This window comes from Hevea brasiliensis, chromosome 3 (assembly GCF_030052815.1).
Source record: "Hevea brasiliensis isolate MT/VB/25A 57/8 chromosome 3, ASM3005281v1, whole genome shotgun sequence".
NCBI lineage: Eukaryota > Viridiplantae > Streptophyta > Magnoliopsida > Malpighiales > Euphorbiaceae > Hevea > Hevea brasiliensis.
Genome location: NC_079495.1, coordinates 97,098,731 through 97,170,819, shown reverse-complemented (window position 1 = coordinate 97,170,819; position 72,089 = coordinate 97,098,731). Strand labels below are relative to the sequence as shown.

Sequence of the window (72,089 nt, the reverse complement as noted above, 5' to 3'; positions counted from 1 at the left end):
TAGTCTTTTGAGTTTGTTTCTTATTCAATCAGCTTATTAATACTTATTTTATATTTTTAGGTGTTTATAAGAGCATGTAAGAGCTTATGAAGCATAAAGAAGTGAATCGAGCACAAAAAGAAGTAAAACACACATGAAGCAAAACACGCATGAAGCATTTTAAGATAAAAAGAGCTACGATTTTGATAAGGAGTTAGCTAATGGCAAAATGGGGTTAGAGGTATCTTATTCATGGTATTTAGAGGCTAATGGTGAAAAATAAACAGATTCGGACATCAACTCATGTTAAGCTTTTTTGGATAGCCTTAATGGAGCTTTTATGTGAGCTATTATTTAGAGTGTGAATTTGACCTTATAGGCTTAGATAGACCTTAACTGACATATTTTGAGGTGTTATATGAAAAATGAGTGCAATTGAGGTAGATTACATTAAAGGTCACATGTTGAGTGTGTTTGGGCTCTTTATGTTGAACTATGCGGGACTAGGTGTTAGGGTCTTAATTGGCAGGTTTAATTATCTTATTTAAGGCCCAAAATAAATAGAATTGAGGTGTGTGGGTCCCTTAGGTTGTGCAAGTGGCAGATCTATATAAGGAGACTGGTTTTTAACTTGTTTTCCTACTTTAACTAGGATTGTTAAGAGAGTTTTAAGTCAGAATGTAACTAGGACTTCCAAATTAAATATGGAGTCTGAGTTAACTTATTTTTCGCTATAAAAAGGGTTTAAAATATAGATCTAGAGAGAATATATTTCCTTATACTCAAAGTGGCTAAATTTTCTCTTTGTGCATTCAAAGGTATCGATTGCTTGATCTAGTTGCTGGTGTGATTTCTTTTTCTTCCTTTTGGCTTGTGGAGTGCTTCTACATCCTTTGGAGTGTATGGCATCATTATCAACATCAGATTCAAGTTGATCAAATTCCATTCATAAGAGGCAGCATGCTTTTCTCTCTTTTTTTTTGTTGTTAATTTGTTTATATTTAATGTTCTTAGTTATGTGTGAGTAGTTTTGTAATTTAGTAGGGAGATACTTGAAGCCATAGAATATGTTATCATGAGACTTTGATTTGAGTTTAATAAAATCCAAATTTCTTCTATATTGAGTATCACTTATCTTTTGGTGTATGTTAAGAATGTTAGATGTATGATTAGTTAGGGTAGCCAACTAATTAATTGTGCATGAAAACATATTGCTAAGTTTAGATAATTTGAGTACATAATAGTTTGAATAATCTTACTACAAGTAGTACATAATGATTTATTTTATTATAAAGATGAGTATCTAGGTTGAATGAACCATATTGAATGAGTTTGTTACTTTGAATTGGGATGTCTTTGTAATATTAATGCTACCATTAAACCTAATTATAAGCTGTTCTAGTCTTAGATTGAGTACGATGGTAAAGGATTAATTGTAGAGTACTTCCTGGTTAATCTAATATGTAAGGAAAGATAAGGAAGTTATTAACTTCTATAACCAATTTACTCAATTGAATAAATTTACATCTTTAGTTAATGATTGATACATGTTACATGGTGGATATACCCTCTCTATTGAATTTGTTACAATTTGGTTGTGTTAGGTAATCATAAGTGTCATTAGTTTTAGATTTACATCCTAGCATTCTTAGTTTTTGTTATAACAGGCACGCAAATCTAAGAAACACACACAATCACACAGTGTAAGAAAAAAGAAGAATAATAATATAGGATTTACGTGGTTTGACCGTAAGATTTACGTCCACTGGTAAGACAAGAGAAAAATTTCACTATGATAAAAAGAACAAGATACAATCACTCAGAACTCTCAAACTCTAACCCCATTATATTTTTTGAATATCTCACAGTTCTACCGCAAAGTGTAAAATATTACAATATTTATACTAGTCCATACCACGAGTGCGTTGCCCCCGCAACCCTAAAGAGATCAGTGGTAACGTCAAGCCTTCGGGTCGGGTCATAATTCAAATCCATTATAACATATCAAAAATTCAAGTTACATAAAAATAATAATTCTTCCCTTTTGCTTGAATTTCCTCTATCATCAACAAAATAACCGCAAACACTCTGCTTGCCATATGCCCTCATAAGGGCACTACTGAGTATTACAAACACCAACCAAGTCTAGGCAATACCTAAACATGCTAACTGGGACTCTCTTGGTCATCATATCTGCTGGATTATCATGTGTTGAAACTTTCTGCACAACTATAATCCCCTGAGATACAATATCTCGAATGAAGTGATATCTAACATTAATGTGCTTAGTTCACTTATGGTACATCTGATTCTTTGTAAGATGTATTGTACTCTAACTGTCACAAGATACTATTAGCTTATTCTGTATCAACCCAAGAATACCCACCAAACTCTGTAACTATAAAGCTTCCTTTACTGCCTTTGCTAAAGTCATATATTCATCTTTTTGTGGTAGACAAAGCAACTGTAACTTACAACATTGCTATCCAACTGATAGCACTTCTAGAGAGAGTAAACAAATAATCTGTCAGAGATCTCCTCTTGTCTAAGTCCCCTGTAAAATCTGAATTCACATAGCAATAACTGAATCAGTCATTTTGGCCCTGTTGAATGTCATACTAACATCTATAGTACTCTTTAAATACCTCAGAATCCTTTCACTAGTTGCCAATGTTCTTTCCTAGGACACGCCATGTATCTACTCATAATATTAACTACATGTGAAATGTTATGTCGGGTGCAAACCATAGCATACATGATGTTACCAACAGCACTCAAATAGGGAACATTGGACATGTGCTCTATCTCCTCTTCTATTTTTGGTGACATGTCTGCAGATAACTTGAAATGGGCAGCAAACAGAATAGTCATAGGCTTAGCATTATTCATGTTGAAATGCCTAAGCACTTTCTCAATATAGGCCTGTTGAGACAAGAAAAGCTTCCCAACACTTCTATCCCTAGTAATTTCCATTCACAATATCTTCTTTGCAGCACCTAAATCCTTCATCTCAAACTCATCACTCAACTGGTTTTTCAGAGTGTTAATTTGCGACATGCTTTTAATAGCAATAAGCATTTCATCCACATACAATAGCAAATAGACAAAGGAATCATCTAAAAGCTTCCTATGATACATAAAACTGTCATATGAACTATGCATAAAGCCATTATGAACTATGAATGTATCAAATCTTTTATACCACTATCTAGGCGACTGTTTTAGACCATATAAAGATTTCTTAAGCAAACAAACATGATTTTCCATGCCTGGAATGACAAATCCTTTAGGCTGACTCATATAAATTTTCTCCTCTAGCTCACTATGCAAAAATGCTATCTTCACATCTGGTTGCTCAAGCTTTAGATCATGAACCACAATTATAGCAAGTAAGACTCTGATAGAATTGTGCTTCACAAATGGAGAAAAAAGTTCATTAAAGTCAATCCCTCCTTCTGAGTAAAGCTATTTGCTATCAATTGTGCCTTATATCAAGGTGCTTAACCCCTGGAGTGCCTTCCTTTTTCTTGAACACACATTTGCAGCCTACCTCTTTTTGTCCCTTAAGCAATGTTACAAATCCTAAATCTAATTCTTGTAAAAAGATTCAATTTCTTCACCCATAGCACTAACCCACTGATTTGCATTGGAATAAGAAATAACTTCTCTATAATTGTTGGGTTCATGCACATCAACTGTCTTAGCAACTGACAAGGCACACACAACTAGATTTGCATATGCATATCTTTACAAGGGTATAATCTTTCTTTTTTTTCTACCAGTTATAATGCTATATAGTTCATGTTATTGTTGCTCAGGTGTATCCCCTTGTTGATCAGGATCTTGCACCTCATCCTTTGAATCATTGAACTGAACTACTGAAGTATCAATTTCAAGCTCCACTTGTTCTTTGACACCATGATCTGATTTTGCTATTGACTTCTCCCTCTGACTATCCAATGAAGCAGACTCATTAAAAATCACATCCCTACTGATAATTAATCTTGGAGACTTTGAATCATTGCACCATAACTTGTAGCCTTTTACTCCAAATGCATACCCTAGAAATATGCATTTTTTTTGCCCTCGGCTCAAACTTACCATCCCTCACATGAGCATAAGTAGGGCGACCAAACACTCTCAACTGAGAGTAATCAACAAGTGAATCGGATCAGATCTGAAAAAAAGTTTTGCACTCAATAGCTATAGATGAAGATCTATTAACCAAGAAATAGGCTGTATTAATTACTTCAGCCCAGAAATCCTTCCCCAAACCTAAATGTGAGAGCATGCTTTGTGCTTTATCACAAAACATTCTATTCATGCGTTCTCCAATACCATTTTGTTGTGGTGTCCTTGTACAAGTATGGTGTCTCACTATGCCTTCATTGCTGCAAAATGCGTCGAGTTCACGATTGCAAAATTCCAACCCATTATCAGTTCTAAGAAGCTTGACCTTCTTTTTTGTTTGCTTCTCAACCATCGTCTTCTACTTTACAAAGGTTGAAAATGCCTCATCATTTTTTTTCAAGAAATACACCCAAGCCATCCGAGAGTAATGATCAATAAAAGTCATGGAAGGGATTTTGTTAGGACCCCATAGATCTGAGTGTATATAATCCACCGTTCCTCTGGTCTTGCGCACTGCCTTTTTATCGAACTTCACCTTGGACTGTTTACCAAACACATAATGTTCACAAAAATCCACAGATTCTGTTTTTTGCTTGTCTAACAAATCCCACTTGCTCAACACAGATAACCCTTTTTTACTCATATGACTAAGATGTAGATGCCACAATTGAGTCTTATTCTGATTATTACTTCTGGATGCTACTACAGTTTTCCCTGAAATTGTACTGCCCTGAAGAAAATATAATCTTGAAACCAAACTGCTCTTCATGAGTATCATAGAGCCCTTGCATACTTTGAGAACTTCATTCTCTGTATGGTATCTGAATCTATGAGAGTCAAGTGTCCTAAGAGAAATCAGGTTCCTCTCAACCTTGGGACATGCCAACACTTTATAGTTTTGATAACGCCATCAAACATCCTTAATCTGATGTTATTAATTCCTTTAATAGGTAATGCATGATCATTGCTTAGAAACACCTTAACACTCATCTATTTGTAAGTGACAAACCAATTTCTGTGTGGACACATATTATAAGTAGCGCCAATATCAACAAATCCAGGAATTTTATCTATGATATGAACTCACGGATAAAAATCCCCAGTACTATCGTTGCCATCAGAATTGCTAAGCCTATCAACAAAATTCGCAGAACTTTCTGGATATTTTCCCTTTGTATTTTTCAACTTGGGACAGTCTCTTCTGTAGTGACCTTATCCCCGCACTCAAAGCAGTTAGCCTTTTTCATTCTTAACTTAGATCTGGCCTTATATTTCTTTATGCTGGAAGAACCCTCCCTTGAATATGTTCTTCCCCTGCTCACCAAACCTTTCCCCTCAAATCTTTCTCTATTATCTGAAAAATTCTTTTTAAACTCCTTCAATTTTAGAGAATTACTAATATTATCTAGTAAAATACTAGCTTAATTTTCCATACAATAGAGTATCAACAAAAGTCTCATAGGAGGGTGGCAAAGAATATAACACAATAAGGACTTGATCCTCACTATTAATATCAATATCAATATTCTTTAGATCCATCATGATTGAATTAAATTCATTCAAATGTTCTTTAATGGGCATACATTCGCTCATTCTCATTTTGTAAAGCCTTTTCTTCATATACGGGCGCTTGGTCATCGATTTAGCAGAGTACAACTCCTCCAATTTCTTTCATGCTGCAGATTCTAAGCTTTCACTAGCAATCTCATGTAGGACATTATCAGTTACGCTCATGAAAATCGCACTCAAGGCTCTTTTCTTCATATCAACCTTCTCCGTCTCTTTCATACCTTCTAAAAAGTTATCCTTGATTACCTTTCATAAACCTTACAGGATTAAGAAAGATTTGATTTTAATCTTCTACAGACTGAAACTTGATCCACTATCAAACTTCTCTATCTCAAATTTCATTGAAGACGATGCCATCTATAAATCTAGATTGTGCGTATAAAGCTCTAATACCAGTTTATTGTAATAGGCACACAAATCTAAGAAACACACACAATCACATAGTATAAGAAAAGAGAAGAACAATAACACAGGATTTACATGGTTCAATTATAAAATCTACGTTCACAGGCAAAACAAGAAAAAAATTTCAATATAATGAAAAGAGCAAGATACAATCACTCAGAACTCTCAAACTTTAACCTTAGTGTGTTTTCCAAATATCTCACAACTCTATCACAAAGGGTAGAATATTATAATATTTATATTGACCCATACCACAGGAACATTGCCCTCGCACCCCTAAAGAGATCAGTGGCACACAAAACTTTTGGGTCGAGTCATAATTCAGGTCCATTAACACATATCCAAAATTCAAGCCACATAAAAATAATAATTTCTTGTTAGAGATCTGGGGAGCCCAAAGCGCTTGGAGGGAATCCTTCTTTGATGGGCTTTGTGAAAGAACACACTCATGGGCGTGACACCACATCCAACCCAAAACCTTAAGGTAATGAGTCTATAAATCATTTCCACTTATATGTCTCTCATTCGTTCCATCTTTTTTTGATGTGGGAATCTCACACTTGCACATTCCCAATAGTTTTAGCTTAAGTAATTTAGCGATTATAAATCAAAACCCATTTTTATTTTATTGCATATTCAGTTTGATAATTAGGTGATTATTTTGTGTTTTCTAAATTTTTTTTGTTTATTTGTGTCTCTAAGATCTGCTTTCTTATTTGCATTTATTTACTCCCTGTGAGATCGACCTCTGCTTACTCTATATATAGGTAGTTTATATAGAATATTTTTAATTGGTGCATTCGGCACACATCAACACAAATCTAAAAATTATAAAAAAAAAAAAAAAACAAGAAACACAAGGGAAAAGAGATGGAGGGTAATTATTGATAAAAACACTAATTGGTAGCCCAAAAAGAATTCAAAAGGAGAAACATACTCTTAATTGGATTTAAATGACCCAATTTGAATAATTGTACTGTAAATAGATCAAATGTTCAATTTGACAATGTTAAATATTAGCTATGAATTCAGGCGTTGAATTAAACTTTACACCTTATTTTTTTAAAATTTTCATTTTTTTTTATAATTTACAATATTAGATATTTAAATATATCAAATTCATCTAATAATAAATTTGGTAGGTGTTATTTTTATAAACACAATTATTAATTTTATATTTATGTCATTTTACATATCCCGTATTACATATGCAGATGGGACACTTAGAGTGAATTTATTTAATATTTTCAATAAGTGTCGGTCTAATGGCTTGTAGAGTAGATTTGGATTGACGTTGTCGACCCTAATAAGCTAGCTAACTTATATTGGATTTTCTGATGATGGTCGGTTTTATCTATTATGATTTTGCATCGCCCCAAATAAAATAAACGATAGGCCTTATATTTTAATTATTATTTAATTTATTATAACGTTACCTAATAAGGAAAATTATATTAAAAAATTACTAAGGACCTACTCAAAAGTTGATAATATAAAAAATTCATTCAATTTCTTTTTTTTTTAAATAATTATAAAAAAATTCATTCAATTAAAAAAAAATAATAATAATTATGCAAAAGTTATTTACCACCAAATAAAAAAAAAAGACAAATTAAAAGGATGTTATCCATAAATTTTTATAGAATGTTAAGTCAATAGAAATAAAAATTTAAAAAAAAAATCTACTTATAATATTATTTTCAAGAAAGCCTTAACTTTCTCTCCAATTCTACTTTTCATCTTATTCTTATTCTCATATTTACAAGAATTACAATATTTTCTCCTCTTTCACCTTTTTTTTATTATTTTTATTCTCTATTAATTGTTTTTGCCTTTTTTTATTTTTGTGAGAAACATAATATGTATAATTGTTATGATATGTTTCAAATAAAGGAAATATTCAAACGAAAAGTTTATTAAGTTACCAATTTGTACTATTATAAAGAAGAGCTATTTTATCCGTTCATAAATTTATAATTTCAAAAGCTTAACAACCATTTTATTAAGATAAATACCAAATTGCTTCTTTATTTAGTATTTTAAATCCAAATGATTCATTTTCATTTATTTTACGAAATTATTTTTGTTTAGTTTTTAATCTATTCTTGTTACATATAAAAAATTTACATGTATTATTATATATTTTTTAATTATATTATTATATTTTTTTACTCAATAATTTATTATTAATTATTTTATATAATTTTTTGACTCCACTAACTCAATTTTTTTTATTCCACTCGCTATATGTAAACATCAAGTGATAAAAAGAAAAGAAGGAAACGTAAGGCAAAGTAGAATAGTGTATGAAAATTGACTTTGGATAGGATGGTAATGCAAGAACGGTTGAATATATATATATTATATATGATTTTATTTTATTTTATTTTATTTTATAGTCAATCGATATTAGCTAGGTGCATGCATGTAACCTTATAGGTGATATATAGTCAACAAACTCATGAGGAAATGCATCTTTCAATCACCAGGAAAGGTAGGTCTTGTGCATATGCTATTACATATTATATTAAGTTAATTTCAATCGAAATCATGCCATTTGCGGTACCTTAATTTATATAATATAAACAAGACCAACCAGCCAAAAGCATCCATGGAAGAGTGCATGTGTATGTGTGCATGCATGTGTTTAGTTTGTAATTTTTTAAATGGCTGACATCGATATTGCATGATTACCACAATAAGTGAGTTTAAATTAAAATAAATGATTTTAACTTTTTTAATTTTTTAAAAAATATAAAATTTTGAATTTAAATCACAATCAAACTTAGCAACTATGTTAGAGTTCAAGTCCAATTAAAATTAGAAAGTATAATTAGTTTAGGAAGTTTAATAGAATTTAAATTATGAAGTTTAATAATTAGAGTATTAAAAGAACTAGATTTTAGTTACCTATATATATGAATAGTTGATTGGCCATTTTATGAAATGTATTGTAGAAAGCCCAATAAGTGGAGAGGTGCATCTTTCAAACTTCATCAATTTTTTTTCATAGCATAAGAACTCTGTAAACCATTGAAAATATGAAAACTTTTCCCCTACACTTAAAACTTACATTGTCCCCAATATAAAATCCAAATGCAAAAGAAAAAAAAAATATCCTAGAAAATAAAATAAAATAAGGGAAAGAAAACAAATATGATTGTGGCTAACTAGCTACCTATGGGTTGCTTCTCAAGTAGCGCATTTGTTTAACGTCGTTAGCTCGACATGGCAAAACTCCTTAATCCAAATAAATTGGGTTACTCAATTTGAGCTCCTCCAATGAATGCTCCTGAAATCCCTCATAAAATGGCTTGAGTCTATGACCGTTGACCTTGAACACCTTATTAGTTCCTAAACTTTGAATTTTAACTGCACCATAAGAAAACACATTAGTAACAAGAAAGGGACCAATCCAACGAGAACGCAATTTACCAGGCATCAGCTTCAATATGGAATTATACAACAAAACTTTTTGTCCAATCACAAACTACTTTCTTAGAATTAGTTTGTTATGAAATGCCTTGGTCTTTTCTTTATAGATCCTAGAATTCTCATAAACCTCAAGTCGAATTTCCTCTAATTCATGCAATTGTAATTTTCTTTTCACACCAGTAATATCCAAATCCAAATTACAATGTCTAATAGCCCAATAAGCCTTATGTTCTAACTCAACAGGAAGGTGACACAATTTACCAAAAACCAACCTATAAGGGGATATGCTTATGGGTGTCTTATAAGCAGTCCTGTAAGCCCACAAAGCATCAAGTCTAAGGCTCCAATCCTTTCTATTTGGCTTCACTGTTTTTTCCAAAATAGACTTGATCTCTTTGTTATACACCTCTGCTTGCCCACTTATTTGAGGGTGATAAGCTGTAGATATTTTATGGAAAACACCATATCTTCTTAATAATGCCTCAACAGCTCTATTACAAAAATGAGAGCCCTAGTCACTAATCAAAGCTCTGGGGATTCTAAACCTGCTGAAAATTTAGACTTGATAAAACCTACAAGAATCATCAGTTTTGGTGGCCTTTGCTTCCACCCATTTTGAAACATAATCAACAGCAAGCAATATATAAACAAAACCAAAAGACGAAGGAAATGGACCCATAAAGTCAATACCCCACACATAAAAAATCTCACAAACAAGTATCGAAGTCTGAATCATTTCGTTCCTACGGGTTAAACTTCCTGTTCTTTGACATTGTTCACAATTCTTGCAAAACAAATAAGAATCACGAAATATAGTGGGCCAGTGAAAATCACAGTCTAATATTTTTTTACCTATTCTCTTGGGTCCAAAATGACCTCCACATGCATAGGCATGACAAAAAGTAAGAATAGATTGAATCTTATCAGGAACACATCACCTAATAATTTAATCTGAACAAAATTTTCACAAGTAAGGATCATCCCACATATAATATTTAGCCTCACTTTTCAATTTCTCTTTTCTAGCTCTACTCCAATCAGAAGGCATAGTCTTAGTAACCAAATAATTTACCAAACCAGCATACCAAGGGATCATACCTTGCAATTTAAACAACTGCTCATCAGGAAAAAATTCTCGCAAAGGAACTGGATCTCCTTGTGTCGCTAACCTGCTCAAATGATCTCTACCAAGTTCTCAGCTCCTTTCTTATCTTTGATTTAAAGATCAAATTCTTGCGGAAGAAGGATCCATCTAATCAACCTTGGTTTTGCTTCCTTCTTTGCCAAGAGATACTTCAATGCTGCATGATCAAAAAAGACAATTACTTTAGAGCCAAGCAAATATGACTAAAATTTATCTAAAGCAAAAATTATAGCCAAAACTCTTTTTCGGTCGTAGAATAATTGCACTGAGCTGTTTTTTTGAATTTAGTGTTCTGGATGCATAATAAATTACATGAAAGAGCTTCCCAACACGCTGCCTTAAAACTACTCCCAATGCATAGTTACTTACATCACACATAATTACATATGGCATAGTCTAATCAGGAGCCTGAATAATAGGGGGTGATGTCAATACAGACTTCAACTTGTCAAAAGCCTCCTTGCACTCTTCACTAAACTCAAAAGAAATATCTTTTTGCAAGAGTCTAGACAAAGGCAATGCTATCTTAGAGAAATCTTTAATGAACCTGTGATAGAAACCTACATGACTAAGAAAAGATCATACTTCTCTCATAGTTGTGGGGTAAGGTAAGTTCACAATTAAATCAATTTTAGACTTATCCATCTCAATACCCCTATTAGAGACAACATGACCCAAAACAATCCCCTGTTCTACCATAAAATGACACTTCTTATAATTCAAAATAAGATTTTCTCAATGCATCGCTCAAGAACAGAAGTCAAATTATGTAAACATGCATCAAATGAATCACCATACACAGTAAAATCATCCATGAACACCTCAATGCAATTATCAATGTAATATGAAAATATGCTAATCATACATTTCTGAAACGTGGCAAGTGCATTACAAAGCCCGAAGGGCATCCTTCTAAAAGCAAAAGCTCCAAAAGGAAAAGTGAAGGTAGTCTTCTTTTGATCCTCTGGTGCAATCACAATTTGATTATATCCAGAAAAACCATCAAGAAAGCAGAAATAAGACTTACCTGCTAACCGCTCAAACATCTGATTAATGAATGGCAATGAGAAATGATCCTTCCTTATTGTCGAATTCAGCTTGCGGTAGTCTATGCACATTCGCCATCCACTCTGAATCCTTGTTGGAATAAGCTCATTATCTTGATTTGCTACCACAGTGACTCCTGATTTTTTTGGCACTACTTGGACTGGACTTATCCATTTACTTCTAAAATTGAGTAAATAACCCCTGCATCTAGTAGCTTTAAAATCTCCTTCTTCACAACCTCCATCATCTGTGGGTTCAACCTCCTTTGAGCTTCTCTACTTGGTTTAGTATCATCCTCCAGTAAAATCCTGTGCATGTACACTGATGGATTTATAACTTTCATTTCAGCTATTGTCCATCCAATTGCTTCTTTGTACACTCTCAGAACTCTAGTCAATCTTGCTTCTTGAATCTTTGTTAAATTACTTGAGATGATAACTGGAAGTGTCTCATTGTCTCCTAAGTAAATATACTTCAAATGCTTAGGTAAAAGCTTGAGTTCAAGAACGGGCGCCTGCATAACAGAAGGTAATAATTTTGTGTGAGATACAGGTAAGTCAATCTTTGATACTCCATACCTTTTTGGAACAGAATGTAATGACTACAATGGCTAATTGATACTAACTTCCTGAATTACTTGACTAATCACCATTTCTAACTCATCCTTCATGCTTAACTCAAAAATATCCTGCACAAATATATCAACAACATCAATAAAAAAAATAAAATGATCATCAGCATGATACTTTATGGCATCAAAGATATTAAATTTGACAATCTCTCCATCAAACTCCATAGTTAAGGTACCATCATCCACATCAATTTTTGTCTTGGTAATTTTTAGGAAAGGTCTTCCAAACAAAATCAAAGCGGAGTTTGGTGTGGGAGCACTATCCTCCATATCCAAAATGTAGAAATCTGCAGGAAAAATCAACTCTCCAACCTACACCAAAACATCATCAACTACTCCCAATGGGTAAGCATTAGAACGGTCAACTAACTGAATAATGACACTGATTTCTTTCAATGGACCCAAATTTAAAGTTTGAAAAACTAAATATGGCATAACATTAATAGATGTTCCTAAATCTGCCATTGCACATTTAAATCTAGAATCACCTATTTTGCAGGGAGTATAAAACGAACCTGGTTCCTTACACTCAGAGGGTAATTTTTGCTGAATTAATGCTGACACATTTTTCTCAACACTGATCTTCCCATTATTCCTCAACTTGCACTTTGTAGTGCATAATTCCTTAAGAAATTTAGCGTACTTGGGAACTTGTTTGATCGCATCAAGTAAAGATATATTAACCTCTACCTTTCTGAAAGTCTCTAAAATCTCTTTCTCTTGTTCTTCTCTCTTAGTCTTGGCCAACCTGCTAGGGAATGGAGGAAGAACAGGATTATTAGCCTTATTCAGTTCAAGTTCAATATTTACCTCAACTTCAGGAACTTCAGACTCTTTTGCTTCTCGCTTCTTCTTTTTCATTAACTCATGTGAAGTCTGATTATCAACTTCTTTCCCACTCCGTAACACTATAACACTTGCATTTTCTCTGGGATTCATAACTGTTTGTGATAGAAGCTTTCCAGAACCTTGAGCTTCAAGCTTACTCAAAGATGAAGCTAACTAACCAATCTGCTTCTCTATGTTCTGAATGCTATTTCTGGTCTCCTGTTGAAACTGTTGTGTATTGGTAGCCAAAGCCTTAACAATTTCATCGAGTGACATACCTTGATTTGAGGGAGGAGGAGGTGGTTGATTCACTTGTGGTCTCTGCTGCTGATATCAGTTTTGTATTGATTGATTCCCATAACTCAAATTGGGATGATCACACCATCCCAAATTATAAGAATTAGAAAAGGGGTCATACCTGCATTGTGGTTGTCCAAAATTTCCTACTGCATTAGCTTGTTGCAGTGATTCATCCTCTTGTAATGTAGGACACATGTCAGTAGTATGACCCGAACCCAAATAAATTCCACATACTTTAACTATTTGCATGTTCCCTATAGCCAATTGCCTCACCCAAGAAGTTAAATCAGAAATCTGTTTCTCAAGGTTAGATATACTTTCCTTATTAACCTTCTTAGGTGTGTGATCCAGTCTCATTCCAAACTGCTGAGAGTTTGCTACCATGTTAGCAATCAGCCTCCTTACATCTTCTGGTGTCTTGTCAACCAAAGCTCCTCCATTAGCAGCATCTATCATATTGCGGTCCATTGGTAAAAGTCCCCCATAGAAATACTAAATCAAAAGCTGCTCACTTATTTGATGATGGGGACAACTTGCACACAGCTTCTTAAATCGCTCCTAATACTTATACAAACTCTCTCCATTGTACTGCCGAATGCCATAAATTTCTTTTTTTATGGTAGCAGCACGGAAAGCAGGAAAATACTTCTCCAAAAACATCCGTTTCATCTCATTCCATGAGTTGACTGATCAAGAAGGAAGGTAATACAACCAATCCTTAGCTGTGCCTTCTAGTGAAAAAGGGAAAGTTTGAAGCTTAATCTGCTTCTCTGAAACTTCTTGAGGTTTCATGCTAGAATACACAATATGAAATTCCTTTAAATGCTTATGTGGATCCTCACCTGAAAGACCATGAACCTTAGGCAACAAATGGATTAGTCCAGACTTTAACTCAAAAGCAACATCTAAAGTAGGGAATTGAATACACAAAGGCTGTTGGTTTAGATCAGGGGTAGCCAACTCTTTCAAAGTCCTAGTAGCTATGGTTTTGTTTTCGGAATCTGAACTCAAACCTCATTCCCTTAGAGAATGGACTACTTCAGATGTACTTGGAGCTTGAATCAGATTAGCCTGCTTAGCTTGCTTAGCTAATTTTCTTAACTGTTTAACTATTTTCTCTACTTCTGGATCAAAGAGCAACTCACTAGATCGAGAAGTTCTTATCATAAACAAAAAGAATCAAACTAAAAGATAAAAAAAATTACCTCAAAACTCTAGAAAACGGTGGAATTTGGCCTTAAGAGGGTGGGGCCAATGAATTTTAAATTCATTGGTTTTTTTTAGAACGTCGTTTCCTTCAAAACAAGTATAGAATGCCCTCCTAATTCAATGAAAATTCTGCCAAAGAATAGCAACACCGTAATTTCCGTCGCAAACCTGAAAATAGCAACACTTCACAAACAGAGATAATAATAGAATATCCTAACACTAAAAACACAAAATCCAATAAACTTTCAGTCCCCAGCAATGGCGCTAAAATTTTAATGGTTATCGATTCCACAAAAAATTAACTGAAATTACCAATAATGAAATGCTCTTTTGTTTTCTGAATGCAATAAGCGGTAATCCAGTTTGAACCCTAGAGATTGAGTTACTAAATTTCGTGCACGTGTGTAACAGGAAAAGGGGGTTGTAACACTAAATCAAAAGAAATCAAGTTCAGAAATTAAAGAACTAAATTTAAGTATAAAACTCTCAATTTAAACAAACTTCAGTCCAAGGCAATTCGCATTCCAATGCATAACTCTATCGTAGACAAAAGAAATATAATTATCTCTTATTAAATACTTAACATAGATTTACCAAACAGTGAGGTAAAACCTCTAACTTCCCTATACTCGTCAATTCAAGCCCAGCACTCTTGTTGACTCTAATTATTAACTAAATTGGTATTAAGCAATCCTCATCAATTTAATAACTGCTTTAAGAACAAGAAGTAGTTAAGCTTAAACAACAATTTATAAAGCATAAATCATTTGATTCATCATATTGTTTCTTTAAGTTATTATCGAAAACTTAGATCATAATTAATAATACCTAATGGCTACTAACATTCAATCTTACACAACAATTACAGGTTATGAAGATGAACTAACAATTAATTGCATCAAATAATTAACTAATACGCCTTTTTAGTAAATCATTCAATAGATTAAAAACAATAAAATTGAGAAACAATAGATATCCAAAAAGGCATAATTTAAATTAAGAACGTGGTCTCATAAATCATGCATAAGAACTAGAATCCCTTGAACTGAATTTAGAAACTTAGCCACTCATGTTCATAGCTTATAGAAAAATAAAGTAAAATAATGAAGAAATCTAAAACTGTGAACGTGAATGAAGAATGAAGGTGTGTCCCCTGCTGCTTCCAAAGATGATGTTTATACTCAAAAACATAATCCAAAGATAAGAACTGAACTTTGAAAATTTTAAAAAATAAAAAAGACATATTCTCTATTATGCTTTACAACTAATTTTCAGCCACTTTCCCTCCGATTCTATCTTTGACCTCTTCAGGATAGTTGTAGCCCTACTTCTCAGCTTTCCAACGAATCCTCATTTGCCCAAATCGGAGGTCTACAGCCCAAATTATGGGCTAAAAACCAAAACTGGTTCTGACAGATGATCCAGCCTAAGAAATTTGACTTCACTGCCATTTTTAACTACTAAAACGACGTAATCTTATCTTCAGCCCTTCACAGAAATTGTAGAGGTGGTTCTTAAGGTTCAATTGGGCCTAGGTTTGCTTCATTTGGACATCTGGAGCTCCAGATATAAAACAAATACCAAAATTGGTCGTGATAAGTCAGGTCTGGGCTTTTGTATTAGATTCATAGCTATTTTTGACAACCTTGGAGACTGATATGAGCTTTGGTCCCTCTTTATCATTTGTATTGCTTTTGATTAGCTTTTCAATGAATTAAACAGCATTGGATTTAGAGACTGATCTAGGCTTCAGAGACACCTGAAAAATACAGCAAAAGTCAAATTAATGAAATATGCCTAATTGATAATTATACTTTAATCAACTGAATTAGGCATAAAAATATACTAAAAACACTAAATGTGATGGGAGTAAAAATATTAATTATGCACTTATTAAGAGGTGTGTTGAATTCTGTGAGTTTTGTTTGAGTGATTTTGAGGGTGAAAAAAATAATTAGTGATTATAATTATTTTTACTTGATAGTGGATTTGTTTGGTAGAGTAGACTTATGCCGAATCACATTAAATTTTGTGTTCTTTATTTTGTATGGGTGTGATTTTTTCACAACAAGTGGTATCAGAGCTATGATTTGAGATGTCAAAGATGGCGAGTATAAAATTTGAGGTGGAGACATTCAATGGGAAAAATAATTTTAGTTTATGGCAAAGCACCGTGAAGGATGTCCTTGTGCAACAAGGATTAATCAAAGCATTGAACAAGAAGCAACTGACGACTATGAAAGATGATGATTGATAAGAGCTTCAACAAAGGGCTGTGAGTACGATTAGATTGACATTAGCCCCAGATGTGAAGTGCAATGTCTTGGAGAAGACTTCACTAGTTATTTTATGGAAGAAATTGAAAAGACTGTACATGTCAAAGTCACTCACAAATTAATTGTACTTGAAGAAGAAGTTATACCAACTCAGAATGGATGAAGGTACTGATATGAGAGATCACCTTAATATTTTTAATAAATTAATTACTCAATTGGCTAGTGTTGGTGTGAAGGTTGATGAAGAAGATAAAGCTCTCTTGCTTTTAACCTCTCTCCCACACTCTTATAAAAGCTTGGTGACAGCCCTAACAGATGGAAAGGAGACTTTAAAGGTGAAAAAGGTTATTACAGTTATCTTGGATGATGAGAAGTTTAAGAAGATAGACAGTAGCAATGAAGGTAGAGCTTTTGTTGCTAGTTCTAGTCATGGTACAAGCAATCCACATGGAAACAATTGGAGAAGGAATAGTAGATCGAGCTCGAGACCACGAGTAAACTATAAAAATAGAGAATACTACTACTGTCATGAGAATGGTCACATTCAATACCATTGTCTGAAGATGAAGGAAGATCTTACAGAGTTTAAATAATTCAAAAAGAGTCGTGGAAAAGAAAAAAAAAAAAAAAAGGAACTACTGCAATTGCAATAGATGATGGTGTTGATGGTGAATGTTTGAGTGTGGATGATGATGAGGAAAAGGTAAAAGATCCATTACAAGATGAGTGATTAATATATTCTGCTTGTCCATTTCATATTTGCTCAAAGAATGAGTGGTTTGATGTGACTGAAGAGAAGGAAGGAGAAAAAGTGAAGCTAGCCAATGGGAACAAGATGGAAGTTGAAGGTGTTGGAAGAGTGAAGATCAAGCTACATGGTGATCAAGTAAAATTGTTCGATGAAGTGAGATATGTTCTTAAATTTGAAAGGAACTTAATTTCCTTGGGTAAGTTAAATTCTTTGGGTTATGGGTGTTAGTGCAGTCATAAAAGTTAGCCAAGGTACTCTTGTTATTATGAAGGGTAAGAAGATTGGAATAAAGGATCTCTACAAATTGGAAGGAAGCACACTAATTGGAAGAATACAAATGGAAGTAAGAGGCAATATCAACAATTAAGAGTGCAAGGAAGTACCCAAGAGAAAATTGACTTTTACAAAAATTGTGAAGATTAATTTCATTTGACTTGGAGGTGGAGATTGTTAGAGTCCAAGTCTAATTGGAATTATAAAGTATAATTAGTTTAGGAAGTTTAGTAGAATTTAAATTATGAAGTTTAATAATTAGTGTCACACCTTACCCCTCTGTAAGGCATAACATGATCCCGTAGAATACTTAATGAACTATTGAACTTCACCTACCGATAACTCATTAAGCACCCTACAAGGAATTTTAAAACAAATTTCTTACTTTTGGTAAGTGGTGAGCATTTCTAATAAATATTTAAAACATGTAATTAAGTGGAAAGCTAGTTGGAAATTTTGGCCCATTTTATTTTTCCACAAATTTTATAAAAATTTTGACAGAGTTCCCTCTGTATTTTGAGAAACCAGTTCTTCAAATACCTGTAAAAAGCACTTCTAAAAATTTTTCTCAACCACTACAATTTCATACTCAATCCCAATCAATTTCTCAACACATTTATCAACTTTCAAATTTCAAATCTTCTATCCAATGATCATCAAAATATTAGCAATCCATTTCATTCAAATTAAATAAAATAGTTGTACTCATATTTCATTAGAGACAAAATAATTTATATACATTCTTACAAACTTTACATCAAAAGAAATACAACTAAACTTTATTACAAATTTCATATACATTTTTGTTCAAGCTGCTCAAAACCAATTTACATGTCCATACATTTATGTGCAATATATACATCAAAAGAAATATTTACAGTTAGGGTATAAATTATATCCGAAGACTTCAAGCTGATAACTCCTCACACCTCAAAGCCTCACCTGCTTCTCTAGTCTCTCAGATTCGTGATGAATAAGCTTATCACGAGTACTAGGACTCAGTGGTGCACAACATACTAAAATAATCTTTATGCAAAACTTAAATCACATTTATTCAAAATTTTGGCTAAACTTGCGCATTAAACACAAAACATAAATCATGAGATTTTAATACGAACCAAGTTCATTTCAAAGTATCAAAACACATTTCATAAAACCCACAGTTAGATCATGCCATTCGAAACAAATAGAATCTCAATAGCCAGAGGCTAAAGAGAAATCACATCCCAAGGCTAGCTAGCTCAAATATATGGATATCCATTCACATCCTCTTCTATTGGCACACCTCAACACTTCTCCAGAGAAGGAATCAAAATTCGAAACTAATTACCCCCACTAGCCGTGCTAGTGAGGTGTTCAAATATATGGTCATGACACTGTGGTTTCAAAACTTATCTTAACAATTTGCTAAACATTGTCATTTCAAATATACACAATAACTTTCAATAATTTAAGTCAAAAACATCATAACTAATGTCACAAATAAATTCTCAATAATTCAAAGTAAATGTAAAATACATATTTCATTCACTTTATCAATACATTTTAAAGGATAATGATGTTGTGCACAAACCTCAAGCGAGTCGTCCCTTAGCCTCGACTATGTTCCTCGGGTTCCTTCCCGATATTCTTTTCAACTGAAACACACAATTTTACAATGTTTCAGTACTAGAAATTAACATAAATTCAAAATAAATTTAGCTTCACATTTACCTAGTTCTAACGTGTTAAATTTGACGTTCTCAAAGTTTTTGTGTTTCAGGTTACTATTCACTACACTATTCAAGTCAAATTGTTGACTTTTTAAGGCTTAATAGGTATGGGAACTCCAATTTCACCCACATACCACATTTTGGTCATTAAACTTGTTGGTTTTGGTCATTTTCTCAAAGCTTAAGTCATTTTGGCAAAATTGCTAATTTTCGGTTTTGGTGCTCTGAAGTTGCACTGTTAAATTGGTCAATCTACTGTTGGAATTTGGTAAAACTTCCTTCATAGAAAATGTTCCTTATTGTCTTAAGTGTATTCTCATTTTTGGATCACCCCAATCAGAGTTTTATAACTCAAGTTATAGCCAAAATACAATTACTGTGCACGTGCACTGTTCATACTGCAACTATGGTTCTGGTAGATTTTTGATCCAATTTCATTCAGTAATTTGATCAAGTTAAGTTCATAATTTGGTCTAACTTTCTTCATATGAAATGTTCTACTATGTCTTAGGTTTCCATCGGTTCAAGAATCACCTAAATCAGAGTTTTCTAGAGAGTGTTATAGCCATTCAAACATTACTGCTCAATGGCAATTCTGCAGAATCACAGGTACAGTAATTCAACTTTGCTCAATAATTTGAATGGGTTAATGGCATAATTTGGGTTGGTATTCTTCATGAAAGTTTTAGATCTATATCTTATATAATTGCTGGTAAAATTTCAGGTCAATTTGACCTGTCTAGCTCGAATTATGACCACTGTTCATTTGGTCAGTTTTGGTGCAGTGGCAGCCTGCTCTCATTTCACTTTGGTCAATTGGTTCACCAAGTTTTAGTCAGTTTTTGGCCATAGTTCCTTAATGAAAATTGTGCTATTTTATGTCTATTTTCATATCCAATTGGTGGCATATCAATTAGGCTTATAAAATTCCCATTTTGGTCCTTTAAAGTAGGTTTGGTCATGCTGCCAGCAGCATGACCATTTGACCTACGAATTTGGTTTTCATTCCAACAATTCCCACACATCTCTTTTGGTCATTATTGACCATTTTTATCTCACAATAGACCAAAGTCATCATTTAAGCATTTCTCCAAAATTTGGTTCACAAACCCTAGCATTCAAACCCTAACTCATACATTTCATGCAATTAACTACATCTAATGGTTTTAATGCTAATCAATCAACTAAGTAAGGTTCCTAAACTCATTCAAAACCCTCAAGCCATACAAAATCATACTCCCTCTAAGCTGGACGAAATTTCAGCAATGGTCCTTCCCCATATTTGTTTCATTTAATCAAGTTCTAAGCTCACTTAAATACCTAAACATGCATTTGAAGTAGAAAATTGAAAGTTAGCACACTAACCTTTCTTAAATCCTCCAAACCCTATCTTTAACTCCTCTTTCTTCTTGTAATCCTTGTGCTTAAGTTGAGATTGCAAGTTCTAACAAGGTTTTTAGAGGATTTATGAAGATTAAGTGGAGCAAATTAAGCTTAAGTGTAAGCTTAATGGAAGAAACTTTCATCGAGAACAGAGGGAGAAGGTCGGGCCCCACAACAAGCAAGAAGGAAGCTAAAATAATTTTTGTTTTTCTTTTATTTTCTTTAATCTTATCCCTTTTGAAGACCAAAAATCCCAAATTAATAAAATAAGTTAATTAATCTTTTATGACATCATTCATGATGTCATCACCTTTGACTTTTCTAACTTCTTTCTCTTTTTTTTTATTTATTTATTTTTTTCTATTAGTTCTTTAATTTAATTCTCTATTCCGAAATTTTCTTTTCTCCATTTTTATTTGACAGTTAGGTCAGGAGTCAGCTCTTGGGGTCAATTGACCAAATTGCCCCTCGCCGGTTCATCCCGGTTTGTAAATAATCCAATATTTCTTCCGCTCCGACCTAATTATTTGGTGGCTTATGCTTCTTTTTCGTGATTTTCTCTTTTCCACTTTGTGTTCATAAGGGTCCTAAGGACCGCAACGTCACTTTTACGGTTCAAATTTAAGTTTAAAATGACTTCGATGCGTTCAGGAGGTCACTCATCGCTGTGACTCTCGGCTCGTTTAACCTCTTATGTTCTGTTTTTCTTATTTATAGTTAACTAATTAAACATTACTAATTATTTGTGTTTATGGCTTCTCAAGTTGTCTTAAGTGTGGCTCTAATCTCCTTAATCGTCCGGACCGACACCGGTCACCAGAACAGTGAAATCTACCGGGCTATGCAAACGGGGGTGTTACAATTCTCCTCCCCTTAAAATAAATTTCATCTCGAAATTTTACCTGGTATCAATCTACGAGCAATTTGTGGGTGTCTCCTCATGTCCTCTTCTCGTTCCCAAGTAGCCTCTGGCCCGAATGATGGTTCCACAAAGACTTTTACCAACGGTATGTGCTTGTTCCGTTGATGCTTCACCTCATAAGCCAGAATCTCTATGGGTTCTTCTTCATATGTGAGGTCTGGATTTACTTCAATTTCCTCTACTGGTAGTACATGAGATGGGTCTGATCGATACCTCCTCAACATCGATACATGAAAAACATTATGTATCTTTTCCAACTCTGGAGGTAATGCCAACCGATATGCCAAAGGACCCACTCTTTCCAGAACCTCATATGGCCCAATAAAACGAGGACTCAGTTCCCCTTCTGCGAATCTCATAATTCTCTTCCAAGGAGAAACTTTGAGGAATACTTTCTCACCCATCGCATACTCAATATCCCTTCTCTTGAGATCAATGTAGGACTTACGCCGGTCGATGCGATCTTAAGTCGATCTCGGATCACCCCGATTTTCTCCTCGCTTTGAACAAGTTCAGTCCAATCATCTTTCTTTCACCCACGTCATCCCAACACAATAGGGTTCTACATTTTACGCCATACAAAGCTTCATATGGAGGCATCCCAATGCTTGATTGGTAGCGTTGTTGTAAGCAAACTCAATCAAAGGCAAGTGTGTATCCCAACCGCTCAAACTCAATCACACAAGCCCGTAGCATATCCTCCAAGATCTCGAATTACCCTCTCGCATCGCCATCCGTCTGTGGGTGGAATGCGATCTGAAGTTCAATCTAGTTCCTAGGGCTCTCAAGACTACCCTAATCTAGAAGTGAACTTAGGATTTCGTCGACACGATATATCGGCACTCCATGTAGTCTCACAATCTCATCGATGTATAACTTGGCCAATCTTTCTAAATCGTAGTCCATCCGAATCGCGTAAAATAAGCGATTTAGTCATCACAACAATGACCCAAATCGCATCATGACTCTTACGTGTCCTCAAGTCCCATCACAAAATCCATCGTTATTCTCTCCCATTTCCATTCGGTAGTGGATGTAACAACCCAGCGGGTACTTGATGCTCTGCCTTCACTTGCTGACAAGTTAGGCATTTGGATACAAATTCTGCCACATTCCTTTTCATACCCATCCACCAGTAATGCTCCTTTAGCCCTCTATACATTTTTGTGCCACCAGGGTGCATGGCAAAAGGAGACTCATGTGCTTCCTTCAAAATGATCTGCCTCAAATCAACATCATTAGGAACACATATTCGCCTGTGTAGCAAAGAAACCATCATCTCTGATTGAGAATTCTGGTTTCTTGCCCTGTCGGACTTCTTCCATCAGCTTCTGATATTTCTGATCATTCTGAGCGGCCCTTCTGATCTGATCAATCAACACTGGCTGTACATGCCATACAACTGCTGTCTGCCCATCATCATTAATCTCTAAGCTGGCATGCAATGATCTCAACTCGTGTACCAAGGACAAAGGAGTAACTCGTAGACTTGCCATAGTCTTGCGACTTAAGGCGTCAGCCACAACATTAGCCTTCCCTGGCTGATAGTCTATCAGACAATCGTAGCCTTATATCAACTCTAACTATCTCCTCTATCTCAAATTCAACTCCTTCTGAGTGCCCAAATACTTCAAACTCTTATGATCTGTATAGATGTAACACTTTTCCCCATATAAATAGTGCCTCCAGATCTTATGAGCAAACACAATAGCTGCAAGCTCCAAATCATGTGTTGGATAATTCCTCTCATGCGGTTTTAGCTGGCATGATGCATAAGCAATGACATTTCGATCTTGCATCAACACACAACCTAACCCATTATGAGAAGCATCGCTGTAAACTGTATATTCTTTACCCGGTGTAGGTAAAGTCAGGACTGGAGCCTCTGTCAAACATCTTTTCAATTCATCAAAACTTTGCTGGCATTTGTCCGTCCACTGAAATTTCACATCCTTTCTAAGTAACTTGGTCAATGGAGATGCCAACATAGAGAATCCCTTCACAAATCGACGGTAGTATCCAGCTAACCCCAGAAAACTACGAATCTCTGTGACATTTCTGGGTGGCTTCCAATTAAGGACACCTTCAATCTTATTTGGATCTACCTTGATGCCCTCTTCTGATACTATATGCCCCAAGAAGGATATTTCTTTCAGCCAAAATTCATACTTCGACAATTTGGCATATAGTTGTTTCTCTCTCAAAGTCTGCAGTACAATCCGCAGATGTCTATCATGCTCTTCTGCATTCCTCGAATAGACCAATATATCATCTATAAATACCACAACAAACTGGTCGAGGTATGGTCTGAAGATAGTGTTCATCAGATCCATAAAAGCAGTCGGAGCATTATTTTAACCCGAATGGCATAACCAAAAACTCATAATGGCCATAGCGGGTTCTGAAGGCAGTTTTAGCAATACTCTGCTCTTGTACTTTCAGCTGATAATAACCTGATCTCAGGTCAATTTTGGAGAACACAGCTGCACCCCTCAACTGATCAAACAAATCATCAATACGGGACAATGGATATCTATTCTTTATTGTCACCTTATTCAACTGCCGATAATCAATGCATAACCGGAGAGTGTCATCCTTCTTCTTTACAAACAATACTGGCGCTCCCTAAGGTGACACATTAGGGCGGATAAAGCCCTTGTCAAGCAATTCTTGCAATCAGATTTCAACTCTTTTAATTTCGCAGTGCCATTCTATATGGCGTTATGGAAATTGGGTCCACACTGTGCATAACATCAACTTCAAATCGCACTTCTCTTCTCGGAGGTAATCCGGCAATTCATCAGAAATACATCCGAAAGTCACATACGAGGGAATGTCCTCGGTCGGACTCCCACTTGGGTGTCTATCACATGTGCCAAGTATGCTTCACACCCCTTTCTCGATCATTCTTCCGCTAGTGCAAAATGATGTTTGATGGCGAAATGCCTCTCCCATGTATTACCACATCACCGCATGCAGGGAGACCAAAAGTGACTGCCTTCGCCTACAAATCAATCATGGCGTGATGCCTGGCTAACCAATCCATGCCCAAGATGATATCATACTCTCTGAAGGGCATTTCAATCAAGTCTAACAGGAAAACATGTCCTTAGATTACCAAAGGACAGTCTCTATAAATTCTATTGACCCGAACCTCTTGTCCTAATGGACTAGTTACTAGCACTTCAAAACCCATTTGCACACATGGAACAAAGAAGTGAACCGACTATGCTAGCACTAACATATGAATGGGTTGAACCCGGATCAAACAACACAAATACATCTTGATCAGAGATAGAGAATGTACCAGCTACCACATCGGAAGTCTCAGCCTCTTCTCGCTGTCTCATTGTATAGACTCGTCAAGCACTCCTCAGCCGATTGACCAATCGTGCCCTCGATCGCTCAAGCAAAGGCTCTACCTCTGCCTCTTCCTCTACCAACAGACTGTGAACCTCTGGGAGCAGGACTCTGAATAGATCCCTCGGCAGTAGTAGGAGCTGGACCATATCTCGGAGCACTAGTACAGTCTCTTGCTAAATGACCCTTGCCTCCGCAGTTAAAGCAGGCTCCAGTGACCCAATAACACTCCCCCCCTTGAATCTTGCCACAAGTCTAACAGGGGCGGGCAGAATGTGAACCCCTGCTCGACTACTGACAAGACCTAGGGGGTCTCTGTCCGAAAAATCTGCCTCTACTAAATCTTCCACCTCGACCCCTGCTGGATCCACTAAACTTCTTTCTCTTTCTAGAGGTAGCACCAGAACTCTGTTCAACTGATTTTTCCCCCTTGTCTTTTTCTGATTTCTCAGCTTTTTCTGATTTTTCTTTCCTTGGGGTTGCTTCTCATTCAATTCTCTCTAGTTTAAGTGCTTGAGACATAAGCTCTGAGAAGTTGCTGTGTCGAAATCCTACAACTTGCATCCGTATGCTGGGCTTCAAACCCGTTTCAAATCTCTTGCACCTTACTTTGCTGGTAGTAAGGAGACTCCCCGCATAGTGACTCAAAGTGAGAACTCCTCTCATACTCGCCACCGATCGATTTCCTTGTTTTAAGCTCAAAATTCTTGCGCTTCGATCAACATATGCATCCGGGATGTATTGCCTAAACTCTCTCGATGAAGTCATCCTGTGTCAAGATCGTGGTTCACCAAGTCAGGGGATGGTCTTCCACCAATCATACGCATCCTTTGCAGAGCGATACGCAGTATTCAAACTTCACTCATCTTGGCAAAGCAACTTCTTAAATACTGGCCCATTCTTTCAAGCCATTGCTTCGCTCTAAAGGGTCCATCTGCACTTTGAATTTCGCAGCCCCATACTTCAATAATTTGTCATACTGTCTGGCTGGAGGCAATGGTTGTGCCACAGGTGGTTGGGGTGGAGCTTGAGCAGGCATACCCCCAGCCATTTGTTGAAACATCGTAGCCATCCATTGCAAGGTAAGGCAGGAATCGCGGCATTTGTGGGGTGTCACTCCACCGACATTCTCGCAAAGTCGGGCTTCCCTTATGCCTCAGCTTCAACAAATTGCTCAACTGAGCGATCCCCTTCTTCCATAACAGCCTAGAGTAGGGTATCTCCTGAACAAGTAACACAAGGAGATTTCCCTCCGTTAGTTCATATTCATGATGTAATGCACTGTATGTAACAATTATGGACATTGAGCAGTTGTACTTAACAAGAAAGACACAAATTTATATGTTAAAACATACTTCAAAAATTTGCTCTGATACCACTAAAACATGTCACACCTTACCCCTCTGTAAGGCATAACATGATCCCGTAGAATACTTAATGAACTATCGAACTTCACCTACCGATAACTCATTAAGCACCCTACAAGGGATTTTAAAACAAATTTCTTACTTTTGGTAAGTGGTGAGCATTTCTAATAAGTATTTAAAACATGTAATTAAGTGGAAAGCTAGTTGGAAATTTTGGCCCATTTTATTTTTCCGCAAATTTTATAAAAATTTTGACAGAGTTCCCTCTGTATTTTGAGAAACCAGTTCTTCAAATACCTGTAAAAAGCACTTCTAAAAATTTTTCTCAACCACTACTTCAATTTCATACTCAATCCCAATCAATTTCTCAACACATTTATCAACTTTCAAATTTCAAATCTACTATTCAATGATCATCAAAATATTAGCAATCCATTTCATTCAAATTAAATAAAATAGTTGTACTCATATTTTATTAGAGACAAAATAATTTATATACATTCTTACAAACTTTACATCAAAAGAAATACAACTAAACTTTATTACAAATTTCATATACATTTTTGTTCAAGCTGCTCAAAACCCATTTACATGTCTATACATTTATGTGCAATATATACATCAAAAGAAATATTTACAGTTAGGGTATAAATTATACCCGAAGACTTCAAGCTGATAACTCCTCACACCTCAAAGAAATTTCACCTGTTCTCTAGTCTCTCAGATTCGTGGATGAATAGAAGCTATCGCTGAGTACTAGGACTCAGTGGTACACAACATACTAAAATAATCTTTATGCAAAACTTAAATCACATTTATTCAAAATTTTGGCTAAACTTGCGCATTAAACACAAAACATAAATCATGAGATTTTAATACGAACCAAGTTCATTTCAAAGTATCAAAACACATTTCATAAAACCCACAGTTAGATCATGCCATTCGAAACAAATAGAATCTCAATAGCCAGAGGCTAAAGAGAAATCACATCCCAAGGCTAGCTAGCTCAAATATATGGATATCCATTCACATCCTCTTCTACTGGCACACCTCAACACTTCTCCAGAGAAGGAATCAAAATTCGAAACTAATTACCCCCACTAGCCGTGCTAGTGAGGTGTTCAAATATATGGTCATGACACTGTGGTTTCAAAACTTATCTTAACAATTTGCTAAACATTGTCATTTCAAATATACACAATAACTTTCAATAATTTAAGTCAAAAACATCATAACTAATGTCACAAATAAATTCTCAATAATTCAAAGCAAATGTAAAATACATATTTCATTCACTTTATCAATACATTTTAAAGCATAATGATGTTGTGCACAAACCTCAAGCGAGTCGTCCCTTAGCCTCGACTCTGTTCCTCGGGTTCCTTCCCGATATTCTTTTCAACTGAAACACACAATTTTACAATGTTTCAGTACTAGAACTTAACACAAATCCAAAATAAATTTAGCTTCACATTTACCTAGTTCTAACGTGTTAAATTCGATGTTCTCAAAGTTTTTGTGTTTCGGGTTACTATTCACTATACTATTCAAGTCAAATTGTTGACTTTTTAAGGCTTAATAGGTATGGGAACTCCAACTTCACCCACATACCACATTTTGGTCATTAAACTTGTTGGTTTTGGTCATTTTCTCAAAGCTTAAGTCATTTTGGCAAAATTGCCAATTTTCGGTTTTGGTGCTCCGAAGTTGCACTGTTAAATTGGTCAATCTACTGTTGGAATTTGGCAAAACTTCCTTCATAGAAAATGTTCCTTATTGTCTTAAGTGTATTCTCATTTTTGGATCACCCCAATCGGAGTTTTGTAACTCAAGTTATAGCCAAAATACACCATCGTGCACGCAATCGCTCATACTGCAACTATGGTTCTGGCAGATTTTTGATCCAACTTCATTCAGTAATTTGATCAAGTTAAGTTCATAATTTGGTCTAACTTTCTTCATATGAAATGTTCTACTATGTCTTAGGTTTCCATCGGTTCAAGAATCACCTAAATCAGAGTTTTCTAGAGAGAGTTATAGCCCTTCAAACATTACTGCTCAATGGCAATTCTGCAGAATCGCAGGTACAGTAATTCAACTTTGCTCAATAATTTGAATGGGTTAATGGCATAATTTGGGTTGGTGTTCTTCATGAAAGTTTTAGATCTATATCTTATCTAATTTCTGGTAAAATTTCAGGTCAATTTGACCTGTCTACCTCGAATTATGACTAAATGAATAGTTACTGTTCATTTGATCACTTTTGGTGCAGTGGCAGCCTGCTCTCATTTCACTTTGGTCAATTGGTTCACCAAGTTTTAGTCAGTTTTTTGCCATAGTTCCTTAATGAAAATTGTGCTATTTTATGTCTATTTTCATCTCCAATTGGTGGCATATCAATTAGGCTTATAAAATTCCCATTTTGGTCCTTCAAAGTAGGTTTGGTCATGCTACCAGCAGCATGACCATTTGACTTACGAATTTGGTTTTCATTCCAACAATTCCCACACATCTCTTTTGGTCATTATTGACCATTTTTATCTCACAATAGACCAAAGTCATCATTTAAGCATTTCTCCAAATTTTGGTTCACAAACCCTAGCATTCAAACCCTAACTCATACATTTCATGCAATTAACTACATCTAATGGTTTTAATGCTAATCAATCAACTAAGTAAGGTTCCTAAACTCATTCAAACCCTCAAGCCATACAAAATCATACTCCCTCTAAGCTGGACAAAATTTCAGCAATGGTCCTTCCCCATATTTGTTTCATTTAATCAAGTTCTAAGCTCACTTAAATACCTAAACATGCATTTGAAGTAGAAAATTGAAAGTTAGCACACTAACCTTTCTTAAATCCTCCAAACCCTATCTTTAACTCCTCTTTCTTCTTGTAATCCTTGTGCTTAAGTTGAGATTGCAAGTTCTAACAAGGTTTTAGGGGATTTATGAAGATTAAGTGGAGCAAATTAAGCTTAAGTGTAAGCTTAATGGAAGAAACTTTCATGGAGAAGAGAGGGAGAAGGTGGGGCGGCACAACAAGGAAGAAGGAAGCTAAAATAATTTTTGTTTTTCTTTTATTTTCTTTAATCTTATCCCTTTTGAAGACCAAAAATCCCAAATTAATAAAATAATTTAATTAATCTTTTATGACATCATTCATGATGTCATCACCTTTGACTTTTCTAACTTCTTTCTCTTTTTTTTTTATTTATTTTTTTCTATTAGTTCTTTAATTTAATTCTCTATTCCGAAATTTTCTTTTCTCCGTTTTTATTTGACAGTTAGGTCAGGAGTCAACTCTCGGGGTCAATTAACCAAATTGCCCCTCGCCAGTTCATCCCGATTTGTAAATAATCCAATATTTCTTCCGGCTCCCTGACCTAATTATTTGACTGGTTTAACAGTTCTTTTTCATGATTTCCTCTTTTCCACTGTGTTCATAAGGGTCCTAAGGACCGCAGCGTCACTTTTTACGGTTCGAAATTTAAGTTTAAAACGACTTCGCAGTCGTTCCCGAGGAGGTCACTCATCGCTGTGACTCTCGGCTCGTTTAACCTCTTATTTTCTGTTTTTCTTATTTATAGTTAACTAATTAAATATTACTAATTATTTGTGTTTATGGCTTCTCAAGTTGTCTTAAGTGTGGCTCTAATCTCCTTAATCGTCCGTACCGACACCGGTCACCGGAACAGTGAAATCTACCAGGCTATGCAAACGGGAGTGTTACAATTAGAGTCCTAAAAGGACTAGATTTTAATGGCCTATATATATGAATAGTTGATTGGTCATTATATGGAATGCATTGCAGAGAGCCCAAAAAGTGGAGAGGTGTGTTGAATTCCGTGAGTTTTATTTGAGTGATTTTGAAGGTGAGAAAAATAATTAGTGATTATAATTATTTTTCCTTGATAGTGAATTTGTTTGGTGGAGTAGGCTTACACCGAACCATGTTAAATTTTGTGTTCTTTATTTTGTGTGGGTGTGATTTTTCACAATAGACTATAGCTAATTTTTTAATATATTGATTAATAAATATTTAAATTTAAAGGTCTGATAAGTGAATATCTCATACTTGATTAGTTTTAACCCAAATAAAACAACGAAGAGGTTAGAATAAGCAATGGTAATTTTCATAGTTGGAGTTATCAACTGATAATTTAACATTTTATTTGTAAAGAGGAGAGAAAATGTATATGCAAATTTAGAAGAGAATAAAGGAGAATAATTAATTTTCTTCTCTTTTTCTCTTATATTCATGCATAGCATGATTAGAATATAATTAGATAACATAATTCTAAAAAATTGAGGTAAACATGTTATTAGTGACCAACCTCAAAATTTTGAATTATCATAATAAATTATAAAGGATAATTTTGGCATAAATTAAAATAAAGATAGACTTTCCTGGAATTATTTAATGATTATTTATCTTGAATGCATTAGGTCAGTATGACAGAGTATTCCCTTAAGATTACTTAAAAAAATGACATAATTTCAATATGTAAAAGTTGGCTCCAAAATACCCTAACAATAAGTATATATATATAACTTTATTGTAATCTGTAAATAGGAATGATAATTATTCTCGAACCCAATTCGACTTGTCCCAGACCCAATCAATTTTTCCTGACCACTTGACTCAATATTGTGCAAGGTAGGGACAAAGAGGTCTTCTCTCCGCACCGAATCCCTATAACACCTACCTCATACAATAATATATTGTTATTTTTACCCAAAAAAAGGTTATTTCTATGTATTAAAATTTATAATTTTAGGAAAAACATATTAGTATATATTATTAAAATTATGTTTGAAACTTATATTTCTAACTTATACTTTATCTTTTTAATAGCCCCAACCCCAAACTTTTGTTGGGTGGAGATGGTTTTAAATCTCTACTCCTGACTTGCCTTCATTTGAGAGGAGCGTAAGGAGTTAAGGTAAGGGTTTTGAAAGTAAAGTAAGGTAAAGTAATGAAAGATAAGGTAAGGTTTTTTTTTCTTTCTAATATTAGGTTATTTGGAATGAATGTAAGGTAAATGATAATTTAGTTGTTTGAATTAAAGGTATGAGAAGGTAATGATTGGTAATAACTAGTATTTAGCGTTCGTTTGTTTTATGAAAAATAACTTATATATAAAAAATATGAAAATATTTTATGTTGTTTGCTTATAATAATAAATTAATGATATGTATTTATTTCTTATATATGTGTGTGTGTGTGTTCATATTTTAATAAGATTATCAAAGTTTATAAAATGGAAAATGATTTCCTCTTTTGAAAAATGAACGTCATTTTTTCTTAAAAATGATTTAATTTTTCTTTTGATTAGAAAAATATTTTCTGTTGACTAATTTTTCTGAGTACTCTAAACACTAAAAAATATGAAAAATATTTTTGAAAAAAATATTTTATATAAAATAAACGGAGTTTTAATTTATAAAAACCTTTCCAACAACTCAATTTAGTGGGTTGAGAAACTAAGAGTTTTGGAGATTTTAAATTTAGTGGGTTGAGAAACTAAGAGTTTTGGAGATTTTAAAAACGTTTAAAAACCCTCAAAAACCTTACTTTTCCCATAAAATCTCCCTCCTAAATAAGTCAATCTATTTTAATTACATTAATACCTTATTTGGATAGGTAAAAAAGAGAGAGGAAGGAAAATAATAAGAAAAAAATAAAGTTGAAAAGATATTTTCCCTTGTTTAGATAGAAGAAGGAAAACAAAGAGGGGGAGGAAATTTTGTTCTATTTTTCTATAGTTATTTTCTCTCTAATTTGTAGAAAAAATAAGAAATCAAATAATCAAAATAGTTTATCTTTTGTCATTTTTTATTTTCCATCCTATATTTTCTACTTATCCAAACACAAAGAGGAAAAATAAGTGATGAAAAATAAGAAAAATTTTCTTTTTTTTTTTTTTTTATTTTCCTTCGTTTTCAACAATTTATCCAAACAAAGTGTAAAAAATCTGACTCTATCACCAAAAATTTACTTCCAAACAAAGATCAATAATCCACAAATAGTAAGTTATTTTTATCTTATTAATAAACCATACAAACCATATAAATAATACTTTATTTCTTTTTTATTCTATCATTACGGTATAAAAAGTTAGATTATACAGCTAATAGTCTCTTTTTTTTTATCATCATAAAAATAGATAATCATAAAATAAGTAAATAGAAAAATCTCAACTTGAATTTTTTTTATTTTTTTTATTTTAAAATTGAAAGAAGACTAATTAAATTATTTCTTATTAGCATAATTATTTTTTTTAATAAAAATTAAAATTTATAAAAATGATTGCAATTATCTTTAAAAAAAATATATGTTGACATTGTGATAGCAAAAGGAGTTTAATTGTTGGACGCAAACATCTTCGACTGGCTGCCGCATAAACTAGCAAACTAATAATATTTGGGCAGGTACGGATTGGTGGAAGCCTCCAGAAAGAACCCAGGCAGTTAACATTCAGACTTTTTATCATAATTGCGCTTTGATTGATCACAGCATTAATTTTATTGAAACTTATCACAAAAGCAATAGACTTGTTCACTTGCCATTTAAGCTATAAGCATCATTTTAATTATTTTTCTTAATAATTGAATAAATTCATTAAATATCAATAGCATAAATAAGAAAATTTTATATTGATCATTAATCAAAGGAAATGTTTATTTTAATAATAATTATTAAAAAGCTGAAGAAAACTATTCATATTTTTAATGAGTCAACTTTGAAATTAAAATTGTATTAATTGAGATATATAAAATATTTAATTTGGCTATTTATTTTTAATTTAATTTTTTTATTTAAAAAATATATATTAATTTATGACTCAAATTAAAAATATGTAATTAATTATTTATTAAAAATGCTTAAAAATAATTTTCAAATAATTTAAGTATTTGACTAAATGATACTTAAAAGTCATTTAATTGGTTAAATTTACTAAAATGATATATAATTAAATATTATAATTATTAAAATAAGGATAATTTGATATTTTTAAAAATTATTAGGGTGAAATAGTATGTTACATGGCTAATAAATAATTTTAAAATAAGTAGATAAGTTATAAATAACATATTTTTATTTATGACTTCTAACTTATTTTAAGTAGATTTTTTAATTTATAAATTAAATTAAATACTAATTTATTTATAATTTTTTACTTATAAGTATGTTTAACCGACTTAAAAGCCAAATCAAACATTCCCATGATCTAAAGATATTACATATATTGATGAAATAATACATGTGCCTAATTTCAAATTTTACCATGATGCAGATTATTTTGGATATATCTTTTATTTTAATTTTTATATAAAATAATTTTTTAATTTAAATTAAAAAATATCACATCTCTAATAAAAATTCCAAAAAAAATTACAATAATTCAATATTTCATAAGTTGAAATATGTGTCAAAAAACATCTTAAAATAATTCCAAATTCACAATTTCAGTATATAATAATAATTTTCATCTAAACATATGTAGCTTTTGATATGATTTAAGAGACCTTTAGGTCACACCGCTGGCCTCAAACAGAGTTTTTGGCTTTTGAGGACACCAATCTTAGATTTCTCCAAGGTCAACTATAATAATTTTATTAATACATGTTTTTGATAAAGAAGATCTCTTTTTTGATAATATAATACTGTTAATTAAACTCATTTATATGCTAATGATGGTTGATTCAATAAGTAAAATTCAATCAGTAGTATTTGTTTAAAAAAAAATATTTATGTTGTCTTCTTTCATCCTAATTCCTATTCTCTATTCTTATTTTAAAAGAATATATATATATATATATATGTATATTCTAATGGATGAAAAATAAATCAATTAATATTTATTTAATACATCTCATTAATATTAAAAATTACTCCATCCGTCTATAAATAATAGTTATATTTGAAATTTTCATAGTAATTAAGTAAAATGATTGGATAACTTGATTTTTATAAAAAAAATACTAGTAGTTTACTTAATTACCCTTTTTTAGAAATATGAAAAAATAAACATCGACATAATAAATAGCAGGTTTAATTAAGAATGAGATGATAATATTAATTATAAAAAATTGTTTAAATATTTATTGTATTTTATAAACATAAAAGGTAATATTGAAAAAAAAAAGTTAATTCTCCATGATTTTTTTAGATGTGATAGATAATTTTAGACAAATAAAAAGTTAAATGTGGTTATTATTTATGAACAGAAAGAATACAATTTTAATGATAATTAAACATTTCTTTATATTAATGAAGTGGATTAAATGAATCTTAATTAATACACATTTATATACATTAGAAAAACCAAAAACATGTATACTTTTATAAATCAAATTATTTGCATTTACTATGAATCAATGAGAACAACTATGTAATTTTATCATAAAAAGATTAAATTTTATAATATTACCCTTTAATTAATTATCTCTATCAATGCAAGCTAAAAAAAAAATAAAGATATTGATGAATTTTTACGTTGCTAATTAAATACAAATCGACTTGATTTCTATGCATTACTCTTAAAAAAAAATTAATTAATAAATTTTAGAATGTGAGTACTAAAAACTCAACATCATACGAGAATAATGACTACTTTTATACTAAATATTTACATTTAAATTCCTATACTTATTATACTACCTCCCTACCATTTTAAGTGATATTTAAATTTTTTTTTCCATTTTATTTATTTTTTTGGAAAATTAAGTTTTTTTTTTAAACTTTTGCCTTATCTATTATTATTTCTAATGCATTTCTCTTTTTTTTCATATATTTCTATGTTAATTAAATATAATAGCATTTTAATAGATTTTTATCTTTTTTCTTTTATAAAAATAAGGATATGATGCTTTGTTTATCCTAGTAGATATTGGGATTACTCTCACTATTGTTCAGATTTCATGATAGATCTCGAGGGAAGAGCTAGTAAGAATAATCTATAGAAAATGGATCACAAACTATAAAAAATGTCACAATAATTACCGATCAATCCAAGTTTACAAAACTTTATTTTCAAAAACAAAATGACAGGATTAATAAAATAATTTTTAATCTTAAAATGCATTAAAAATGAGATGAAAAGAGTATATAAATTTCAATATAAATATTTAATGGAACAAATTTTATTAAATATAATTTAAATTTTAATTTAATAATATTATCTTGGACTGAAATGTCAATAAAGCTATTCATATAAAAAAAATTTCCACTACGCAGTGGGCCCGGAATCCCACGGCATAAATCACAAATTCAGAGTGCGTGGGCAAAATTGGAATAAGGATATTGAAAGATACATGACTGGTCACCGGTGGCGATGGTACTATATAAGGTGGGCTCCGTCTGCTATTAGAAATCGTGTTTAGAGTGTGGAAAAGCAAAAACAGCCCGCTCTTCTTTCTCTTCCCAATTTCGATATCAGTTGTCACACAGACATCGTCGAATCATGGAATCCAACGAATTTGAAGATCAATTATAAGGTAGCCAAACACTACTTTATTATTATTTTTTTTCTTTATTTTAGATTTTTCCCTCAATTATCCACTACTGTTTGGCTGCCGAGAAAATGGATGTTTACTTTACCACTTTAAGTTTTCCAGGTCTAAAATTTTACTTTTATTTTTCTTGGTGATTTTTCTCGGCACCGAACAGAGAATTTCTCGAACCACATGCAATCAGCTGACGTTGTGTTTGATTGTTGTGGCTTGCAGTGAAAGTGACTCAAAGCTGCAAAAAATTGTCTTTTGGTCTGCTTGTTTGCTTCGCACACGCTCAGATTGTGGTTTAATCGATCTGATTTTTCAGTTTTCGAATGCTAAAATCGAGAAACTGTTATGATTAGCCATCATCTCAGGGATTGTGCAGCTTAGCTGAAACTAATACACGATTTTCTCAAATTTCTCTCTGAACCTAAAAGCTACTAGTAGCAGAGGGTTTCCTTTAAGTTTTTACTTTGATTACAGTTCGTTTCATGGATTGCTTCCGCCAAATGATCGTTAAAATGGAGCTTACTTCTGTGTTTTGCTTCATTCAAGTGCTGTAATATAATAAAATTGCATAAAGATTGTGATTGAGAGTAGTTTTATGTTAGCAATGGGATTTCTAATGCTTAATTCAACGGGGCCACCGATAAAACGAAGGGCGGGTTTGAGGATAAAACAAGCTGGAAGAGGTTCTTATCGGGGCAGCTAGAGAAGGCTTTTTAGTGATATAATTTGGCCGTATTTGTTGTATGTATTAGATATTTGTGTATTTATTGGAAAGTCAAACGAATGGGAACTACTGCTTTGAGGCAGCTGTTGAAAAGTCTTTGCAATGATTCGCTTTGGAATTATGCCGTGCTATGGAAGCTTAGGCATGAGAGCCCAATGTAAGTAGTTTTTTGCATAACCATCTCTTCATTGATGTTTATTTGATTTTTGGTCTTGCTGATTTTCTTCTGTTTAATTTTATTTCTCGGTTTTAATTGCTGCTCAAATTTTTGTATTATGTCTGAAATTGAGCATATTGACCACTGCATGCTGCTTTGGTTGTCTTGAGTGGGCCGATGTTTGTCAAGTAGTTTTCAGCTTATACATCCATCATGATGTCTGAAATTAAGCAATCTTATAGGATGGTTCCTGTTAGATCGTGTGGTGGCCTTTTAATGAAGAGTTATATAGGTAAATCATGATTGGGGGTTTTCTCAGAGAGCATGTTAACTTGCCTTAAAAAATCAATAATGGTATTTTAGCGAGACTTTTGTGTTTTTCTCGCAATTGCCAAGTGTGGAATATGTTGGCGACGTTATGCATGTTGTACTCATATCTCAATTTGCATAATAATTGTAACGTGTTTCTGAATAACACAGGTAGTTTTGGAACTTAGAAGTTGTTAGTCTTCAATTATATGACCAGTTCCAAGTATCTTGATGATATATAAATAACTAGATGTTAGAAATAAAATATTGTCTAATTGTTTGAAACATTCATGGATATATCCTATAATTGTTACGTATAATTAACATTTATTTGAAGCTTTCTTAGTTAGAATCTGTAGAATTATCACGTCATTTAGGTCTATGTTGTGAAATAAAGGGAATTAATTTTGTACACTAGTCTAATTACCATAATGCTGCATATTTATCACTATAAATTGACATAATATTATGATTTTTCTGAAATATAAGATTTATCAATTACAGTTTGTACTGTATCTATTGGGAAAGTCAGTTTGATTATATCTAGTGTGATATCTGAATTCCCTTTTATTACAGGATTTTGACTTGGGAAGATGGGTACTTTAATTATCCAAAACCAAGAGAACTTGTGGAAAGTATAACAAATGTTGGTTACTGCAAAGGTGCAACTGATATGTTTTCTCCTCAGTTAGAAACAAATACATCCAATGGTAGCTTAGAGGATTATCCAGTTGGACTTCTAGCGGCTGACATGTCTCATCTTCATTATGCCTTGGGAGAAGGGTACAGCCCACTGCTTGATCCATCTAATTTTGAATTATGTATTTCTTTTTTCCTATTATAACCTTTTGTTAGAGTCAATGGAATTGTATACTTTGCATGTCTAGAAGAAAAGGTTGACATGACATTTTGGTTATTTACTTGTACTTTCTTTGTTGCCGGGAAGTATTTTGGCAACCAAAACAAATGGACCTGTAAAATGAGGTTCTTTCATATGGAGCGTGGTAAAAACTTTTAAAGGGACTGGCAAAGTGACTCTGGATTTTCAAAATTTTCAGGGTTGTTGGCAAAGTTGCATTTACAAGGGTCCATTGCTGGGTTTCCTTCAATAGCATTTTCACTGGTGATGTCCATTTAATTCCTGAGGTGAGTTTTCTGATAATAAAAGATGATTTAAGAAAGAAAGTTGGCTTTGATTTGGAAAATACAGGATAGGAAGCCTAACAAAATGATAATTCTTTTTTTTTTTTAGCAGTGTCCAGAAGAATGGCTAGTTCAGTTTGCATCAGGTATCAGGGTAAGTTATTCTGAATTCTACCATACAATGAGTCTATTTCATTTTTTGGCTCCCTTATGTGCATGTGTTGAGGTGTGATGTATGGCTACTGCTTACATATGCACAAATGTTGAGGATGCTTGATTTTAATTTCTTAAATTTCACATACAAGCTACCAGATGAATAATGGTTGAGCCAATTACAAATATTTGTGCAGACTATTTTGCTGGTACCTGTGCTTCCACATGGAGTTTTGCAACTGGGATCATTAGAAGAGGTGCGGCCTTTTTTCTCACTGTTTGCTTTTGCTGTTGTGGTGGCTTCCTATTTTATGCAGTTTATACCTCATTTCTGTTAGAATTTTTAATGGTAAAGTTTATTTGGCAGTTCACAAAATTAAGAATAAAGCAGTCTATGATCACCTGGTGTAAATGACTGGTATTTGGTATTCCCTTTTCCCTATTAATGGGTGAGGGTGTTGAATATACATGCTATCATGGAGTCATCAGTGTCATCCAGGATTATCGTGCACCTCTGTGTGTTCACAAATACATGTGTGTTTTACAAGCATGCATTTCTGTTACTTTGTAATTATTTTTTTTTTCCTCATGCATGGCTTTTCTTTCCCTAGTTTTCAGGTTGCTGAAGATGTCAATATAATAGCGAATGTCAAAGGTAGATTCCATGGCCTTCTCAGTGTTGGAGGAAATAGTTCAACTTTCTCCGTAAAGGAGGAATTCGAACCCAAACCGTCATCCCCACTGATGTCTGGTGCCATTGAATGCTTAAATGCACCATCAACTACTGCATTTACATCGGTGAAGACTCAAGATTTAAATCATTCGATACCTGTCAACAGTGTTGAGATAGATAATAACAATCCGTCCAGTGCAAGTCAAGTTCTGCCACTAATAACTGCTGAAGATTCATTTATGCCAGACGGAAAAGATCTGCTAGAAGCTCTCCAATATGAAAGAGAAAATAGGATTGATGTGCCACCTATTAGTCTTGCTGAAATATCAATTCCAAGTGTATCTATAAATGCCAGCCAACTGGAGATGATGGAGAGCAAGTTGTTTGAACTTTCTTGTCTGATGGAAGAACTGCAGGCATATTCTGACTGTAATGATTACAATGTGGGAATGTTTGGAGAATCTTACAATGGAATTATTAGTTCTTATCCTGCTGGAGACATAGCAGGGGAATCATCTGGAGGTCAGGCTACTAATGATACAGATAATAAAGTTATAAGCAGTTTCTTTAGATTTCCCAAGGATAGTGAGTTGCATGAAGTGCTTGGACCAAAACAGACAAATGAAAAGTTGTGGGACTCATCTTTCTTGGTTGAGGATACTTGTAGCACCCCAAGTTTTGCCTGCAACAAAGATCCTAGTAAAAGAACTGAGCCTTCCTGGTTTGCTAGAGGAGGTGATGCTGGATATCTGTTGGAAGCTGTCGTTGCCAATGCATATAGTGGTTCAGATGACACTTCTGTTATATCCGATAGTTTCAAATCATCTACTAGTTTTTCAGGACACTTTGCTGCTTCCCCTAAACCTCAAAAGCAATCAAAAGCAAGTACCTTGGTGAAGGATGATTCAACACCATGTGACCATCTTAGATCTGCATGTGTTATTGGGAACAAGAATGCTGATAGTTCTTCAGGTACTTTAAGGAGCATGATGGACACAATTTTTAGCAAGGAACAGCATGAAAGAGGATCCGATGACACACTGGTTCGAAAAGGGCCTAAAACAACTGTCAGCAAAAGAAGGGCCAAACCTGGTGATAACCAAAGGCCAAGACCAAGGGATAGACAGCTGATCCAAGATCGGGTGAAGGAGTTGCGGGAGCTAGTTCCCAATGGTGCAAAGGTGAGTGCAATCTCTGAATTCATAATATTGCAGCTCTAACTAGTTGTTAGTTTGCATTTTTCCCCATCTGTTATCTAAACACATTTTCTGTGTTTTATTGGTAAATCCAGTGTAGCATTGATGGCCTCTTGGATCGAACCATAAGGCACATGCTGTATTTACGAAGTGTTACCGATCAGGCTGAGAAATTGAGGCAATGTGTGCATCAGGAGGTATGTGAAGTCCGCTAATGTTTCATATGATATTTTATATGAATTTGTTTCTTGCCAATTAATTGGTTTTCATAGTTAAAACTGCATAGATTAATATTTGGAGAAGTCTTAATTATAAGTTGAAATCTTAAAAAAAAAAAAAAAATTTCCTGCCTCATTTAGGCCCGTGTTTGTTTGACGGTGATTTTTTGGAAAACTCTCTCTCTCATTTTTAGCATATATGGGAACTGATTTTTCTTAGTCAAAATAGATCATTTTCAGGAAAAGTACTTCAAAATATGAGGTCGTTTTTAATATCCCTAAATTTATAAGGGAAACCAACGTCCATTAGTTCACTAACCATTGTTGATCGTTGCGATCATCTTTAGTCATTAGCCAAAAATTGGAAGCTTGTGACCCCCCACAGTTACCATTTATTCCTTATTTTCAACTATAAGAGGAATATATATATATATATATATATATATATATACACACACACACCGAAATATACTTCCAACGACATTCTTTTAAATTTAGAACTAAAAAATGGGAAGTTTTAAAATTTTTTTTTGAGTAAAATATATTTCCCTAAACATACCTTCTGAGCAAAACAAGATAGTATATTTGACATGAGCAAAGTCGACAAAGCCTGGGATAGATGACGTCATTTACCCTTAGAGGTCAAAATTTTTAATAAAATCAATTTTATAGAGACCTGAAATTGAATTGAAGATTATTGATAGAATTTTTAGAAGAGAAAATGTTAGCACTTTCAAATTGCTATGCTGAGGTGGACTTATATGTTTCACAGCTTGATGGTAACAAGAATTGGAGGTCTTACGAAACCAAGGAAAATCGCCGAAGTGGAGCAAGCTGGGCTTGTGAATTTGGAAATGAGTTCCTGGCGTGCCCAATACTAGTGGAAGATCTTGCATGTCCTGGACACATGCTCATTGAGGTCTGTTGTATTATTTTAATACTTCTATTGCTGAAGTTTTTATTTTTAATTTCAAGGCCAATAACTAAGCTACCCTTATCGCAGATACTTTGTAATGAGCATTGTCTTTTCTTAGAGATTGCCCAAGTGATTCGTAGCTTGGAGTTGACCATTTTGAAGGGTGTACTGGAAAGCCGATCAAACAACACATGGGCTCGGTTTATTGTTGAGGTAAATTTAACTGGGTTCTGGCCAGATTATTATTTATTATTATTATTATTTTATCTTTTATTTTGGAATTGCGAAGATTGAGAAACCTCTACAATCCCCGCAGGCTTCCAAGGGATTTCACCGGCTCGATATCTTCTGGCCTCTGATGCAGCTTCTGCAACGCAAAAGAAGTCCTATTTCAAGCAAGATTTAACGCACCATCTTCCTTTCTAGTGTAGTTAGTCAGAGGCTGCCAGTGGAATTTCCTTTAGAAGAAACAAAAAGTTGCAATCTAAAAGACTATTGTATCATTACAAGGACTATTGTCGTTTTTTTGCTATGAAGTACCAGTTTGCTATCTCCTAGAGAAAGAAAAGAAAATTTGACAGATGCTTTCATGCAGTATATACATTATACGCGAGAGTACAAGCGTCAAATAAAAATAAACTGGGGGAAGAAGTCGCTATCCTAGCAAAACTGTCACCACTTTGTTATCTATGATGAATGTAAGGACTCAAAGTGGTGTTTCCGCCAGCAGTAGCGTGTGCCACCAACCACAAGCAACATTTTTTGGCCGACAACCTTCAATGGGAACGCGAGAAGGAATGTTACGGTCGATTGAGTCACCCACGCCAAGCTGCATTGCAAAACAATGATAAAAATAAGTTTCTTTGACACAAGAACGATGGCGCCATTATGAATTAATTTTAGTAAGAAGCATTTGAGGATCCTACCTGACCGTACTTGTTCCATCCCCAACTGTATACTTGGCCGTCCTCTACTTTGACACACAAAGAGCACAACAAAAATAAGAACTTGAGCACGTACAAATTCAAGTGGCTTAAAGGGACATTTTAAGGTATAAATTTTCATCTTGCTAATGTGTCTCTACTATAAGAAGTAATCTAGAGCCACAACTTTAAGGACAGCCTGTTTGGATGAAAGTCTATACTGCACTAAAGTTTTCCAAATTCTAATTGGATGGGCATATTTCATAGTCAAAGAAAACTGTAGAAGTAAACTCAAAAAATATCTGATGTGAGTTCCGTAATGGAAAAATTCTAATATTTTCAAGTTATACCTGTCAGAATGGCACTATGTCGAGCCCCACAAGATACTATTTTTGCACACTTACTTTCCAAACTTGGTGCATCCAATTGCGTTGGTTGTGTCTGGAGTTGACATACAAATGAAGCCTTTAGTTAATTTACCTCAAACTAGGCATTTCATTAACCCAAATGAAAGAATTGAACACTAACAACAGCCATCAGTAAAATCCATGTGCAGATATTTGATTTCAATGCATCTTATCAGACAGGCAACTCCAATACAGAATGTGACGGATTCTACTCTGAAATATTAGAAAATGAAGTACACACACCAGTGTCATATCTCCACAAAAAGGAAGGTTTTGGGGTTACCTCCGCCTGTTCATCTCCAGTTCCAAGTTGTCCGAACTGATTCCCACCAAAAGCATATACACGGCCATTTGCAGTGATACAAACAGTATGCCATAGTCCAGCAGCAACTCTTTCTACTTGAATTTCCGATAAAGAAAGCACACAAGTAGGCCTCAGCTGATCATTTGTGCTTCCTTGCCCACACTTGAACACGAGAATGCCATGGAAGAAACGTATTTTATAATAAGAAGTCTTTGGAATTATATACACTCAAAGGAAACTAGTCACTATGGCATGCTAGAAAGAGCGACATTAAGCAACCGAAATAAGGAAGTTCACTTGGCATGTACACAGCTCACCTGTCCATAGAGTCCCCATCCAAATGTAAATAGTGCTCCTGCATCTACAATGTAATCAAGTGATGAAGGGAAGATAGCACATCAGAAGATTACGAACTTATATTAATACTACAAAATCAAGAACTCCGACGAGATGCTATGCAACATCAACTTGCACAGCCAAGCAACTAGGAGATTTTTGCAGGAAATTGAAAGGTAGGAAGTCCTTTAAAAATTGTCATGGCTAATAGCAATACAAGAAATAGGAAACCAGGATCAAAATACTGACCTGTTACTACAGCACTATGGCGACCTCCACAAGCAATTTCTTTCACATAATTTCCAGGGAATTTAGAAGCTTGTGCCGACAAATTCAAGCTTCCTTGGGGGACTATCAAGGACCTGTCTTTCTCAGAAACAGATGTATCAAGGCATGGTATGAGATGAGGAGAAGACACCATTTTTATCCGGGATCCCAAACCTAGCTGCCCTTCGCCTCCATAGCCCCAACCCCAAACCTGTCCCATATCTGAAACTTCGGTTAAAAAATGATGCATAAAGTGTCTTGCTTTACATCAAAAATCTTCCATAGCTTTGTACTTCATACAACCTACTTCGTACTTCATATAACCTACAAAACTACATACTGTGACCACGAAGAAGAGACTACACCTGAAATTTGCTAGGGTGCATATGTATTGACCCAAGAAGCAGTTGATTTACCTGACAATGCTAAAGTGTGACGACCACCAGCAGCAACATTGGTGATCCTTACTCCAGGACCCAGAGTTACAAGAGAAGGTGACACTGTGAAAAAGTCATCTCCAGATGACGAATTTTCGAACTCTTCTTGAGCTGTTGACACTTTTCTCTTCTTTATAATTTCCTCTCCAGCCTTTCTGTTGTCAGATTGAGAAACTGTCCTACCTGTTACACTTGATCCTTGGGACCTTGGACTTACTGAAGAATTTTAACAATTGTAACATTAATTTGGAACCTAAAAGGGTGATGCTTTTGTTTGCTAAGAAATGCAAAGGTTTCACTGGTGGATTACCTTGTCCAGTCAGCAATGCATTCTGTTTTCCATTATTATCCTTTTGGAAGCTCCCAGCAGCTGCTGAAACATGGATAATTTTTACAGAGGGAACACACTCTTTCCATCCCCAGGTGTATACTTCCCCTTTCACTGCATTTGACCAACGATGAGCTTATTGCACTTCTCTAAAATGGAAAATCAGAAAAGGAAACCCACTTAAATTGCTTAGCTTTATGCAAGCTTGAGCTTAAACTAAGCCTACTCCACTGTTCAATTTTTTTTTTTCACAAATAAGTTATTAACTTTGAATGCAAAACTCTTAATTAAGCAAGGATAAAGAATATTTTAAGTAATTTTTGAATTACTTATTTACAATTTTTTTAATTAAGGAAAAAAATAGAAATAACATTTTTAAAACTCCATTAAACCACAGTACAAGTGGGCCACCCACAAAGACCATATGATTTCAAATTTGCAGGTTCATTTCACTCATTATGCACTTAAATGTTAATAAACTTCAATTTGTTATTTAAAAATGCCTGAACATTAACTTAAATATAAGTAATATCAATTACTAGTAATTTTTATCAATTCTCTCCAAAAACATGAGATAATGATAAATTTTTTTATATATATATAAATTTTTTAAACTAAAAAAATCTACCATATCAACATAGATTTCTCTTTCCTCCTTCTTGGTTGCTCTCTCTCTCTCTCTCTCTCTTCCTCTCCCCCTCCCCCCTCCTAATAACTCTCTCAACCATGCGCTATGGGTTTTGGAGTCATGGAGTAATGTCAAAGAGATTGGATGGGGTCTACATTAGAGCTTCTCTTGTCAACTATTTATTTCTTAGAGGATTTTAATTAAATCTATGCTAAGGGGGAGGAAAGAGTATGCGGGTAAGAGGGACGAAAGAGAACAAATGGAAAGGGAGAATATTGAAAAATTTATGATAATATGACATATTTTCTTATTAAAAAAATAACTTTCCTTATTCATGTCAACTTTTTTAAGATAAATTTGGCTGGAAATATTAATAAATAATATTACTGATATTTAAATTAATGTTCAGGAATTTTAAGTAACAAATTAAAGTTAAGTAACATTTAAGCACATTAGAGATAAGTTCACTAACAACAAGTAAAATTAACCCAAATTTGCAAATAAAAGGAGGGCATGCATCCTCTTTTCTCACCTTTATTTTTTCATTCTTTTTCTCGTTGCCCATACACCCATTCCAAAAATATATCTCACTGTTTGATGATTCATTTTATTTGCATGACGTTATTGTGAAAATCTAATAGCACATTTTAAGTTAAAGACAAATTTCTACTATTCTAAATGAATAAATTTGGATAGCTTAAAATTGGTTATCCATCAAGTTTTATCAAGCCTGTTCATAAGCTCCATTTTTTTTTTCTAACTTGTTTCATTTAGGTTTGTAAAAACAAGCTTTTACCAAACCTACTCAGAGCTACTCACTGAGCTACTCAGAGTTATCCATCAAGTTTTATCAAGGCCACTAATTACTACTAATTAAGAAAAACATTATATTTCCTTAACAAGTGCATCAAAAGGAAAGGCAATTTAATTAGCCCAAGGAAGAAGTCCATTGTTAAGTAATGTCCCTTGCAGCAAAATCAAAAGTATTGGACATTTTAAAATGAATTCCAGGATCTACTACTCCCTAACACTAACACAGGCTGTACTTTTGTATCCAGAAATCAAATAGGCACAAAAGGTGGAAAGTTACATTAATGTATAATGGCAAGCAAGATCTATGTTTTTTCCTCATTTCTTTTCAATAACCAAATAACAAGTAACATTAAGTAAATAATAAAAGAAAAACCTGTAACTGATACACAATGTGCCCAGCCAGCCGCAGCCTTCACTACTGAAGCTTCATGTGGAAGAGGAAAAGGCTGTGGTATCTCCTTAACAATGTATAGCAGAAAGAAGTTGCGAAATCAATTCAAACAGAAAATAGCAGCAAAAGAATTCATTAACAAGAAGATCACCGCATTACCCCATGCTTCCCAGAAGTCATATAGCTTTGACCTTCATCATCTGTCGAACCCCAAGTTACGAGCTTTCCGGATCCTAATTCCACATTCTTGAGTACATAAGCAATTATACCATAAAAATTAACAACAATTCTAAGAACTATTTTCCACACTTAATTATTTTTTAGCAAGGAAACTCACTAATACTTTTCAGAATTTGAAATTCCGGACTAAGTTTGATATTCCGGACTAAGCATAATATTGAATTGCTAGATTTACTAGAACTAGAGCTTAATAAAATCAGAGAAAACTAACAAATCCAGAGCTAAAACAGCAGAGCATTACATGTAAAGCATTTTGGAGATCTAGAAAATAAGGTATCAATCATGGCATGACACAAAAATAATTAGCGATATCTTCATTATATTTTATCACAAAAACCTGCTTTAAAAAATAACATTCTTGAACCATATAGAACAAATAAGGATAGAGAGAGAGAGAGAGAGAGAGAGAGAGAGAGAGAGAGCCAAACAAGCTCACACAATATAGAAACTGAAATCTGAACTCCGCAGATCAAAATCTATGAGAACAAGTTTTGCAGGTCAATTCATAATTTGAAAGTAAATCATCATAGATCAGATAATCAACCTGAAATGGCCATGGCAAATCCACATCCACCACCGCAAACATCCTTCCATGAATCACCGCAGTGACTTGATGATGCCGGAAGAGGTACTGGAACCAGAGAGAGTATCGGCGATTTCTCCGGGGAAACTCCGGGAAGATAACCGCACATATACACTGCCGTCGCTTTGCATTCTTCCATTTTCATATCTTCCTCTATTCGTTACCATTAATCGCCATCTCGACGAACAAAATTACTAAAAAAATGCAAATCACAGATAATGAAGATCCTGTTAGAGAATTAAAACGAAGCCGTGGTGTAAATTTTTAGAGAGGACCTTTAGATTATAAAAAAAGAAAAAAAGACTATTTTAATCTGGTGCGTATCATTTACAAGGATGTAGTATATGCCACGTTGGATGCCACGTAACGAGGTAGACACGTGGCTTCCTCACGACCGCGTCTCTGGATTGTTCTTTCACGCATTGAGTTCGCTGGAACTTTCTGGAAGATCAAGACCTTCCTCGTCCTCTCAAGCCCTAATTGCTTGACACGTGGGAGCCATCTTTTTTTGTCTTAAATAACTGCCGCTGTGTATTTGTGGGGGTGTACCAGAGGAGTTGATACGTGGCAAAAGATTATCCGTCAAAATTAACTCATTTTCTGATGGATGGATTAAACAGAGGCAGAGGCAGAGGCAGAGGCAGGGTAATTTTTACTCACCTGTTTATTTCATCTCTGTCCCCCTTTTTAATTTGTTAATTAAAAATAATTTAAATTTATTATTAAATTAATTAAAAATTATTTATCAATTAAATTATTTTATTTTCATTATAGTTATTAATATAATTATTAATTACATATTATTATTATTATTATTATTATTATTATTATTATTATATAAAAAATTCACTGCATACCCTGAGCTCACCTTCTTCCTGCCCCCACCAAATCTGCTGCTTCAGCTTGAAACAGCAAGTTGCCCCGCAATCTGCAACACAATTCATAATAATAAGTAATAATAAAATATGTGATTAATGATTTTATTAATATAAAAAAAAATTATTTTTCATTGATAAATAATTATTAATTAAGTTGATTATAAAAATGAGAATATAGGAAGTTGCAAAATGATAATTATAGTTTTGAAACAGAGGGATGAAATAATAATTATATATTTTTGAAGTTGAATATTTTTTAAAATAAAAATAAAATAAAAAATTTTTTAATAATAAAATAAAAATAAAACATGGAAGTAAAACAATATTTAAAATAAAATAATGATCCAAAAAATATATATATATATATATATTCATCAATTTAGATTTAAAAAGCAACTTCATTAACATAGAAAATTGATATGATTAGAATTTTCACTTTTATTCTTGTATTATAATTTTGTTTTGTTATGTTTTATTTCACTTTGAACCTTATTTTATGAACTTGTGTCTCCTCCTATAAATTTCTTGCACTTGTACGAATAAAAGAGATTTAATAAACAAATGCTAAGAAGAACTTAATAATGTAATTAAAGTGAAGGTCATTTCAATACCTAGCAATAGCATTGGTAAATCTGGATGAAATCAGTGCCTAACACTTTCTCTTATCGCACCTACCATCTTAAACCAGTGTCCATTAAGCTATAGTAATGCTATTCAACTCTACTTCTGTCATTTTTTTTTTTTATTACTGCAATTTTCTAACACTACCTTCATAGCGAACGTATGTGTTGGCACTACATTTTAAATTTGGGCTTGAATTTATTGAGTTTAAATTTAAATTTAATTAGAATCTATAGAAAGTTCATATACAAAATTGGGCCCATAACTCATACTCATGACCTAAATCTATGACTCATATCCAAATTCAAGATCCAAGATCCAGTATTGAGAACTAAGAAAGGAGCTTGCTTGGTCGACAAATATCCCCAATTAAAGGCCATAAGTCCAAAGAGCCCAGTTTTGACCCTATGCAGCATCGGAACTCTTTCTATTCTTTCTCAACGTGTTTTGTGCCCTAGACTTGAAGAAATTACTTTTTACATAGATTATTTTATATATGATAATCTAGATGGGATGATAAATCAATAATATACATAAATATATATATATATAGTGAGTTTTAAAAACTTATAATTATTAATTTTTTTTTTAATTTTAATAACTGTATTTATATATTTATTTATCCCTTATTATTTTACTATTTCGCTTCACTATATAATGTTGAGGCAGTGGGTGTAGAATAGGCTTTGAGGCATGATAAATCACTATATTTAAGGTATTAATTATCCCTACTAGATTGCTGCAAGGTTATGGCAATATACCTTCAGGATACAACAAAGCCTGAAATCTACAAACAGCAACTCCTAAAGATTTCTCTTAAAAATTCTTTATATGAACTGAATTTAGAGAGATTAGAAGAAAAGAAGAAGAAGTACAAGTAAAGAAGAAGAAGTAGAAGTAGTATATATGGATTGAAAAAACTCATCCATATTTATAAATAATGAAAAGTCATGGCACCTTTACTAGATAGACGCATCTGTCTATCTCCAATAGATACAACTATTTGTGTAATAGACATATCTATTTATTAAAAGATACATATACAAATAGTTGTAGCTGTAACTATTTGTATAGACATATCTGTTCATTAACAGACAGCTGTACAAATAGTTATGACTTTTGTATAGAATAGATATGTCTGTTTATTAACAGACACCTATACAAACAGTTGTGACTGTTTTAATAGAATTGACATGTCTGTCTATTAACAGACACATCTACTTGTTAATAAACACATCTGTTCGTAATTTATTTACGAAAATTACAATATGATAATTATTTTATTTCACACATATACGTGCCAAGTGCCATAATAAAATAATATATATTGAATTATATATATATATATAATTCAATATATATTTCACTCTTGTCATTCCCTTATATTTTAACAATATAGAAATTCTTTCTCTCTATACTGTTTAACATACAAGCTATTTATAACAATTCCCCACTTAGCTTGTATTGTTAGATTCCATTGTTTCATGCATAATGAAAAGTATTTTCCGATTTAAACTTTTCCTTAGTGTAAGTATTTCAAAGTTCTAAAGAAATCATGGTGGCCTTAGCTTAAACCTAGATTCTTGTTAAATAGAATCGGAAATACTACACACACGAATCAATTAGTTCGACTTAAAATGTTCACCAAAATTTTAGCATGAATATGGCCTTGTGCTACCTCCTGTTTTCATGAACATTTATAAAAGTTATTCTCACTTTTGTTGAAGCGGCACCATGTCCTATGTTCATATAGGTGAAGTTTCCTTTGTAATTATTTTAAACTTCATTAAGAGTATAAATACTCATTCTCATTCCATTAACTTAATACACTAAGTACTTAATTACAACATTTACTAATAACTTGTTGTTACCCTTTAAACTTTATTTAGTAATAATACTATAAAGTAGGGTTCCTATCATTAGTAAATTTAATGGAATATTTTAAATCCTAATCAGCACATGTACTTATGATCATAACTCTTGAGAGCCCTTTTATTAAAGGATTTGCTAGATTATTATAGGATTTAACATAAACATGGTAATAATACCATTAGAGACTAATTGTCTTACATTTTCATGTCTTAAGCTTATATATATACTTTCAATTGTATATTTTACTATAAGCCTTAACCATCATGATTTGACTATTACAATATAAAAAAATAGATGGCACAGGTTGTGGCCACAACTTAATATTCGATAACAAATTTTTTAGCCATTCTACTTCTTTACCAACATTCGCCAAAGTTATAAATTCGAATTCTACCATAGAATGAGTTATACAAGTTTGTTTCTTTGATACCCAAGAAACAAAACCTCCACCTAAAGTGGACACCCAACCAAAGTTTGACTTATTATTTTTAGTATTACTTATCCAATTGGCATTTGTATAACCTTAGGATCTCCACCATATTTGTTTCACTAGTCAACTATATAATCACATGTTTATAACATGAACTACATAAATAATTCACAGTCTAGATATGTACCTTATTTGTAGAAATAAATTACTCCATAAGCTAAACTTGTACATACACACAAATGCATACTCATTTGTCCTTTTGTCACTTCTTATAAATGACTTGTAAGGCTCTTATATTTACTACTCAAAATGTATCAACCTTTTGGCCAATAAATTCATCTCTTCATATATGTAACTATTGAAAAGAATTGTATCTTTTTATTTAGTTACATCTTTTAGCCAAGGGACACAACTCTTTGCATGAATACAACTCTTTATATGGTTTTAGCACAATTGAAAATTTATCACAGAATAATCTATAGTTTATAATTCTTTTTTTTTTAATATCCAAAAATTTTTGAAATTTCTTTCCAATATGACTAGTATGACTTGATAATTTAAATATTGCAAAAGTAATATCAGGTCTAGTGCAATACATAGCATATATTAAGCTATCAATAGCATTAGTATACTCAATTTGAGTAATTATTCTACTAAAATTTTCAGTCAATTTGCAATAAATATCATATGGAGTATTTGCTTCCCTTAATATAATGAAATTGACAAAGAGTAAAATTCCCACTATGTTACAGCTAAGTAGTTTAGGCAGATCCCTTAAGGATAATAACAAAAATATAAATCTAGACAGTAATTTTAAAATTCTCCCAAGAATAAATTAAATAATAATAATATTGATTGTAGGTAAAAATGAAGAGGAGATAAAAAAGAAAAGTTAATAGATTTTTGTTCCAAACTGCTATTTATAAAGCATTTGCATCTCTTCAAACATATAAAATAATTTACTTTGTATCTATTAGAATAATTATATCTGTTCACTTACACCTTTTAAAATAGACACAACAGTTCACTTCGTATCTCTTATAATAATTATATCTATTCTCTTGTACCTTTTACAACAGATACAATCATTCACTTTGTATCTCGTAGAATAACTACATCTGTTCACTTATACCTTTTACAACAGATACAACTATTCTCCTTGTATCTCTTAGTATAATTACATCTGTTCACTTATACCTCTTAGAACATATACAATTGTTCACTTATACCTCTTAGAACAGATACAACCATTCACTTATACCTTTTAGAACAGATACAACCATTCACTTTGTATCTCTTAGAACAATTATATTTGTTTACTTATACATTTTACAATAGATATAACCGTTCACTTTGTATCTCTTAGAACAATTACATTTATTCATTTACACATTTTAAAACAAATATAATTATCGGTAATAAATAGTTCATTTTGATATCTTTTAATGAACAGACATAACTCTTTTGAAATGAGACAAATTTTTCTATCACTAATATTTTAACAATATCCTCACCTAGTTAGTGATAGACACAATCAATATGAATTAAAATTTATGCATATAAAAAGTGTTTTTCGACTTATGCACATAAATCTTATTATCTTCTTTAACACATTCACCATGAGCTTTAACATCATAATATAACCTTATATTTCTCTAATTATAAGCATGTCATCAACATAAAATAAATTATCACATAAAAAACTTTTAATGTATTTGTATTTTTGAATCTATTTAAGAGAAAAGTCGTATGTGGCATACAATAATTTCTTCCTATATCATTCAAACTAGAAGTATTATGTGCTCTTATTCCTCCTAATTGCAATGATTTAGGAACTACCAAAATACCAACTCAAAATGGGGATATTTAGTTGGTAATTTTTATTACTAAACATTTTATTGATCAAACCTGAATTGACTATTAATTGAGTTATAGTTATTAATTACTGACTAAAATAAATTTTATCGATAATTATAAAAAAAAAATGTAGTTGATAATTTGTAGATTTTAGTTGGTATTTTTGTAGTTAGATTGTAGACAAAAAGAAAAATTAATTATTATATATTTATAGACTGAAAAATAGTTTATAAACAGCCTGTCATTTACGTAATAATCTATTTTTTATATTATATAATTTATTAATTTAGTCAATATAAAAAAATAATAAATAGATTATTATGTAAATAAAAGGCAATGTATAGGAATAGAAAATTAGTCACTAACTTCTTTATTTTTGAAACATAAAGAATAGCTGTTATTAATTACACCCAAATCTCAAAATTATATTGTAAACTACCCTTTAAAAAAAATAAAATTTTTATATTCTTCTAAAAATTTCTTAATTTCAAAAGGAATTTAATATAATTGTTAGAAAATTGAAGCAAGATTTGAATTACCTTTTAGGATAAATTACAACTGAGTCCTTGAATCATTGAGGTATAGCAAATCCACAATTTAGTTTTTGATTTGTTTTGTTAGTAATAATTTTCTCTTCAAAAAAATAAATGTTATTAATAAATTAGTCCCCATCATTAATTATTTTTTAATTTAAAATAATTTAGTCTTTAAATTCTTATTTTATTAACAAAATAATCCTTATATCTAAATTTTATAATTTATATTTTCTTACTGTTTTATATTTAAGTAATTATAAATACAAAAAATATTTATTATTTTATAAAATATAAAATTATTTAAAATTTAAATATAGGGACTATTTTATTAATAAAATAAAATTTTAGAGATTAAATTATTTTAAATTGAAAATTATTTAAAGGATGATAAATTTAAATAAATTAATTTATTAACATAATTTAAATTTGATGATCAAATTATTAATTTGCTCGTAAGAAACAGATTAGAGAGTGATTTAATTTGTGAGTTCTGTTATATTAAAAACGTTATTATAATTTACTCAAATTTTTTCTTTTTTTTTGAACAATTTCTCCATAAAGAAATATAGTAAAAGAAAAAAAAAAAAATCAAATCACCCATTGTGGTCAACTCAAATCATATTTTTTTATATTGATAAAATAAATTAAAAAAAAAAAGTTAATCGGACATTTGTTGAGTTAACACGGATGATCAAGGTCAAAGCATGCAAGTCGCTGGAGTATCGTGTCTAAGCCTGTCCATTTGGGCTCATGCAGACTACGGTCTCATACAACCTCTTCTCTCTTAGTCCATTAACCAATTTTTGACAGGTCGTAATGGCGACACATGTCATAATCTGGAACGGTCCAAATTTTCTCCTTATATTAGCGCTAGTGATACAAATTTGAGATATGGATTTTCACATTTATAGGAATTATGGTTCATAATTTAATTCCCATAAAATTATATTTTAACAATTCTTAAACAGAAATAAAATTATTAATTTGAATCGCAGTTTTTTTTTTGACATATGAAGAAATCCTTTATACTTATTTTATGATATATAAAAGATTAATATCTTTAAAGTTTATGATTATCTGTTTTAATAATATTTTTTTAAAAGATTATAGTGAATCTTAACACTTATTATTGCTTTTAACGATTATCAGTTGAAATGCTTATATTTTTGTATTGCAAAATAAGTATTTGCCGAGTTTGTACTAGTTTTCATCTCTTACCATCTCCGCAACAACTTCAGAAGACCAGGAATTGTATCAATCTCAAGATAAGTTTTCTGGCATCTTTAATTTGACGTCAACCAGTTCACAACATCTCCAGCGATAGAATCCATCTCAGGGTTGACCGAATGGCCGACCTTCCTACCTATGCCCCAACCCAATTTATGTTTCTTTGAAAACAAACTCCAAATCCAAAAGATTAGGACATTTGCCAAACAAGAACAATAAATGGGATTCAATAAAAACCACAAATAGAAAAGATCTACAATCGCTACCCATTAAAAAGACAGTGACGTTTTGACATTCAAACTATTTTTAACGAAAACGACATCGGATTGACCTCACCAATTACGGTTCCTTGAGGCTGCAGGGATACAAAACCACAATTACAACAAATAAGACTTCAAAGATTCCTTAAATGCAATTAGTCTTTTGTTTTAAAAGAAATATTGATTGATTTTTTTTTCCCCATAATCTCTAGATATGTATTTTTAGAAAAAAATTTTTTATTTATTTTCAATCTACTTTTAGTAATAAATTTAAATTTTCTCATTTTCTTTAAGGGGATTTGATGTATCCTCTTCCGTGAAAATTTAATATTTCTTATTTATGTTTTTTTATTTTTTATTATGAAATTAAGTGTTTTATTTTATTATTTAGGTAAAATTATATTGATAAAAAATTTATATATATTTTTTTATAAGAACATCAAAATTTAATAGCTTTCATATTGAACTTGTACATACATCATAAAATCAAACAATCTATCATTGGATAAAATGTGTCATGTTAAATTTCTAAATTAAATATTCTATCAATATAATTAAAATTTTAAATTAAGATAATTATAATTATATTTTATATAATTGATTTATCTTAAATTTTTTTATATAAAATTATGGTAATATCAAATTTTGTAATTATATTTTGTTTTTATTTAATAAAAATTTAAATTTTTATTTTTTAAAAAACAATATTAATTGATTTGACAAATCTTTGTTGGATTGTGCTTTTCGACATTATTGCTCTCAATTTGTGGTCCTTATATATTCAAGACTTGGAAAGAACGTTCTTTGATTTTTAATCAATAAAAAAAAACAAACGTTGTAATTAATTGACAATTATATTAAATTTTTTTAATTTTAATTATATATCATAATTTTTAAAATTTACATAATTGTATCAACTCTCATAATTTTAGAATTTATTTTATTAATTACAATAAAATATATTGGCTATAAATTATTTTTATATTTTTTTATCATCAATCACTGTTTCAAATGAATAAAATTTAATATTTCTCAAATTAATTTTTAAATTCTGACTATAATATATCTAATATCAAAAATCAATAGAGATATGTTATTTAAAATTGATTAAAATATTTAAATATAATTATTAATTAGTAAAAACATTTGGTGTTTTCTTCTCAATATGCCTTTCAAATATCATCATCCTGTAAAATATTAAGATGAAGACATGCCTTGATTAATTTAAAATTATACTTTATATTTATTATTTTAAAATTAAATTAATAGACTCATTTAGTGTTTAATATTTTAAACTATTATAATACTTTTTTGAAGCAAAACTACTACTATAATACTTATTTAATTTACAAATTTAAAATACTCAACCCAATTATATAATTAATTAAAATTTTTAATTATTAAAATAAAAACATACACACATAAATATTTATATAATAAAATAAAATATTTTCTAAATATGATATATAGGGATAATTTCATCAATTTAATTTATAAAATGATAAATGTGAATTCTAATTATAAATTAGTAGAGTGCAAATAGTATCATTTAATGAGGCTTAATTCCCTTATAATGTTAAATTATGGCTATATTATCTTGCGATAAATTGAAGCTAAATAATTAGGGTAAAATACATCTAATTGGTACAAATAAAATTAAATGCCATAGGAGTTCAATGATAGAGTATTTATTGTAATGCAAAAGATCAAAATACAAAATTTGACAATTTCTTCTCTTAAAAACAATTCAATATTAGGAAAATTAAATAATTCACCAGGCTCTTAAAGATATAGATGTACAATTTGGAGGGAGTGTTAAATATATTAATTTTTAATATGGTCATATATAACTGATTGTAATACAAAGATCAAAATGCAAATTTTGACCATTTCTTTCCTTATAAAAATTCAATATTAAGAAAATTAATTAAATTCAATATGTTTTAAAGATATGAATGTATAATTTGGATGAGTGCTGAACATATTTGTAGAAAAAATGGATCGGACCTAATTCTGCTTAAAAGAAGTTTAAAGGGAGAAAATTTATCAAAATCTTATATTTAGCACGAAATCTTTATCTTAAACCAGTGTAAACCAATAATGTTAATTTTTAATATGGACATATATAATTGATTGAGTTGTTTTATACATTAAAATGATTAGTCAATTCAATTTTGTAATCCAACCATTTATATTTTGCCTTTTTTCATGTGGGAAATCAATAAACAGGTTGTCCATGAAGAATCAAATATGTTTTGCATTAGTGAGTAAGTTGTGAGGTCCTCATTCACTGACGCTTAATCCTTTGAGCTACTTGCATAAGGTTAGGCAGCTGGTAGTTTGCTTGCAGTGGTCCCAATTTGGATTATTTATCACTTCATTTACTAAAAGCGTTAATTTGAAACACTGATGGTTGCCATTTCTCCTCCACCGGTTTTTGGATCCTACAGGTTCTAAACATTTTCTACTCAACATGCAGGAAACCAAACAGAAAATTTCATTGGTAAAGAATTTTTTTTATTTGGGTTCACAAATGTAACATCCGTCATGGATTTTTGGTTATTACAACAATGAAGTTAACAACAGAAACAGGAAAATCTTGGATTTTCTTTAGTCCGATATCTGGACCTGATGAAACCTTATTTATGTTTGTAGTTGTTGACTAGAAAAGAAATTACAGGTTCAGCTATTGTTTGGGAGGCAGAAACCATTGATGGTGAATCCTCCATCAACAACAATAATCTGGCCGGTGATAAATGAAGCAGTAGGGAAGCATAGGAATGCCACCATTGATGAAATCTCATAAGGCTCTCCGGGCCGAGAAATAGGAGTTTGAGTTATATATCTATTTAAAAACCCTGCAACTTCGCGAAATTCCTGCAAGAAATAGGAATCATCAAGCCTCCAGATAACTTCAATTGTTACCAGGTTAATTAACCCCTCTCCAAATCAGTTATTATTTAATTTTGTATAATTATTAAGTGGTATATATACCTGCTTTCCATATTCATAGAGAGAAGTTCTGATTAGCCCTGGTGAAACTGCATTAACTCGAATGTTGTCCTTAGCCCACTCACATGCCAAGTTCTTTGTGATTTGACTCACTGCACCTGAGGAAAGGAAATTATATGACTTATTTAGTTAAATTTCAATTGAAAATTTAATGTCTCCATATTGAAAGCAAATGAATTGAAAAAGAAAACCAAACCCTACCTTTAGAGGCTTCATAGACAGAAAGAGAAGGGATAGCTACCACGCAAGAATTGGATGCAATATTCACGATACTTCCATACCCAGATGCCTTAAACAGTGGGTATGCAAGTTGACATAGATGAAAAACAGATTCAAAATTGGTGCTCATAATGCTCGAGATGTCTTCAGGAGTATAATCTACAGCATCTTTGATCATACCTTTTGCAGCGTTGTTCACCTATAAAACCAGATTCAATTTTAGCTCTTTAGTTAGCTCCCTCTCTCAAGCTTTTGAATCAAAAGAAATTTAAGAAAAAGAAAAGAAAAGTTCTTGGATTGATAAATTTGAGTCTTTTTAATTCTTTTTTTTATATGATTTAAAGGCAGATGTCAATTAAGCTTACAAGAATATTGAGCTTTCCATGAAAGATGGAGGAGACAGTCTCCATGAGTTTCTCCCTTTGGTCTCGATGAAACAGGTCGCATATAGACCCAGTTACATCGAAACCTTTATTTTTCAATTCTCGTAAACATTGGTCAAGCTCCTCTTGGTTTCGTGAACATGTGTGCACTGTCACTCCAAATCCTGCTAGTTCCTCTACTATAGCATGCCTAAACAATCGTTGCCAAGCAGAGTATTAGGAAAAGATAAAAGACTATATTAGTATTATATATATATATAGTTTTTACCCACCCAATGCCTCGGGTGCCTCCAGTAACCACAGCAGTCATTCCCTTGAGAGACCATCTCCCTGTAAAATTGAGTGATTCTGCCATGATCTTCCTCTGAGCGTGTCGTGAACGTGTTTATTTTTTTTAGCTAATTGAAGATATGATATGATACCATTCAATCGGAAGGTACCCATTTATAGGGAGTGCCAGATTTGGAAAGGTGTACGTGTAAGCTGCCTATTAAGTCAACTTCTTGGAAATTTCTTTCTAATTTATACACATTTACATGGCTCATCTTATACCCATCCAACCAAAGTGAAATTAGCTCGTAAATAGAGATGGTAAATAGGAAATTATTATCTAAATTCAGTTAATTACGAACTTAAAATATAAATATAAGATTCATATACTTAATAGATAAATTTTATTATATAATTTATGTTTTAAGTGTATAGTTAATTGAGTTTAAGTATAAAAAATCATAATTAACTTATTATATTTATATTTTTTTATTATTTTAAAAAATAATTCATCATTAGTCATGCCGGTTAATAACGGTTTAATGTTGACAACTGTTTTATATTTCTCTAAAAATGTAAACGCAGAACTCTCAACATTGAATTTACTTCATCATAAAATTTTCATTAGTTACTGATCAATTAAACTGTATTTTTCTTAGAATGATTCTCATAAATTGATCTAATTAATAATTATTTTTTATTATATTTTTTAAAATTAACAATAGGAAATTGAAAATGTGTTTATATGAGATTCAAAAGGTTCTCAATGATGGAATGATAATTTAAGTTAAATTATTGGGTTGCTTTTTATAGATGATCTGTAAACGTGCATTTAGGTTCATAATTTTCAAAGCAAAACGTGGTCCCCGTCTGCTTTATTGAAAAGGATGCACTGAAGCTGATACGAAAGTGTTGGGTTGAAAATATTGGCATCGCAATCCCGCAGCTCGACCAATGATTTTTGAGTTAGAAGTCATTATTGTCCGTATGGTCAGAATGAGAGCTATATCTTTTATTTTCTAATAAAAAAAAAATTCTTATCATTTAAAATTCATTTTCATCAAAACAAAGCTTAAATTTTTCTAAAATTCACACATAATAAATCAAAAAGTAAGAAAACTTGCCTTCTGCTTCTGTTCACCTAACATTATGTTTGGGAGGAATTTTTAAAGATAAAATATGAGTATTTAAAGTATTGGATTTGCTTGGGAGAATGATTTTTTAATGAAAGTAAGATTTTTAAAGATTTTTAAATCAAATCTTTAAAAGATCTCATCTTTTATACAATAAATTAATATCATTAATTATAATAGATTTTAATAATAATTACATTATAATCATTATATTTATACATATATATCGATTGCACCAAATAAAAGTTTTCAATTTAATGGATTAGAAGATTTTAATATTTTCATTTCTATTATCTATATATATATATATATATGAAAATTTATAATTGACTTTTTTATTGATTCAATTTAATGCATGCATATAATATAAAAAAAATGTTATTGTTTTTTATTTTTTTCTTATTTTAAGAAATTGCTTCTTTTTGGGTCATGTTAATGATTGAATATATTTATCTATAAAATTTTTAAGGTTTTTTTTTATTATTTTTTAAAATTTTTTTATGGAAGCAAAAGTTGAAATAAAACAAACTGGGCCTGAGAAATTCTACTTGCATTTATGAAGTAATCAGCGGAGGAGTTCTATGTTGACAAATTAATTTCTCAAGAAACTTCGTTAAATGATACGTAAGCGATTGGTTTCATGGGTGACGTGGACTGTCCACAACCACAATTGCAAGAAGTTATATCTTGACTTTAGAAATTAAAATCATTTGAAAACGATGACAGAAAGATCATTGTTCCCACTTGGACATCCCGTGGCTAGAGTATGAATTCTTTTTGCCTCCGACAAATAAAAATTAAATCAAAATTTCATATAATTATACTTAATTTTTACTTTTAAAATAGTTTTTTTAAATTAAATTTCTTAGTTAAAATATATAATTTTAAAGAATTTAATTTAATTGTTTTCTTTTTAATCAATTTTCATATTTGAAAATAAAGAATTTAATTATTTTTTCATTTTAAAAAATTTACAATTAAAAAAAATCAAATATATTTTTGTGAGAATTTGATCAAATTTTTTTTATAAATAATTTACTTAAAAAAAAATAAAAAAATTGAATTCTTTCATTTTAAATATAAAAATTAATAAAAAAAAATTAAATTAATTATTGTAAAATTTTAATTTTAAATAGGAAATACAAGAATTGAGAAAGTCGTTGCTAATAGATTTTGACCATGAGGTTTCTATTCAAATTTAAAAAAAAAAAAAAAGAAAAGTAAACGAGGAAAAAAGAAAGAGAGTATCTATATTATGAAAAAAAAAATCATCCAATTAAACACAGTTGATGACATTCAAGCACAACAATAGCTAAGAATTGCGTCCTTTGTTGGGATTACATATCTCACACGGGAAAATAGAAAAATTAAAAGGTGAATATAAGTGAATGGATTACAATATTAATTCGGTTAGTTATTTTGATGTGTAAAGTAATCTAATCAGTTATATAAGTTCAAATTAAAATACATTAAAATGTAATTTGACCAATACTTTCTCCGAATTCAACATGGTATTAGACTCTGATTTGGATTGTGGGTTTCAGCCATCCATAAGGCTGTATAATTGAGCCCGTATTGAGTTAAATATTAACTAATTATTAAGTGACAACCATGTGGTTGCATTTGAGGGGAGAGTATTGAGATTACATATTCCACATTGAGAAAACAGAAAAATTAAAGAGTGAATATAAGTCAATGGGTTGTAACATTGACTTGGCTAGTCATTTTGATATATAAAGTAATCTGTCAGAGTCCAAGTCCAATTGAAATTAGGAAGTATTATTAGTTTAAGAAGTTTAATAGAATTTAAATTATGAAATTTAATAATTAGAGTCCTAAAAGGATCAGTTTTTTAGTAGCATATATATATATATATATATAGTTAGCTGGCTATTTTATTGTATTGTAGAGAGCTCACAAAGTGGAGTGAGAGCTCACGAGGTGGAGAGATGTGCTGAATTTCATGAGTTCCTTTTATGTGATTTATGAGTGAGAAAAATAATTAGTGGTTATAGTTATTTTTCCTTTTATAGTAGATTTGTTTTGTGAAGCAGGCTTACACCGAACAATGTTAAATTTTATGTTTTTATTTTGTGTGGATGTGATTTTTCACAACAAGTAGTATTAGAGCTGTGATTCAAGATGGTAAACACAAAATTTGAGGTGGAGTTATTCAATAGGAAAAATAATTTCAATCTGTGGTAAAGTACTGTGAATGATGTCCTTATACAATAAGAATTAATTAAAGTATTGAAAGAGAAGCAACCGGCGACCATGAAAGATGATGAATGGTGATGAATGGGAGGAGTTTCAACAAAGGACAGTGAGTATGATTAGATTGATGTTAGCCCCTGATGTGAAGTATAATGTTTTGGAGGAGATTTCGTCAGTTGTTTTATGGAAGAAATTGAAGAACTTGTATATGTTAAAGTCACTCACAAATCGCTTGTACTTGAAGAAGGATTTGTATCAACTCATAATGGATAAAGGTACTGATGTGAGGGATTACCTTAATATTTTCAATAAATTAATTACCCAATTGGCTAGTGTTAGTACGAAAATAGATGATGAAAATAAAGCCCTTTTACTTTTAACTTCTCTCTCATAATCTTACAAAAGCTTGGTGACAACCCTAATAGTTGGTGAAGAGACTTTGAAGGTTGAGGAGGTTACCATAGTTATCTTGGATGATGAGAAGTTCAAGAAGACAGGTGATGTGGCCCAACTGCAAGTGCACGGGTCGTACAAGTAATATAGAAAAGATATCGTTCCCACGAGGAGTTGTGTTAATGATTGAATTTTTGATATAAAAAGTTGATTATATTGAACTATTTTTGAAATTAAAGTAATGAATTGATGGTTTTGGAATGTGAAATCTATATGTGTAAAATCAATTATCTATTCAACTATGTAATGATTTAACTAAAATTGCATCAAATTGAAATAAGCAAGTTGAAATATGGCAAAATTAAAATGGCAAGCAATTAAATTCAATTAAAAATCAACAATGATGAAAAGGCGATTCCGGAGTTTGGGATTTCATTTTCAAGCTATTTTGGGATTTTAAATTGGTTATCCAATCTTGTGGAACTTACGGGTTTTAAGGAGATTAATTCTTAAATCCTTTAAATACCCTTTCGAGTGAGACAAAGAGTGCCTTAATCAATATAATCCTACTTTCGTGGAGTTAGAGTTAATTAAGACCCATTAAGTTCTTTAATTAATCTGTGAATCCTCTTAATCCTTAGTCTATTTCTAGATCTAAGTTAATTAAGTCCAATTCCTTGATTATCTATCACAAGGTTTTCTCCTTTCGGTGCCTCAACCATGGATTAAGAACATCACTTAATGGGATCCTACACTAAGCATGTCATTAAGCACACAAGAAATGAATAAAACTCATTAAGACCACAAAATATGGATTACCCAATCAAAATCCACAAAATATCTCAAATATTACATCCGTTACTCCAGAATCTAAATAAAACTACTCACTATCCATAATGTTTACAAGATATTCTGAATTTATAAGGAAATAAAGCTTTAATCTAAGCTAAGAAACAAGAAACTAAACACTAGAAAGGTAGGAAAAATGTAAGAAAAGAAAGAAATCCCCAAATCTGGTTAGAAATGGTGTGGAAAATGATTGTGACTCTTCAGCTGCTCCTGCTTCTTTTTCTCTTCTTCCTTTCTTTCCTCCTTTCTAAAATGGGAAATGCGGCTATTTATAGCATTTTCTGACATGGAGCCCTAAAATGGTGTGTTTTAGGAGGAATTTTCTGAGGGAATCTTCTGCCAGCTCATTAATGAAACCTTTGTGGGACTGCATAAGTGGACTGCATAAGTTATGCAGTCCCTTATGCAGTTTTCGGCTGTTTCTGGTTCACTTATGCGAAACTGCATGACTTGGCGCATAGGTTATGCACAATTCCGTGAGATTGCATAAGGGAGGCGTGAATCTGCATAAGCTATGCACTCCCCTTATGCACAATTCGGCAGGTGTTGGAACAGTGTTTTTTTTCTCCTTATGCAGATCTGCATGGCTTATGCGGCAAGTTATGTTCAATTTGGCAAATGCATATTTCAACTTTGAAACTTGTTTTTGGCATATTTGGCTGTAGAAGTCACTCCTCAATGGCAAAATTTCTCTTCAGTCCTTCAAAAACACCATTTTTCCTACAAAACAAAGTAAAAATTATAAATTAATCCAAAATTGACAATTATGAAAAACTAACTAAATAACTAATGAAATTAGCTAAAAGTGACTAATAATCAAATAAAATGGCTATGAAATTAAACCTAAATGGTTATGCAAAATGTATGCATCAAATACCCCCAAACTCAAGCTTTTGCTTGTCCTCAAGCAAACTTTAAAATGTGATGCAAAATTTTTAGGGGTGCCTTATCCAAAGAGCTATGAAAATTACCAATTAAAGTAACTTAACACACCTTCAGCCATACCAACAATCCATATACCCATCCTTCATAATGCAAAGAATTTAATGCTTATCCAAGCTTTCACCGCTTAGCCATCAAGTCAATTATCATTCAAAATCCCCAAACCAACCAATCAAAAGAGAGAGTCATGCTCAAAAGGAATTCTAGGACAATCAATAGTCAAAGTGTCTCTATATGGAATGATGGAATTGAATGAATGAATAGTTTTCTTCCAATCCCATAGGCAAATTCCCTACTCCCATCTCCACTAATGTAGCAAGTACTATCAAGAGATCAAAGGTCTTTTTAGGGATGTAATGGGGCCATGGGGTTCAAAATGAGGCTAAGAAGAAAAAGGGGTAAAAAGGATTCAAAGCATGAGAATATTTTCTATTTTGAAACATAAGGTACACTTCTTATTTTATTATATATATATATATTTTTTTTCTTTTTTTATATTTATATGGGGGAGAGAAATACATAATGAGAGTTGTCAAGTGCTAGCATATTTTACAAAACATATAAAAAATGGAGGGACACTTTGATACTTTAAACTTGTATCTTGCATTTTCTTTTGATGATTGTCCCTAAAATTTGCCACCCCCAAACTCATTTCTTTTAATACTTTGGGTGGATTTCTTTCATTTTGAATGACAATAGTGAAAAGCACATATACTAGCACTTTTACAAGATGACAAGCATTTCTTCTCCCTTTTATTGTATTTTTTTTCTTTTTCTCTTTTTTTATTTTTTTTATTTTTTATAAAGTGTACCTAATATTCAATTATCCTCATGAAAAGGATTGGAGTGTTTGGTTCATTGGCTAGGTAGCAATAAGGATTTCAAGAAAAATTAAGGATAAAAAGGCTCAAAGGGGTTTGCAAGGGTCAATTTTAATTAGGAAAAGGGGCAAAGGTTTAAAATGAAAAAGTTTAAATCAAAGAATACCTAATCATCTCTCTTTTCAAGTACAAGCTGGTATTTCGCCTTGAAAGGTTTAGAAAATTTGTTCTAGGATTGGTGAGACATCATTTGACTACCTTATATCCAATAACTCCCTCTAAACACTCCAATCTCTAAAGGACTAGTTGGGTGGCTTTTTGGCTAAGAAGATATAGGCAAGGGATAGACACTTCAAAACCTTGCACCTCTTAGGAAACTTTCAATCCACAAACCCAACTAAAGGTAAGTCAAATCACTCTCATAGGTAACTTTTCAATACTCAAGGGATTTGGCAAAAGATTTTAATGCATGATGCATGATGCATGATTCCTAAAAATGAACAATGCATTAACTAAATGGAGGAAATCTATTTGTATGCAATGTGTACAATTTCTAAGTGATGTATAATGTGTGTGTAAATGATGTATAATGTGTGTGTAAATGTGTTATGTATATGTATGTAAGGATGTATATGTAAAATATTTACAATATATGTAAATGGAATGGGATGAGATGCTCTTATACTCAAAATGTGAAAAATGAAGCAAAAATCAAAATGTGCACCCCCAAACTCAAAATTAGACGTTGTCCTCAATGTCTCAAGTAGTGTATTATAAAAACTCAAAGGGAATAACCAGGATTAGTGAAAATTAAGAGCGAAAAGAAAGAGTTACCTGGTATAGAGCAGATGAGAATTCAAGATATAAAGGGATGCATAAGAAGCTGCACAAGTTATGCAGAGTAAAGTGCTGTCCAGAACAGGTGCATAAGTGGGGTGCATAAGCCGTGCGGTTCTGCATGAGTGGCAATAAGGACTGCACAGGCTATGCAGAACATTTGCATAAGGGGATTAGAGCCTGTGCAGTTCTGCATGAGTGGCATAAAGGACTGCACAGGCTATGCAGAACATGTGCATAAGGGGATTCACAGCCTGTGCAGTATATTCAAAAGCTGCTGCATGATGATTAGCAAGGAAAAATGTGCAACCACCAGTAGAAGTATGCAAATATATACAATGTATGGACAAGTATGCACAAAAGGGCAGTAAAGGCAATGAAAATCAATGAAAAACTAATGTAATAGCCATCCAATAGAACTTTAAGAAAAATAGAATTCAAAACAAACTAATTCAAAACAAACAAACAGAATTCAAAACAGAATTATTTCAACATATCTACAAAGAAAAACTCCTACAAGTTTGAACAAAAGTAAAACAGAAACTAATCTAATTCTATTGTTTTGCCCTTGTCCAAAGATGTTGCTAAGGGGCTGGTTGCTGCTGTTTGCTGTCGAAATGATGGTGCTGGAGGAGGTGATGGAGGTGGAGGAGGCATTCCCAGAAAAACCATGAGTTGCTTCATCATCTCCTTTAATTCTCTCTGCTTATCTCTGGTTTCCATGACAAAGTCAAATAGTTGATCATTCCAATCCTTGAGGGTATCAAGACCAGTGTCAAGCTTCCTATCCACAAAGTATATATTATCACTAAGCCTTTCAAGATAGGTGAATAAGGCTTTAGTGTTGAAGGCAGGAGGGTCTGTGGATGAAGAGGGATCAGCTGCAGAAGGTGTGGGCTGTCGTGCGCTTTGGGGTGTCTGCCGAGTGGGTGGTGTAGATTCAGTGATCTTTGTTGTTGGGCTGGTGGGATAGATTGTCCCTCTGGTTGTGCAGTGGGTTCAGTTTCTGTTGCTGGTTGTGCATTGTCAGAAGGTGGCAAGCTGAATCCTGTTTTGGATAGGTGTGTAGCATCAAAATAAGGGTGTCTACAAGTGCTGGTATTGGATGCTCTTCCGGATTAAAACCAAAATGCTTAGCTATGACAGTTATGAGCCCACCTAAGACAATGTCACCTATGGATTTGGTGGCAATATGCAACACATGCTCACAAAAGAAGTAACCAGGAGAAACTTGACCTTGTGAAAAGCACACCATAACATGAATAATTCAGATTTCCCCACAGCACCAGAACTAGTCCCTCTGCCCAAGATAGTGCTAGCAATAAGCCTATGAATAAACCTAAGTGCAGGGTCTAGTATTTGAGAGGTTTTAGATCTGCCAGCAGAAAAAGTCTGAGGTTGGTTTGTGATAATCCTCCAAAATTGAGCAGCATTCCAAATACCTTTGTTTGCTACCTCTACCCCTGTATATGGCACCCTAAATAGTCCATCAATTGCAAACCCATGAATGCTATGAAATTGGTCCAATGATAACTCTCTATTTTGCCCCAAACATCTGAATTTCATAGTTGGCTTATAATCTACGTCATGCAATTTCAGGGTGGCAGAAAATAAGGAAATAAATTCTAAAACTAAAGATGGATAAACTATTTCTTGCTTATGCACAAATTCCATCCACCCTAAGCCATCAAGGTATGCAACCACATTGTCAAATAAACGAAGTGATTGGAGAGAATCTGCAGAAATATACCTAGTGGGTTGCACCCTCCTTTCCTTAAGTCTCTTAAAGGTTGCCTTGTGAGTTGTATCATGAAGGGGCCAAGGTAATTTTGATACCTGGGATGCTACTAATGTTTGCTTTTTGCTGAAAGAGGGTGATTTGGCTTGTGTGGAGGCTGAAGTTTTTGGATTTTTGGGTGGAGGCTCTGACATTGGGGTGGTGGGTGGTTCTTTACGCTTTGAGAGAGGAGGTACAGAAGCTATGGGTCGGGTGGATTTCGACCTAATTTTCCGCTTGTAAGTGGCTGTGGGAGGTGGTGGAGGTGTTTCTTATGGAGGGGAATCGGGGTTAGGAGGCCGCATTGACAGGGGCGAAACTTGGAGAGGGGAAGTTTGAGGGGAATGAGGAGGCGACTCCATTGGTTCCCGATGGTGAGGATGGAGGAGGTGAGGGAGGTAAGTGAAAAATGCAAGAAGAGATTAGGGTATATGCGGCGAAAATAGGAGTGAAGAAGAAAGGGAGAGGAAGAGTTATGCCGGAATAAAGGTCGTGGGGGGGAAAAAGGGAATGAACAGGGATATCGGGAAGTGGAGGTGGGAAAATAGTGCCGAAAACAAATTTTGATTTGAACAAGGCATGTGTTAAGGCTGCATAAGTGAAAAGTGAGTGTGCATAACTTATGCATTCTCTCATGCATGGTTCGTTGGGTGATAAAAAAGTGTGAAAAACTGATTATGCAAGAGTGCATATCTTATGCGCTAACTTATGCAAGTTTCGGCCTGTTTTGGATTTCAGAGAAATAGGTCATGCGAAAGTGCATAAGCCATGCACTCTGCTTATGCACCTCTCGGCAAGTTTTGGTTTTTGGGGAGTGTGGTCATGCGGAAGTGCATAAGTCATGCACCCTGCTTATGCACCTCTCGGCAAGTTTTGGTTTTTGGAGTTGGTGGTTATGCGGGAGTGCATAAGTCATGCACTCCACTTATGCACCTCTCGGCAGATTTTGGAATTTAGAGTTGGTGGTTATGCGGGAGTGCATAAGTTATGCACTCTCCTTATGCACTCTTCTTATACAGGTCTCAGCAAGTTTTGGGTTTCAGAGAGTTCGGTCATGCAGAAGTGTATAAGTTATGCACTCTGCTTATGCACCTCTCGACAGGTTTTGGAATTCAGAGTTTTTGATCATGCGGAAGTGCATAAGCTATGCGCTCTCCTTATGCAGATTTCGGCAGAGAGAGAAAATGTAGGATTTGAAGTCATGCAGAAGTGCATAAGTCATGCATACACTTATGCAAGTTTCGGCAAAAATGAAATTTGACAAAAATGTGGTTATGCAGAATTGCATAAGCTATGTACTCTCCTTATGCAGTTTGCAACAGAGGTGAAAAATGGCAAGAATTGTGGTTATGCAGGATTGCATAAGCTATGCAGTTACTTATGCACAATTCAACAAAATTGAGAGAGCAAATGAAAATGAATTGCAAGTGTGAAAAATACCCTAGAATGAAGAAATATAATTATATGAAGCAGAAATCATAAGAAATTGTCACAAAAAACACATCAATATATACAAAGCCCATCAAAATTGCATCACACAAGCTTGTAGAAGTAAATCCTGCATAAAAGGCCTTTGTGAACCATGCCATTTCAACTCAAATTCTGCAAATCAACATTTAGCACATTAAAACTCAATAAAATCTGCATAAAGTTACATCTATCCACAAATGAGAATGGACTCCCCAAGTTTTGCCAAGAAAATGCAGTATGTCACTTTGAATCCCACAACCCAAATAAGTTCAAAACTGTAAAAATGACTCACTTACCACCATATTAACATTATAAGCACAAATATTTAAAAGTCACACACCCAACCTCACCAAGAACATAAGTCATCTGCTGCAGACCCTTCCTTGCTGCAAAATGTCATTTTTTTTTTCTCTCTGCATAAACCAGATAGCAACCTTGCACAGGTTATGCAGCAAAAATCAATCAATTTTGGGAGAGTTTGAAGGACAAAATTCAGATTAAGAGTCACTCCCCAGCAGTTCACCAACCTTCCTCCATTGACATACATCTACAAGGGACAAGATTCAACAATGTCAAAAATTGAATTTGGGGAGATTTAAGATAAAAACAAAAGCAATGTAAATAAAAGTAAATCAACAAAAAGGAAAATAAAAGAACTTGGGATGCCTCCCAAGAGGGCTAATTTATAGTCCTTAGCTGGACTCTTCATGTATTTCACTGAAAAGAGGTGAGGGATTGGAGAGCTTGTAACAACTTGCTCCTTTTATTGGGTCTCCAGTTATGTAATGTTTCAATCTATGCCCATTGACCTTAAAATTCCCAGATTTTTCATTCCAAATTTCAATTGCTCCATAAGGGAAAACCTTAGAAACTCTATATGGACCAGTCCACCTTGATTTAAGTTTTCCAGGGAACAATTTCAATCTTGAGTTGAATAATAAAACTGAATCACCTTCTTTAAATTCCTTTTTTCTAAGATGCTTATCATGCCAAACTTTGGTTCTTTCTTTGTAAATACGGGCACTTTCATAAGCATCCATCCTCAATTCTTCAAGCTCTTAAGTTGCAATAGTCTCTTTTCACCAGCTTGCTTAAGATCAAAATTCAAGGTCTGAATGGCCCAATATGCTCTATGTTCTAGCTCCACAGGTAAATGACAAGACTTACCATATACCAACCTAAAAGGAGTAGTTCCTATAGGGGTTTTGTAAGCAGTTCTATATGCCTATAAAGCATCATCTAGTTTGACAGACCAATCTTTCCGAGAATTGCTCACTGTTTTCTCCAAGATATGTTTGAGCTCTCTGTTAGAAACTTCAACTTGTCCTGAAGTTTGAGGGTGGTATGGGGTAGCTATCTTGTGCACTACACCATACTTCCTCATTAAGCTTTCAAATTGCTTATTACAAAAATGTGAACCCCATCACTAATTACAGCCCTTGGGGCTCCAAATCTACTCAAGATAAATTTCTTCAAGAATTTCACTACCACTCTAGCATCATTAGTTGGAGTTGCAATAGCTTCCACCCACTTTGACACATAGTCAACCCCAACTAGAATGTATCTATTACCATATGAAGGAGGGAATGGCCCCATAAAATCTATTCCCCAGACATCAAATAATTCTACTTCAAGAATATCATTCAAGGGCATTTGATCTCTTTTTGACAAATTTCCACTCCTTTGACATTTATCACATTCTAACACAAATTTCCTCACATCCTTAAAAAGATTTGGCCAAAAGAAACCAGCTTGCAAAATTTTACTAGCTGTTTTAGAGATTCCAAAATGTCCTCTATAATCAGAAGCATGGCAATGATGCATAATACTCTGTGTCTCCTCATCAGGAATACATCTCCTTATTAAACCATCACAGCATCTCCTAAAGAGTAAATGATCATCCCATCTATAAAATTTTGCCTCATGCAAAAACTTTTTCTTTTATTGCCATGTCATTCCTAGAGGTAAAACTCCACAAGATAGATAATTCACCAAGTCTGCATACCAAGGTAGTTTAGCAATAAGAGAGAAAAGTTGTTCATCCAAGAAAAACTCATCAATAGGAACTTCATCCATTTCTTCATCATCCAATTTCAACCTACTAAGATTATCAGCAACTACATTTTTAGCTCCCTTCTTATCTCTAATCTCCAAATCAAACTCTTGTAGCATCAGAATCCACCTAATGAGCCTAGGTTTGGCCTCCTTTTTACGGAGTAAATACCTGATGGCTGCATGATCTGAAAATATAACCACCTTTGAGTCAATAATGTAAGGTCTGAACTTTTCAAATGCAAAGACAATTGCTAAAAATTCCTTTTTAGTTGTTGCATAATTTGTTTGAGCCTCATCCAGTGTTCTACTAGCATAATAAATAGCATAAGCCTTTTTGTCCTTTCTTTGACCAAGAACAGCTCCAATTGCATAGTTGCTAGCATCACACATAATTTCAAAAGGTAGGCTCCAATCAGGTGGTTGCATGATTGGTGCAGTGATAAGAGCTTGTTTCAACCTGCAAAAGGCATCCAAACACTCTTGGTCAAATACAAATGGTATGTCATGACTTAAAAAATTAGACAAAGGTTTAGCTATTTTAGAAAAATCCTTGATAAAGCGTCTGTAGAACCCAGCATGTCCTAGAAAACTTCGAATTCCCTTGACATTGGTAGGAGGAGCCATCTTCTCTATCACTTCAACTTTGGCTTT

General features: G+C 32.7%; 3 protein-coding genes and 1 non-coding gene across 5 annotated transcripts; 2 read left to right on the top strand and 2 right to left on the bottom strand.

Annotated features, from left to right (window-relative positions):
• The first annotated feature begins 13,983 nt into the window (after window positions 1–13,983).
• On the top strand, window positions 13,984–14,090 carry LOC131178962 (small nucleolar RNA R71). Its single transcript, XR_009147969.1, has one exon. It is a non-coding gene; the product is annotated as a small nucleolar RNA R71 (small nucleolar RNA).
• Window positions 14,091–36,086: 21,996 nt separating this feature from the next.
• Window positions 36,087–42,275, top strand: LOC110631597 (transcription factor LHW). 2 transcript variants are annotated; one of them, XM_021779480.2, is made up of 11 exons: window positions 36,087–36,227; window positions 36,459–37,117; window positions 38,003–38,209; window positions 38,485–38,572; window positions 38,682–38,723; window positions 38,920–38,979; window positions 39,341–40,576; window positions 40,687–40,788; window positions 41,582–41,728; window positions 41,813–41,938; window positions 42,042–42,275. In XM_021779480.2, the coding sequence occupies exons 2-11, from the start codon at window positions 37,020–37,022 to the stop codon at window positions 42,129–42,131; spliced, it is 2,196 nt and encodes a 731-aa protein (XP_021635172.2). In that variant the 5' UTR covers window positions 36,087–36,227; window positions 36,459–37,019; the 3' UTR covers window positions 42,132–42,275. The 2 variants fall into 2 exon arrangements, with proteins under 2 accessions (XP_021635172.2, XP_021635170.2); XM_021779478.2 differs by having other exon boundaries at window positions 38,679–38,723.
• LOC110631598 (ultraviolet-B receptor UVR8) lies at window positions 42,169–47,574 on the bottom strand. The gene is given in 12 exon segments (XM_058144098.1): window positions 42,169–42,554; window positions 42,652–42,695; window positions 42,999–43,089; window positions 43,339–43,521; window positions 43,677–43,720; window positions 43,945–44,184; window positions 44,379–44,615; window positions 44,710–44,841; window positions 46,542–46,626; window positions 46,719–46,792; window positions 47,344–47,538; window positions 47,541–47,574. Coding segments are annotated over 12 exon segments (1,467 nt in total). The 5' UTR covers window positions 47,560–47,574; the 3' UTR covers window positions 42,169–42,431.
• Window positions 47,575–57,541: 9,967 nt separating this feature from the next.
• LOC110631584 (noroxomaritidine/norcraugsodine reductase-like) lies at window positions 57,542–59,107 on the bottom strand. Its single transcript, XM_058144097.1, has 5 exons — window positions 58,950–59,107; window positions 58,660–58,867; window positions 58,277–58,493; window positions 58,058–58,173; window positions 57,542–57,940 (listed from the first exon to the last, which is right to left on the bottom strand). The coding sequence occupies exons 1-5, from the start codon at window positions 59,030–59,032 to the stop codon at window positions 57,746–57,748; spliced, it is 819 nt and encodes a 272-aa protein (XP_058000080.1). The 5' UTR covers window positions 59,033–59,107; the 3' UTR covers window positions 57,542–57,745.
• Between the last annotated feature and the right edge of the window lie 12,982 nt (window positions 59,108–72,089).

Coding starts and splice junctions, on each gene's coding strand:
- LOC110631597 (XM_021779478.2), top strand. CDS start 37,020: ATGGGAACTACTGCTTTGAGGCAGCTGTTGAAAAGTCTTTGCAATGAT. Junction 38,980..39,340: donor AACTGGGATCATTAGAAGAG/GTGCGGCCTTTT, acceptor CCTAGTTTTCAG/GTTGCTGAAGATGTCAATAT. Junction 40,577..40,686: donor TAGTTCCCAATGGTGCAAAG/GTGAGTGCAATC, acceptor TGGTAAATCCAG/TGTAGCATTGATGGCCTCTT.
- LOC110631584 (XM_058144097.1), bottom strand. CDS start 59,032: ATGGCAGAATCACTCAATTTTACAGGGAGATGGTCTCTCAAGGGAATG. Junction 58,868..58,949: donor GGAGGCACCCGAGGCATTGG/GTGGGTAAAAAC, acceptor ACGATTGTTTAG/GCATGCTATAGTAGAGGAAC. Junction 57,941..58,057: donor TCTATGAATATGGAAAGCAG/GTATATATACCA, acceptor TATTTCTTGCAG/GAATTTCGCGAAGTTGCAGG.